The following is a 72,089-nucleotide window of genomic DNA, read 5'->3' as shown; positions in this document are numbered from 1 at the left end:
TGTTTACCACGTCTCGAACCTGCTACCCTGCTCTCTCCATTGACTCCCACCTCCTAACGCGCGACGCCACGACGATCACATTAGCAAACCGTTGCAAAGTAGATGATATTGTATATTTTAAACGGAAAAAAACTAACAGGTCATATGGCCAAAAAAAAGTTGGGTTTGTATGGCCTGTGTTGGCGTAATGCTTAGAGTGATGGCTTCGTACCATAAAGGTACCGAGTTCGAATCATACCTCAGGACAAAAAAAGAGTATTGTTCACGTTGTGGTATTTATTTAGTGTTAAATAATAACACAAAATTAATGTTTAGATATAACAAACTAACAAGTCATGAGGCCGAAAGAAAGCAGAATCGATGTGGCCTGTGCTGGCGTAATTGGTAGAGCGATGGATTCGTACCCATAGAGTGCCGAGTTCGAACCATACCTCGGGACAAAAAATGGAAAGCGTGGAATTTATTATTTATTGTAAGATAGCACAAAGATAAAATTTGGATTTGATAAACTAACAGGTCATGAGGCCGAAAAAAAGCAGAATCGATGTGGCCTGTGTTGGCGTATTGCTAGCGTGCTAGCTTCATGTCAACGGGGTACCGAGTTCGATTCATATCTCCGGACACAAAACGCAAAATAGCGTGACTGTTGACGCTGTGGAACGAGGTATGCACGGAATCACATCCGTTCGAATTTGAGACCCCAGGCAGGTATGCTCCCCTCGATCTCGATTGAGAGGAGAGATACGCGCGAGAATCCCGTGTCATCCCCTAATGAACCCCGCAGCAGCCCCGAAAAGGGGCGAGGGGGGATTATAGGGGGGTGTGGGGTTCGCGAACCCGCGACCCTGTGGTCCGACCCTCCCGGAAAAGGGAGAGGGGGGACTATAGGGGGGTGAGGGTTCCGCGCGACGACCACCACTGGGTCGCGCCGGTTGAAAAGCTGGGTGCGTCACAGGGTGGGTCGGTGTGCGAGTCCCCGGAGCACCCTCGAGTGCGATGATGGGGATGTGGGGTGAGGAAAATGCAGTGACGAGGGAAAAAGGGGTGGAAAGATATGAGGAGGGAGAGATAGGGATGGCGGGAGAGAGATAGGGGTAGGGATGAGAGAGGGGGAGAGAAATAAGGGGAGGAATGAGAGAGGGGGATAGAGATAAGGGGGGGAGAGATAAGGGGAGGGAGAGATAGGGGGGGATGAGAGAGGGGGGGATGAGAGAGGGGGAGAGAGACGGAGGGAGGTATGGATGAGGGAAGAAAGCGATAGGGGAGGAGACTAAACGCATTTTTCATGCGTTTAGTAACACGCATGTGTAACGTCCGCGCTCCATCCTCATCCATCCCTCCCTCCGTCTCTCTCCCCCTCTCTCATCCCTCCCCTTATCCTCCCCCTCCCCTTATCTCTCCCCCCCTTATCTCTCTCCCTCCCCTTATCTCTCCCCCCCTTTTCTCTCTCCCCCTCCTCTAATTCCTCCCCTTATCTCTCTCCCCCTCTCTCATCCCTCCCCCTATCTCTCTCCCGCCATCCCTATCTCTCCCTCCTCATATCTTTCCACCCCTTTTTCCCTCGTCACTGCATTTTCCTCACCCCACATCCCCATCATCGCACTCGAGGGTGCTCCGGGGACTCGCACACCGACCCACCCTGTGACGCACCCAGCTTTTCAACCGGCGCGACCCAGTGGTGGTCGTCGCGCGGAACCCTCACCCCCCTATAGTCCCCCCTCTCCCTTTTCCGGGAGGGTCGGACCACAGGGTCGCGGGTTCGCGAACCCCACACCCCCCTATAATCCCCCCTCGCCCCTTTTCGGGGCTGCTGCGGGGTTCATTAGGGGATGACACGGGATTCTCGCGCGTATCTCTCCTCTCAATCGAGATCGAGGGGAGCATACCTGCCTGGGGTCTCAAATTCGAACGGATGTGATTCCGTGCATACCTCGTTCCACAGCGTCAACAGTCACGCTATTTTGCGTTTTGTGTCCGGAGATATGAATCGAACTCGGTACCCCGTTGACATGAAGCTAGCACGCTAGCAATACGCCAACACAGGCCACATCGATTCTGCTTTTTTTCGGCCTCATGACCTGTTAGTTTATCAAATCCAAATTTTATCTTTGTGCTATCTTACAATAAATAATAAATTCCACGCTTTCCATTTTTTGTCCCGAGGTATGGTTCGAACTCGGCACTCTATGGGTACGAATCCATCGCTCTACCAATTACGCCAGCACAGGCCACATCGATTCTGCTTTCTTTCGGCCTCATGACTTGTTAGTTTGTTATATCTAAACATTAATTTTGTGTTATTATTTAACACTAAATAAATACCACAACGTGAACAATACTCTTTTTTTGTCCTGAGGTATGATTCGAACTCGGTACCTTTATGGTACGAAGCCATCACTCTAAGCATTACGCCAACACAGGCCATACAAACCCAACTTTTTTTTGGCCATATGACCTGTTAGTTTTTTTCCGTTTAAAATATACAATATCATCTACTTTGCAACGGTTTGCTAATGTGATCGTCGTGGCGTCGCGCGTTAGGAGGTGGGAGTCAATGGAGAGAGCAGGGTAGCAGGTTCGAGACGTGGTAAACATAAGCAAGGTAAGAGTATTAGTTCTTAACGCAGGTAGGTATAAGGTTAAGGTAGTGTGAAGTAAGGATAAGGGGTGGTAAACGTGTCGGTGAAAATTAATACAATTAATATAATAATAAAATAATCTAATAAAAATAAATTATCTCAATAAAAATGAAGATGTCATTGTGCGAAAGAGGGAAAAAATCAATTTGAGAAATTGATCTTTATTGTATAAGTCCAAAGTTAAGTAAAACTGACCAATATTTAAAGTATATTAATTAAAATGAATTAATTAACACTTTGAATAATAGTATAGATTCAAGTGAGTGAAAAGTGTTATCATTTTTGACATGTTTGAAATGAGTGAATAACCATAGATTAGTCTAATTGAAATTATCAAAGTCATAACTTTATTAACTTCATTGATCATAATGGAATTAGATTACAAAAATTGTAATGTATTTCATGAAATTTATTCAAAATAATAAATCCTCGCCAAAAAACGAATTAATAAGTATATTAATGTTTATGATAACATCAACAAATATATTAATGTTTATAATACCTATACCTATACGGTGTGTTTCTAACATATATCACTGAAAATTGCGTGAAATGAAACACTTCAAATAAAGTTCAGTTAGTTTTATTCAAAACTTCCAATCAATGTATCACAGTATTTAATAATACAATTATATTATATTAATTTATTCATACAATTACAGTAATGAAAATGACTAAAATACATTAACATTTGTCTAATTGTATTATATATATATATATATATATATATATATATATATTATAGTATATATAATAATAACACAGTATGATATTAAATTAAGTGATATTTATAGCTAACAATAAGAAAAAAGTGCACCATTTAAAGAAATATATATAATATAAGTATAATATTTAAACAAGAGAAAACATCGGTTTGACACATTAAATGTTTAAGGCACTCGACTAACATAAGGGTTTGGAAAAAAGCAAAGTATTGTCAACGCGTTTTTATTGAGTCAAAGCAATGACGCAGAGTTCTACCGAGTCAAAGCAAAGGTATAAAGAGCTTAACCAAGATGCGGCAAGATGGTTGCAAAAACCCAAACAGTAAAGAAACTGTTTTACACAATTGTCTTACACTAAAAGTGCACTCAATAAGTATCCCTATTAACAACACAAGAAATTTTTAAAATGTAGACATGTTTAAATATTTCTGTAATTTACTTTACAGCATGATGTGATTTAGCCGTGAAGTGGCTCATAATTAAATTAAAACAACAAGTTTAAATTAAATACAATAGATTTATTCATTATTTCATTAACATCTAAGCACTTAACTATTTAATAAATCATAGTAGGCATCTTCTCTGGTGAAGAGACGGACGGACGGACGGACGGACAGCATAATTAGTAGATCAAATGATTGTTCTCACTCATGAGCAACTTGAGCGTTGAAGAGCACTTGGCTTGAAGTTGGTTACCCTATAAACGAAAACAATGAATTAGTAACAAGGTTCATAAAATATACTATAAAGAATAAATTACCTGATTAATCATGCAGCGGTGTCTTCCACGTAACCCCATTAAGACCTTCATAGTAAAACTCAACAAGTGGTTTTTATATTAACTGCCTAATTAAGTTAGTGAGGTTAGTCATGTTATTGAGTTAATAAGAGTTAAGTTAATCATGCATAATTATAGACAGTCATTGAAAAAAACCACTTGCGAGTCATTCACATGAATGAGTGTTCCGAGCTCTTGATTTTAAGGCTTCAGGGCAGTAATAGCAGTGGTTGAAAGTACCTGAAAAAAAATAAGCATATTATTTATTGTTCACATTTATACTGATTATGGATAAAAACGTACTTTTTAAATTATTTTCAGAGCGATTCTTGGTGAAGGGGTCAGTGTCCAGAGCAGCAGTGGTTGAAAGTACCTGGTAAAAAATAAACATGTTATTTATTGTTCACATTTATACTCATTATGAATAAAAAAGTACTTTTTAAATTATTTTCAGAGCGATTCCTGGTGAAGGGTCAGTGTGCAGAGCAGCATTAGATGCAAGGACCTGGAAAAAAAATAAACATGTTATTTATTGTTCACATTTATACTTATTATGGATAAAACGTACTTTTTAAATTATTTTCAGAGAGCGATTCCTGGTGAAGGAGTCAGTGTGCAGAGCAGCAGTAGTTGAAAGGACCTGAAAAAAAATAAAATTGTTATTTATTGTTCACATTTATATTGATTATAGATAAACATATAACTGGTAACAAGTTTCTGGAAAGATTCCTGGTGAAGTGAGTCAGCGTGCAGAGCAGCAGTAGTTGAAAGGACCTGAAATAATAATAAATATGTTATTTAATGTTCACATTTATACTGATTATAGATGAAAACGTACTTTTTAAATTATTTTCAGAGCGATTCCTGGTGGAGGGTCAGTGTGCAGAGCAGCAGTGGTTGAAAGTAACTGGAAAAAAAATAAACATGTTATTTATTGTTCACATTTATACTGATTATGGATAAAAACGTACTTTTTAAATTATTTTCAGAGCGATTCTTGGTGAAGGGTCAGTGTGCAGAGCAGCATTAGATGCAAGGACCTGGAAAAAAATAAACATGTTATTTATTGTTCACATTTATACTTATTATGGATAAAACGTACTTTTTAAATTATTTTCAGAGAGCGATTCCTGATGAAGGAGTCAGTGTGCAGAGCAGCAGTAGTTGAAAGGACCTGAAAAAAAATAAAATTGTTATTTATTGTTCACATTTATATTGATTACAGATAAACATATAACTGGTAACATGTTTCTGGAAAGATTCCTGGTGAAGTGAGTCAGCGTGCAGAGCAGCAGTAGTAGGACCTGAAATAATAATAAATATGTTATTTAATGTTCACATTTATACTGATTATGGATAAAAACGTACTTTTTAAATTATTTTCAGAGCGATTCCCGGTGAAGTGAGTCAGTGTTCAATTTTCACTCGATACTTGGCCATTCGATACTCAACAATTTGCTTGATATGGTATCTTGTGGCCTCCATGTGATTTCATCTTGATGACCAGAAATAGAATGTAGAAATTTACTATCAGTTTAAGAATTGCACTTGTTTTATATGAAATGCATTAACATGAATTCGAAACGGTGAAAATTTAAATTTAATGTAATATGTAAAATCCACATTGCATAATCTCAAATGATTCAAACGACCACATTATTTTTCAATAGTTGAATAGATTAGTGTATTAGTATTTGTTAATATTAATAATAAAACTACTGATGCTACCTAACTAATAAATTAACCCACATGCAAGACATATCGTGATCATTCGAATCATGAAATTCAATGCCTTAATGACTTTGTAAATTTCTAAAAGTTATAGTGACAACTAAAGTATTGATCAATCAATATCTTCAACAAAATCACCGCTTAATAAATCTATTCGTGCCAAATGCAATTCCAATAAATACCACATTCAGAGCGTCACAGTAACAATGTTCGTATAAAAACTGAAGGACTCTGGTAGCAGCAAACGCAAACCTACCCGCACCTGCAAAATACACAAATTATTATTGAATTTAGTTGATTATACATACATTATTAAATGTCATTGTTGATGCGTCACCAAATATTCAAATATTCATTCAAATTGTAACTATTCTTTGTCAATTTGTTGTTCAAATTGTAACTTTTTTTCAACTAATTTTGAAAACTAATTTTGCTTTAAAATTCTTGATGACATTATGATTGTGGTCCAATGTACACAATACTTCTGATATATAAATTGAAGTGAATTAGCAGATGATAATGATGTAAATAAGACTTCAAATTAAACGATCCGTATAAATGTACTCATAGTAATTCACAAAATGAATTAACAGTCATTTTTTACTTTCACAACTTTTTACTATTACTTTCGATTATTTCTTCTACACAATGACCGCCAGCCATTCAATTGTGAACTCTTGCCCAGTCAACAAAATAATAATATGTAGTTTTATATAACAGTGGGCACCAAATGATGCAAAATAAAATAATTAGATAAAATATATCCGGCGTACCTACGTCTTAGACAGTAGTACGACTTGAGCAAAAACTACATAAATCGAGCACACGTTTTCAAAAAAAAAAAAAAAAAAATGAGGAAAGGTTTCAATTAAATCTAAAACATCTTAAAACACGAAATGCAATCCGAGTGAATCCGCAAAGAGAAATATAATTAGCACAAGTGCAACGTACCAGGTGACGCTCGCAGGTCGCACGTACTCCACAGGCAGCGAAGGGTCAGGCCCGCTCGTCCGTGTTCGACGACTTCTCGATGTCTTCTTCCAGCAATCGCCACGATGGAAATGAACTCTCGCAATGACAACTCCCTCTCCGAACTTCTATAGTCGCAAAGCATAGATGCGCAAAAGACTTGTAGACGTGCGACTGCAGAGCGTGCACGTTCGCTCGGTCGAAGATGGCGTTTCAGGAACTCGAACGCCTCTTCTGTTTTGAAATCGAAACGACGTTTGTTTGAATCTTCAATTTTAACATTAAGGGTTTTATAAATCAAATAACGATATTCCATTCTTTTAGTAAACTCTCAAAAAATTTACACTGCAATGAATTAGTCGTTGGTTATTGAAATAAATAAATTTGGTGTAGAATAAATTTTCTTTTTTTGTCACTAACCTGTGTTTTACAGTACACTTGCTTGCTTTTCCTTTCTCAGGTATAAAATTTGTCAAATATTTTTACATTTGTAAATATACAGACAAATTTTTGACTGTTTTATTTATATATCACTCATATACATGAATAATTTTGAAGTGCTTTTAAATTTTGATAGAAAATTTAGTTCTACATTCCTGCAACACGTGAAGCCATTAAATATTATATAAATACAAACATACAATTATTTCAAGTTTTAACTTATTAGTTTACAATAAAATTACTAATGATGATACAAACTAGCCACAAAACATTTGTAAACTAACAAAGTTAGCGCAAAAGAGTCTTACTGTGTACTTATGAGAGTAGAGTTGGTTAAATATTTTGAAATATAAAAAAATCAAACCAAGGTCAAAAAAAATATAAATTAATTCAAAAAATGTTTAATATTACATTTTTCTTTAAATTTCGTTTACTTTAAATAATCAAAATCAAATGATATTCTGTGAGAAAACACAAAATAAGCAATTTGAATTATCTAGTGAAAACAAACCACTCCTTTGCAAATTTGAAAAACAATTAAATGAATAACATATAATAAATACTACTTTTTACATTTTATGATTATTTTAATTGATCATTACAATTTTTACAAGTGTATTTTAATAATTAATTATTTTATAACTACTTAAGACTAATTTTATAAAAAATTTAGTACAGTAATCTATGTGATTACATATTGATTTGATCAGTTAGTATAAGTTTTACAATGAAACAAAACTTTAAACAAAATTTTAGTTAGTTAGTTTCAAATCTAAATTTACTGCGATCATAATATAATAAACTACACAATTCAAAATTATGTATACAATTGTTAATTATAAAAATATTCTTCAAACAGCTTAAATGGTGTTCATAATAAAATAAAACCAATTTGCAAAATATAGAAAATTTAAAAATTTATTTTTAGAAATACGAAAATACCATACTAGATATATGTCAAAACACACACACACACATACACATCACAAACATTATAAAGTTATTGGTATATGTAAGAACGCAAGTAAATATATACACTAGTGATGTGCCAAGTCGAATCAAGTGATTCGAATCATTCGAATCAAGCTTTTAACGACTTGATTCGAATCAGATTTTACTTGATTCGAATCAACTCGTATCAAGCCGCGAAATATTTACTGTGTGCATGTATGAACACAAATTTTCATAAATATAAAAAAATGTTTTAATTTAATTCAATATTATAATAATATATATAATAATAATAATAAATATAAATAATAATAATAATACATATAAAAAATAAATCTTGAATTAAATCATGCGAGTCACCCGGCTTTAATACGCTTAAATGTATCACCCGACTGCACCCGACTCCAATTTATATGACTTTAACCGCATTCATTGTCTAACAATACCATCCGAGTTCCTATGACTCAAACCGACTTATTCCGACTTCAAGTCGAAATGAATTCATCCGAGTTCCTAAGACTCAAACCGACTTATTTCGACTTCAAGTCGCTATGAATTTATCCGAGTTCCTAAGACTCAAACCGACTTATTTCGACTTCAAGTCGCTATGAATTTATCCGAGTTCCTAAGACTCAAACCGACTTATTTCGACTTCAAGTCGCTATGAATTTATCCGAGTTCCTAAGACTCAAACCGACTCATCCCGACTTCAAGTCGTTATGAATTTATCCGAGTTTATATGACTCAAACTGAATTATACCGACTTGAGTTCGAAACATGTGTCCGCGTTTCAGCGTATCGACTTATCGAGATGCTGTGCGTATGGGTCTTGAGTGTTTATTTATTTTTGACTAAGCGCTGAGAGCAAATTTGTTCATGAAATATCAAAAACTCATTTAGATAATATTTATTATGCAATTTAGATTTTAATTATTATCAAAATAAACTACACAACGAGTTTTATACACATACAAAATTATCATATTTTAATTATGCAAGTAATGGCAAATTCACACAAATGAAATAATATCAATCTTTACAGTAGTGGATTGAATTTTAAGTCATTCGTAAGACGTTAGATTCAGCCCCTTGTTTAGATTAGATCTAAACAATCAATAATATAAACATGCATTCGTTCAACGTAAGATTAAGAATATTGTTTTATATGCTTTATTGATAGAGAAGTCTTTGGTTATATTTTACTGTAAATTCACTTGAAATATTAGTTATATTTGTAGCTAGTTTATTATTATATATATATATATATATATATAATATAAATGTATTCATACCTGCACTTTTTGGAATTAATTGCTTACTAAATTAATTATTTCACTTATAAAATTATTAAAATGATATTATTTCTTCTCTTAAATTATAATTGTTCATATATGAACTTGATTCGAATTGATTCGAATTATGATTCGAATCAGGTTTTTTTCTGATTCGAATCATTCGAATCAGGAAATTTTCGAGTCGGCACATCACTAATATACACACTATAATACTATGCTATACATAAATTTAAAATCTTGTTTAAATATACGTTGCATAACTTTAGCTTTTTTTATGCCTGTAAAGATAATTATATATTTCTCAAATTCATATTACTGCAGGCCAAAATATCAGACAAAAGTTGGAAATTTTGAGACTACTCTCCCTTCCTGATAGTTACCAGAGCAACAGGGAACGTGCAAAAAAAATTATAGCTTCACTAAAGGTTGAATACATTCAAACGTTGTTAATATTACTTAAATTTTTATTACTATTTATTCCTCCAGGCCAAGAATCCTGCCTGCCATCTAGATTTCGACACCAGGATTTACATTTCCCACATGATCCAGCCAAGGCAGCGCTTCAATGCGATTGCCAAAATGTTCTACGACTCGGATATCGTGTCTGGATTGTTGTCCAGATTGTCCTACTCCATCAATCATTATCTATGCCATCATTATCATTATCATTTCCTTATCTATGCCATCAACGTTCTCAAAGAAGTGGTCATTGGCAAAAATATTGAGCGCATGGCATAGCAAGTAGTATTTGATATAAACATATTCTATTCTTGTTTTGTAATCTTGGGGCCCAACAATATTTTATATTATATTACAAATGACTAACAATAAGTGGAGAAATTTTCAGATTTTTAATATTCCTCTTTATAGCATATAACAGATAATATAAGTGGTTTAGAAAGCAAACGTAATAATAAGAATCATATTTATTAAAATCATTTCATCTATATTTTTGCTTTATACAAAACATGACTTATAGTTAATTGCTAACAATAATTAATATTATTGTTAATTATAGTATAAAAAATGCATTTTTACATAAAATATATATTTTTTATTTTAAAAACAAGGCACCCATATGACTATTGCTATGTACAATTGGCATTTCATGCACACACACACATACAATATATATACACACACTTATAATATATATTATAAGTTATATACACATACAAACTTATATATATTATGAGTTTGTATGTGCATATAAATATAATACAACTTTATATTTAAATATATTTCATTTACATTTCATAATTATGAATTCCTGTTAATACTATGTTAAAAATAAATCTCAAAAATATTTCATTATTCATATAATTTTAAATTATATCCTAAATTATTCACAATATTATCTATTAAATGCTTTATCTTACATTAACAATCTTAAACACTGTCATTTACACGAGTATTGGATAAATTTCTCTTTGAATTAATATATAGCTACATAGGTATCCATTTACCTGTTTTATAGAAACAAAGATGTATTAAGGTTTTTTCTAGAAATCTAATTTCATATTTTTTTGACCATCATAAACGACTGCTGCAAATTCACTAAATTAGGACTCGCGATAATTGGCAAGCAATTTCTTTATAATAAATAAATTAATTATATAACTTCCCGGGCAATGATAAGCAATAGTAATCAGTAATAGTATTAGTTATTAAATCAAGTAGATTATAGATATACTGTAATGTATTTGGCTTAATGATTGAAGAAACAATTATAAAATATATGCTATGTAATATTATATATGTTATGTAAGGTTTTTTATAATTATACGTATAGTCAACCCGCCGATAAATGCGTTCTGTGAAAGAGCTATGAAACAACTAAAACCGACGCCGTTCACAGTTATGAAGTAAGTTGTTTTACAATAATAAAACATAAAACAACCGATGTTAAAATTTATATTAAAAACCTTTACACCAATATCTAATTATTAGAGACATTCAAAGGTTGTACAAAAGAAACTTATGGAATGTTAAACAAAAATTTCGTTGTAGAAGTACCAGCTTATCGGAGATCTGTCTCATTTTGGGCTCTATGTATTATGGAAACCGCATTCTCAGAAGGTTGACTGTATTAGTTAAACTAAGAAAAATACTGCAATACTCACTACTTACCGAGTTATGAAGGATCCAAGTGTTGATTTCACTAAAACTGGCTTGGTTTGTTTGACACAGGCATACAGCACGACGACCCCTTTAGTTGGCGGGTCGTCGCGCCTATATACTGTGCCTACAAAACACAAAATGAACTACCTCGTTCGATCATTACCACGGTTTCAACAAACCATAGATCAACAATGCTACATTGTAAAGATAAGAACTTGTCAACCAACCCATAACCAACCATTTGAAATTGTATGAAAATATCTATAAACTTACCCTCGATTGGTATACCTGCTTTTAATTCCAATCTACGATATTTTTTGAAAGCACTTTGGCAGTATCTTGTAAGCAAATAGCAATGATCGGTTAATGTCATGAATAAATATTATGTAAATATCATAAAACTATGAATAGCTGTACCTGCAACAATAATGCTCGCAGTTAGTTTAAAAAAGTTACTTTTTTGCATTATTATTTGTTATTTATTTTGATTTTTTTGTATTTGCATTATTGAGGAAATTTCTTCATATACAATATTTTCTGAACAATTCATTTCATACGCTAATAAACAATAATTTTGGTCGTTCTCATGCTCTTAAAGATTGTACATAATAAAAGCACATTTAAGAAGTGAACTGTTGCATGGCATTGTGTCTAAAAGCCCGAAGTAATTGTTATTAATCATTGATTAATTTTTATTGATTTATTGATTATTTTTAGGGCTCGCCCGTAGGTAAGCGGTTAAGAGCGACGGGACTTGTTTCAGAGGTCCCGGGTTCGATACCCGCTTCGAGCAGCCTGTTGTCAGGCAGTATTGACAACGATTTTTACTTGGAAATATAGATAGCAATATGTTTCCAAGTGAAAATAGCCCTCAACCGGCATTGTTGCACCATACTTGCCCTATTACAGAGATTGTTTAAAAAAATTGATTATTTTTATTACAGCGTTTTAATTACAGTAAGTAAAGTTCCAGCAATTTGCGCCAAGGCATAATGCAATGCACCACTAGTTTTATTAGTATTGATAAGACTTAGCATATTGAAAAAGTTTATATTAAAATATTGCAGGTTCAGGAAAAGTGGATGAAGTGTAAAAATTTATTAAAATTTGAAAAAAAAGGCTGAACTCTAGAAAATGCACCATGTTCTGCAGGCAAAGTGCTTAAAAAAAGTAAATTATTATAGAATATTATTATTTACTAATCTAAATAGACAAAATATTACGTACATAATCTATTTTATTCATTTATTAATACTTATTTATCTAATCAATATAATATTAATTCGTTTCGTCAATTAGATAAGTCTGACAATAATTCAATTGTAATTTTTTATTTTAAAAAATTTCATACATTCCGTTCAATATAAGAATGTTTAATGCAAGTTTTCAAATTTCACATGTATTGTTTCACTGTTTGCTTATCCTATAATCATTTTGGACAGATGATATCACTGAAAATAAACTGATTCAATTACTTAAAATAATAATCTGCGGTTCAGCTATTTGTGTTATGATATTTAGATTCACGCAATAAACGGCCCATTGTTCTGCAAAACACACAAAGGCGTGAAGAAGAGAAAAAATATTTCGCAAACTTCGAAGTAATTGAATTCATAACATACTTATTTTCTATGTTGTATAATAATTTTGGGTGTGTTTTTCCATTCTTCATATATAATGACAATAAGAAAACTGTTATTTTTAATGGTTCATAATTTTAATTTAGTGAATTTGCAACTAGGTTATATAATTTTATTTCTACATTTTTAGTTTTAAGAGTTTTTCATACGTTTATGAAAAAAATATTTTTTATTATACAAACGATATCATTAAAAAATTCAAATAAGATAAAATTTATAAAACGCTTGTTCATGATTTTAAATTTCTGAACTGAAGACCCGCATTTTTTCTACTTCTTCATGAATTTTGAAATTAAAATATTCCTAATTAATTACTCACTAAAAATCAAATTGACTAAAAATTGGGAAAATTAGATTTTTTGTGTACTGTTTACAAGAGTAGACATCAATAACTCGAGGTTAATTCTATACCTTTGGAATTACATCAAGACTATCATTCAGTGAAAAAAATACGGTTGTTTAACTATTATTAAAATATTATAGTTTGATCCAAGTATCTAATCCAAGCAATTGATAATATAGAATAGGGAAACAGAGTTGAACTATATACGTTTATACATTTTTTGGTTTATTTCACGTAGCAAACTATATACTCAGTATATTCAGCTACTTTAACAGGTAAAATGATTATGCAAATGATTTAAGAAACAATATAATATTTGTACAATTGTTTCTGTAGGTGATAGTTTAATAGACCAAATTAATAATTTTAAATCTAAAAAATAGGGGAACAAAAATACTATAAGCTTATACTATCTTACTTTCAAGTTACAGCGACCTATAAGAATAACAAAGCTCATAAATATTGATATTGGTTTTCGTTATAGAATTCAGATTTATACACTAAATCACAAGAAAGTCATAATTTATTTGGTAGAATATCGATAAATTGAATGTGACTTGCAAGTTACATAGAGGTTTGTATCCAAAGATGTAAGTGATCATGCCAGATTCAAATGAGTATAAAACATTAATTTAACCCTTCGTAATATGTATTAGTTCTGCAAATCGCGAGTGGGAAGGGTTAAATATGTCATTAGGATTTTTTCTCCTTAAATACAGAATTTACTAAAATGCTATAATAAAAATTTTAAATTTAAGCAACAATATTCATTTAACAAACATTGTACATACTGTAGGTCATACGTTGTAGTCAATGATATAACATTAAAATATGTACTCGGATAATAAAAATTGTATTTCAATTAAAAATGTACTCATTTTATTATAGCATGAGGTACCAAAATATTTTTGCCAAGATAATTACATTCCGCAAACGGCGTTTACCCGAAACTTGAGCTTTAATTAAAGCGCATTAATGAACAGTGTACAAATGTCGTGCATCGCAGGTTGGGTAACTATATAAACTATATAAACAGACTATGAGAGAGGTTTTTGATTATTATGCACTGCCACTAGTACAGAAACTCATTACACATGCAAAAGTCTCGTTGATAATTTAAATATTCAAACAAAGTTAATAGTTTTAAGTAAATTTTCATAAATTATCTGCATTTTGACAAATTCATAGCCAGTAACGTGCAGACCGGACGGGTGTTGACTGCATATATATATACTACTAGAAACATAATAGGCACTAACTCCGGTTTTGTAATAAGATATATTTTAACATTGAAAAAATATTTGATGTTTGACTTTGGACAACCTGATGTAACACTAGTGTCATCAGCTTTTAGAGTATTTAGAGTTGCTATAATAGGTAGGTATTATGCATTCAGTAAAAAGTTGCCTTCTAATGCTACGTTATTACGTCATCACTACAAGCTTGCAGGATTATTATATATATATATATATATATATATATATATATATATTATGATGATATTAATAGTATTCTTCAAAAAGAGGTGGTTCACCGTTTGGGTTACTTTGTCATTAGGATGTCATCAACAACAAGCTTATAGGACAATTAAGTACTGATTGCTGTTAAAAACAATTGTATTTTGTATTTGGTAAGAATCATTACTTGAATAAAATCATATTCCTCAGTTAAAGGTGGAACAAGCAGATCTAACCATTTACATTCTACAGCAGTTTTGGATTTAAAGGCAATAGGCAATTTAGTTAGTTTTAATGAACGTACATTTATTTTGTCAGTAGAATTGAAATTAAAAAAAATATCATTTTTGAAAAAATAATAAAAAATAAAATATCTCCGAATACTATTAATAAGGTATAATTATTGACGATTCGATTTTGTTGATTCATGAGAGCATATTGCTCCTATGGATGCTGTTGATTTACATTCACTGTACCATGAACGTCTTCAAAATTGATTAAACATTAGGCGTATTTGAATGATTTAAAGAAAGTCAATATGGTATATATACTGAATTATTTTATATATAAATGAAGTTTCAAATGATAAAAAACAAAAAAGCCGCAGCTTTCTTTAAAAAAATGATTTTATTCAGTCATTGTTCAAAATCCAGTAAGGGAAATTTTTATTATTATTAAATGTTTTTCCCTATTTAAAATTTTTTAGTTTTTTTATTTTTTTTTAAAATATTATATGTCCATATTACGAGGGCATTTAGCTATTGTTTGATATCTTGTCGTACGATGTTTGTAAGGGCACCTAGTGAAAATAAATCCTATCTTGGTGTGACATATTATGAGTATACATAACCAAATTTTTTGAACCTTTTTTTTGCAGCCATGTCTACGATAACCAAATTTTTTGAACCTTTTTTTTGCAGCCATGTCTACGATACCTGCTGGAGAATATATTAGAAATCTATCACATCAAGAGGAAATCTATTTCATTCATACCGATTGATACCGAACTGGCCTAAGTTGGGATCGAACTCTGAAACTACGGATCTATATGGGATCTACTCTATTGCGGGCTCAAAAGAAAACTAAATTAACAGAAATTTTCATAGGGGTAGTTCTAGTTTGTCTAAAAGATATTCTTTTCAGAGCAAACACTCTTATATGTTCGATAGTTGCAAGCAAGTTGTATATAATATTCGATCTAATAAAAAATTCGATTGGTGTTTTGATAAAGAATGATTGCTGATAAAGAATCCGGTGAGAAGTGAAACCAATATTTATTAACTGATCGACAGTTTGTATCAATAGGTTTAATTTTTATTTCATAATTTAAAAAAACTTGATTCTGAAAGAGAATAGCGCCGCTAGCAATGCGGATTTATTATTATCTTATTAATTAATTAGTTAAACCAAAATACATACTGCTTAAATATTTCGCACCAAAGTAATTAATAGTGTCTAATTTTGACATAAAATTCTCTTACTACAATATTATTTATGAAATTACATCTGATTTAATATAAACATTATTTGTGCAGGAGATATATAGTTCATATTGTGATGACTTTTTCCATTTTTTTAAAATTCAACAATTAAAAATTTTTGAACGTATAATTCAATTTAAACATATTAACCCAATTATAAGAAAAACAATAACATATTTGTATATCAATTTGAAACAAGAGCACTATTTCAATTTTGTATAAAATTATTTATATTGAAATATAGTTATATATGTATTATATATATATATATATATATATATATATATATGCATCATAATTTCTATAAATTATTATCATCATTATAATTAGTACAACCTTCTTTCCCACAAAAAAAAATATTTATAAAAAAATGCAATCAACGTTTTGGGAATGTGTAATACATCTTTCTTCATGAACTCTTCATAAGAGATTTTTTTATTATGAATTTATTTATGATCCCATATCCCCCACACATTGAATGAAGTAAAAAAAAATTTTTAAATAAATATTTTTTAGGACAAAAAAGAGTAGCTTTAGATTGGAAGTTTAAAAATCACACACACATTCAAATATATATATATATATATATATATATATATTGTAAATACTTAAAATTCAAAAGTAATGGCCCTGATATCAAAAGTTGAGCGAAAACGAAAGCGAATGATCGTAAATCAATATAATAGAAACACGTGTTTCAGATTATGCACAAAATTATGTAATTTGGCCTGACAAAAATCAATAATTATTTTTGATTTGTTATATATATATATATATATATATATATATAAATTAATTATTTAACAGCCAAAGCTTCGAAATATATATAATACTATAAGACATTTAATGTATACGCCTTGTGAAATTAAACCTTACGAAATGTAGGTAATTTGCTATTATAGTATACACAAACATATTTATAAAATTAGTTTTACAAATCTATACATCATTTTAATGAAATAAAAATAAAATTTGTTTATTTTCTATCATAAAAAATTCATTCATGAATATCAAATACTCGTATAGTGGAAAAAATCTCACAAACAATTCTTACGTAAATGTCCTATAGTGAAAGTCTTTCATTTTATAAATAAATTATGAGCAATTTGAATATATTTTGATAAAGTTTACTATTTTACGATTCACATGGAAAATTAGCATATGCTTTTATAGTATGTTTTGTAAAAACGTTATGAAAATAAACAATATTTTATCATTAAGATACGCTTCATATTGAAAATAAAAAATAAAATATTTTTTATATAAATGTATATCTATCTTTGCAACTTTATTTTTGAAGAAAAAGTATAAAAAAGATAAACGTATAAATCGATTTATTAGATATACTATTTAAGCAAAATTTTTATTCCAGACGATTTTTATAACTTAGTAAATAATGGTTAATTATCATTAATTCATAAATTTTACAATAGGTTTTAAGTAATTTCTTAAGTAATCGTCCATATTATATGTAAGTCTTATTTTGTGGAAGCTTGATAAAAGTTAATAGCAAATGATACTAAGGGTTAAATACGTCAATTAACTTTAAAAAAATGAGTACTATCATATACCACAATATATAAAAATGTTAATTACAAATTTGTAATATATTAAAGATATTAAATTGTAGTATCAAAATAATTGATACTTTAATGAAATCATGTGAACAGAGATGTGGTGTTGTAATCTTTTAATATGACAGTCTCATCAATATTAAAATCCATAGATATTTATAACGATTATTAACACGATGTCCAAGAGATATGTCATTCAGAAAGAAACTCTAGAAATCGTTCAGAATATTGGGTAATCCGTGATAATTAATATACCTATAGTTTGCATATTACAAAATTCTTTGAGAAATAGATCAATATGATATTACTTTGTTTTCATTTGACATTTATTGACTTATTCAATCATTTGTACGTGCTATTTGCAATTTAAAACTTCTTAATCCCTTGGCATTCGTATGTCGTTATTATTGAACTTCGGAATACGATGCATGCATATGGACGAAGCTAATTCAAAACTTATCATGATATCACTAAATTGATGATTTATTATTCATAATTGAAATAATTATATTTTTTTTATAAATAATTTGCTTAAAGGGCATCCTGAATTAAACTACAAACTTTTATATTCGTGTATGATGTAACGCGCACTAGTTGATTATCATATTGAAGAGATAGAAGAAATATTCAGAAAAATATTTAGGAAAACAGATAATCGTTTGTGCTTTTGCCCTCGGGCCAATAGTGAAAGTATCAACGAAACTGAAAACTGTTGACAAAGAAGATGATCTCAGATTTTGCGTATATATAAGAACGATTTTATTGGAAGTTATCATTCGTCAATCAGTGTTCGTTCATTAAACTTCAAGCTTTAATATGAGGATATTTGTGGTAAGATATAGATATTTTAATAAATTAAATAAAATGCATAAAATTTAACTTTCACGTAAAAGACAGGCATTAAAATATGGCTTATTTCTAGGTGGCATTTTCCGTCCTGGCTGTTGCCAGCTGCGGTAAAGTGGAAAAACGAGGACTTCTTGGAGCCGGCGATAGCTTTGCCTCTGCTGGTTCAGTAGTATCCCACGGTGGTTTCTCAAGCGGACATGCTGACTTTGGCTCAGTAGGCTTATCCGGTGGTCATGGAGGTTTCTCTAGTGGAGGATTAGGTTTGTCCGGTGGATCAGTTGGATTCTCCGGCGGTGCCGGTGGCTTCTCCGGCGGTGCCGGTGGCTTCTCCGGCGGATCAGGAGGTTTTGCAGGTGGTTTCGGTCCAGCAGTAGCTGTATCTGGTCAAACCACTGGACAAGTTATCAACTTAGGATCAACATCTCGTGTCCACACCACCGTCAACCAAGGAGTAGCCGTCCCAGTACCCCAACCCTACCCAGTTACCGTAACTCGTACCGTGAATGTGCCAGTCAAACACCCTGTTCCAGTAGAGGTTCCACGTGCAGTACATGTACCAGTGCCACAACCAATTCCAGTACAAGTCAACAAACCATACCCAGTACCAGTACCAAGGCCAGTCCCAGTCCATGTACCACACCATGTTCCAGTTCACGTAGAACAACGTATTCCAGTAGCAGTACCACAGCCTTACCCTGTGCCAGTACATCACCCAGTTCCAGTGCACGTCCACCAACCCCTTCATGTAGTAACCAAGGAACATACTTACTACACACACGGCCATCATCACGGACACCATTTCCATGGCAAACACTTCCACTAAATCTAAAATGCAAGACACCTACCTACCTTATCAGCACACCTCATTTCGCGTAATAGTACTGATTGTGATATTTATATAAAAATTCAACAGAAAATATAGTTAAATGTTTTTATATGTTACTGTTTTATTTAAAAAATGTTGTTATTATAATACTCATAAACCAAATGAATAAAAAAATGTCCAAGTAAGTTTTTTTTTAACATTTATATACATAGCATATGTATAATGTACAAACATATATATACATAAGTTCATTCAAGCATAACATTAATTAAAAGACTAAGTAATTATGTAATTATTGAATCCATATGTTTCGATCTACATCGAGAACGTCACTCAGGGGAAAAAATTAGAAGATATAATTTAAAAAATTGAAAGATATGATGCAGCATAAGTAATCTTAATAATAAGTATATTATTTACAAACATTTTTATATAAAAATCTTATAATATTTGGGGAACAAACTAACAGACATAATATCAAGGTGGTATCAACTCTAAAATATCATTTATATCGATTTGATACTAAAAATTTGAATAATCTAATCTAAAAATGACTTATACCAACTGCAATACTATATATATTTGTGAGACACATGCTTATAGATATATTTATTATTTAATCCCGATTCACCAAAGTATTTCTAATACGACTTTCTGTTTTAATTTTTATTTCTTTTTGTCCTGTATCAACTGTGATCATAGTTTTTAAATTTTTTCAACCCTCGTGCCAATTGTATGTATGTAATTGGCAAACAATAGTTTAATTTATGCTTCATTGTTTCAACTATTATTTGTTTGGTGTTAACAATAATATAGTGTTATTTGTATATCAGTATGTAGTAAATTATGTTATTAATAACAAAACAAATTTTTTAAATTTTAATTAAATTTCGACAACGAAAGGCATAATTTCTGTATGCTCAGCAAACCTTAAATGCACCGTTTCAACCTTTTAACTTAATTCCTTGTAATACAAGGACGATACAAGGATCTTATTGAAAAATGAAAATTCGGCGTTTATATATATATATATATATATATATATATATATGTATATATATATATATATATATATTATACTCAAGAAATATAACACCTAATGATCTGCATGTTTTATATAAATGTATACATCTGAATAATATACATATATTAGAAAATTTTAGCAGCCAATTCGTCGAAAATAAAAATTTGCAATTTTATATCAGTTTTGGTTTCTATTTTGAATAAAAATATATTTTTGAGTCTAATTAACAAATATATGTATAACAATGTTTGATAATTGGCATAAAAATTACGTGTTAAGGCGTCACATCTAACAATAATTTCAAAGTAAATTTTCGATTTTTCTGTACGATATTGTTTAAACATAAATTAAATTATTATATAAATGGTTAATAATTAACATACTGCATATTATATTAAAATAGTATTGTTTCGCCATTAAATTAGTAGTTTTTTCTCAAACAACACAATTTTGTAGTGGTTTGAGTGAGTGAGCAAAAATCCTACATATAGTTATATATAGTTTTTAAAATAGACTTGAAAAAAAATCTTCATTAATTTATTTATCAAATGTATATGTTTATTATCCGGAAAAGGCTTGCGACTTTAAATAAATTCTCTTATATTATTTACTTTACTTTTTATAGCACTAAATTTAATTAAAATAAAAAACATTTATTAAATTTTATATAAATTAAATATATTTTTCAGTTCAACAATGAATATCACAATGGCATAGTAACGACGTGAGTAATTAATTAATGTGTATGCATTAATGCAAATGTAAATTTAGTAATGGTGTTTAGAATGATGGAAACCACCATGATGTCCGTGATGGCCTAAAGAAGATAATTCTGCAGCATGTCCGAGGGTAGAATAACCGGAGTTACCAAATGACGGATAGCTGCCAAAGGATTGGCCAAATGAATGTTGTCCACCAGACACACCGCTTGAAAAATGGCTATTTAACCCTCCATTGAAACCGGAAGAAAATCCATGACCTCCAGAAACATGCACAGCAGTTGGCACTGACACTGGGACTGGATGATGAACTGGTACTGGGTACGGTTGTGGGACTGACACAGGAACGTGCTGAGAAATATGCACTGGCACATGATGCGGAACTGGAACTGGCACTGGACGTGGCACAGAGACTGGGAAAGGTTTATTTACTTGCACAGGGAATGGTTGAGGAACTGGCACATGCACTGGGCGAGGTACATCAACTGGGACCGGAGTTTTCACTGGAACGCCAACGGTACGTGTAATTGGCACTGGGTAAGGCTGTGGGACCGGGACTGCTACTCCTTGGTTTAGAGTCGTGTGCACTCTGGAACTTGAACCAAGATTAAAAACCTGTCCTGTTGTCTGAGCACCAGAGAAACTGGCTGATCCAAAGTTGACACTTCCGCCTAATCCAGCCGAGCTAAAACCTCCCTGTCCAAAGCTGTTTCCAGTGCTATATCCGCCTAAACCTAGTGAAGAAGCACCGGCAGGCGCTGGACTATAGCTTGATCCAGGTAGTGCATCATTCAAGGCGTATGCCCCACTATATCCAGGAGCAGAATCAAGAATACCACGTTTTACATCACCGCAGCTAACTATTGCCAAGATGGAAACTAAAATCTATTCAAAAAATAATTTTAAGGATTTCCAATATAAAATATGTCTTTATTGATGTCTATACAGATTTGCTATACATACCACAAATGACCGCATGATTAATTTTGACAAATAACGAGAATTGTCTGATGGCTGAATGATTTTTTATTGACCGCTTCGCTTTATATATATATATATATAAGGTGAAAATCAGAGAGAGTGATCTGTATGCATAATGAGCGATATATCTTGTATAATTTCAGAAATATAGTTTCTATATAAAATATTTTTAAATAACCACATTAATTTGCACCACCATCGTTCAAATTGAAAAAGACTTTATGCTACCATAATAAAATTCATAAAAATTGTATTGGAAAAATGTAGCTAAATAATTACGTAGTTACAAATTTAACATGACGACTGGACCTTACAGACTGTTGCTCGAGAGTACACTTAGTTATAAGAATATGAATTAGAATTTAAATAATTAAAAAATAAATTATCCACCTATTTCTTTAAAAATTAATTAAATAATTCTCAGCATCCCAAATATCAACTAATCCTAAATATTGAAAGCATCATCGCTGAATCTGCTAATTCAGTCTTTGCAATTATTTGAATCAGACCTTCGAAAATCGTAAAATAATAATAATATTTAAGGCAGATGAAGTAAATTATACTAACGATTCAAAAAAAATTGTGAAATTGCTAATGAGTATATTTTTATTTTATATTATTTCAAGTTTGAATTAAAAACGTATTAGTGGTTAAAAAAATTATGACTATTTTATATCATAAATAATATATTTGTTGTAATTTATATTACACATATTTACTATATTATTTTTTGTAAATATTAATACACTTATATTAAGATACTTAGATCTAAAATGTTTTAATAATTTATAGAATTACAATTTCTTATTTTATGTATAATATCAAACCTTAATTAAGTTCGAATGTTATTAAAGAAATAATTCGCAATATAAATATTGTTTAAACATTCGATACACATAATATGCAAAACACAAATATAAAAGTAAATGAGTGTCCATATTTATAATCTAAAATTTGTGTATATATATTTAATAGTCACTAACAATGTACAAGTGACTCTAATATAGTAACAAAACATTTGGGTGCAAGTACATGGGAATACAATTTCAATGTGAACAATTGTTTTAAAAAAATCGAAGGGTAATTTAAAATATAATCAGTGGTCTAAAATATTATTATACACACACAAACATTATATATATATATATATATATATATATATATATATATAACAAGAGAGTGAGAAAGTGAAATGATTTTGATGTTGTATATAAAGCTTGATAGATTTAGCAGAAGGTATCATTCGACTATCTGTATCCGTTAATAACTTATCAGTCTCAAGAATGAAGACATTTGTGGTAAGTGATAAAAGTGAATAATTCATTTAAATAATTGAGTGTGTGTGTTAAAACAAATTGTTTTCTGTTGTGATGTTAAAACTAAAATTGAATATTGATTATCTTCTAGGTTTTTATATCCGCATTAGCTTTAGCTAGTTGCGGCGATGTAAATGTAAAACGTGGAATTTTGGATGCACCCTCAGGAGAATCTGCCTATGCAGGTGGATTGTCGTCTCATGGATTAGGTGCCTATACTTCTTCAGGCAGCAGCAGTTTTGGTCATGGAGGTTTCAGCGCTGGAGATTTTGGCGGTGCAAGTGTAGGACCTGTTTCTTTCGGATCTGGTTCTGGTCTTGGCTTCTCTGGTGCTCAGACTACCGGACAAGTTGTCAACTTAGGATCAAGCTCTAGAGTGCACACCACCCTTAACCAAGGAGTTGCCGTTCCGGTTCCTCAGCCTTACCCAGTACCAATCACTCGCACTGTAGGAGTTCCAGTCAAGACACCAGTGCCAGTTGATGTACCCCGTCCAGTGCATGTATCCGTGCCACAACCCTACCTAGTTCAAATCAACAAACCATATCCAGTATCAGTACCACGCCCAGTGCCAGTACCAGTCCCACACCATGTGCCAGTCCATGTATCGCAACATGTCCCAGTGTCAGTCCCACAACCCTACCCAGTTCCAGTTCACCATCCAGTCCCAGTGTCAGTACCAACAGCAGTACATGTCGGCGGACACCATGGTTATGCCACTGGTTTAAGCGGTGGATTGAGCAGCCACTTGGCAGGCGGTGTATATGGTGGACACTCTTTTGGACACGGTCACGGTTATGCTTCTTTCCCATCAGTAGCACATTCAGGCTATGCCAGCTTAGGCCATTCTGATTTGTCTTCCTTGGCCCATCATGGATACCACGGAGATTTCCACCACAGCAAACACCACTACTAAGTCTTATATAGTAGGATACAGTACAAATTGCAAACATTGTTATTTAGTAATTGTGATAAAAATTGTTAAAACGAGAAATACAGTTAAATTTTTAAATTATAAATAATATTTTATTACGAGTTATCCGTTTTGAATGATTATTATTATAATATATATAATGTTTATAAATAAGATCTCATTGCTTTCATATATATATATATATATATATATATATATATATATATATATATATATTTATTATACCTGACATACGTGCAATATGTCACATGTTACACTTTTTTAAATCTTTGTTTAAATACGAATTTACCTATAATGAAGCAGAAAACTGAACAAATGACCCCAAAGGGTGGACATACACTTACTGGATAGATCAACCAAACAATTATCAAAAACAAAAATATTTTATAACTATTTCAGATTGTCTCCAGTTATACCATTGTATATTTACAAAATGCTATTTGTTTATATAAACTATGCAAGCAAGACTACGCGGAGCAGAAATTGCTACAGCCCTCTGATAACACGGTTTGCGCACAAGGAATATAAATAACACTGGTTACATATTGCAAGAAATTTCATTTTCAAAACTCATCTTTAACAATATGAAACATTAGGTTAGGAAGAATTAATCGAATTAATCGATGCACCAACCTCTTTTTTATTTTATTTATGGTCATTTAGCCTCTTACTACAGAGTTAATATTTTACATATTTATAATTAACGATGAAGATATGCATATCTTACAAAGTTTGCTACATACCTTATTCATAAAAACTTAATTACTAATACTTCATTCTTTGACACATATTTTTAAGTTGCATTTTTGTAAAAAAATGCACCAACTTCTAAAGTATTGTTAAACAAAAAGAAGAAGAGATATACTGAAAAAATATTATTTTTATATAATTCATACATATATACAAATATATATATAAATATATATATATATTATAGACCCGGGCTTAAAAGTCCATCACCAATATCTCAGAAACAAGAAAATATAAGAATATTTTAATATTTATATTAGAAAGCATAGGAAAAGAGATGTATAACCGACTATCAGCTTTCAAACTTTGTTTTTTCCGAAAATGAACGGTTTTGTTTAAAAATCTAAAACAAAAGTATTTTCTCTTGTTTGTTTGCTTTACAATTTTTTATTGTTTAGATTTTTTATTGTTCAGTTTACGAGACCTTATTATAAATTTAAAGTATACCTTATTTTTTGTTTTATAAGACATATTGTTAATTATGAGCTAGATTTTTTTAATCTAATTTCTGTAATGTACATATGGGTGGGTTAAAAAGGACCAACTGATCTTTTAGCCTGACAAAGGTGTAAACACTGTAAACAATAAAAAAGTAGTGAATAAAAATATAAATTGAAATAAAAAAGCAATTACAAGAAATAAATTAAATATTCAGCTTTGCTGATGAGTATTTTTGATAAAATTCCAGATCGTATATACTGTGTTATCTCTGTAAAAATGTACACATGAAATTTTGCAATGGTTAAATAATGCAGTTCTCATTTTGTAAAATCTCTTTAGAACTAAAAATTTGACCTTGGACCTGTTTGCCCCTTGGCCGTCCCATTTTACCCCGTCTTTGGGTTTTTTATATTTATGAAAACCACCAAAATACACATTTCTACTATAATGAATTAGCTGGAAGTTTTACTGAACATAGTCAAATAGTTGATTGTTTGATAGTTATTATTTGTTGTGATATAATTGGTTATGAACTAACCAGTCGATAATCATGATTTTTTTGTGAATAAGATAAATAATATCTTCATATTGGCTTATATCGGTACCCATAGCTATTATATGTTTTATTTTTGTAAAACAAAACTCATTATTTTTTCTATTTACAAAAAAATCATGATTATTGACTGGTTAGTTGTATCACTATTAATGCAAAATTCTGTGATGTGTACACATTTTTAGATGTAATATACCGAGTTCAATATCTACTGAAATTAAACTGGAATTAAAGATTATTTTATAAATCTTTGTTTTTTTCTTTGTTTGATGTATTGCCCTTAAAAAACTTACTCATATACGAGTATATATATATATATATATATATATATATATATATATATATATATATGAAAGCAATGAGATCTTATTTATAAACATTATATATATAATAATAATAATCATTCAAAACGGATAACTCGTAATAAAATATTATTTATAATTTAAAAATTTAACTGTATTTCTCGTTTTAACAATTTTTATCACAATTACTAAATAACAATGTTTGCAATTTGTACTGTATCCTACTATATAAGACTTAGTAGTGGTGTTTGCTGTGGTGGAAATCTCCGTGGTATCCATGATGGGCCAAGGAAGACAAATCAGAATGGCCTAAGCTGGCATAGCCTGAATGTGCTACTGATGGGAAAGAAGCATAACCGTGACCGTGTCCAAAAGAGTGTCCACCATATACACCGCCTGCCAAGTGGCTGCTCAATCCACCGCTTAAACCAGTGGCATAACCATGGTGTCCGCCGACATGTACTGCTGTTGGTACTGACACTGGGACTGGATGGTGAACTGGAACTGGGTAGGGTTGTGGGACTGACACTGGGACATGTTGCGATACATGGACTGGCACATGGTGTGGGACTGGTACTGGCACTGGGCGTGGTACTGATACTGGATATGGTTTGTTGATTTGAACTGGGTAGGGTTGTGGCACGGATACATGCACTGGACGGGGTACATCAACTGGCACTGGTGTCTTGACTGGAACTCCTACAGTGCGAGTGATTGGTACTGGGTAAGGCTGAGGAACCGGAACGGCAACTCCTTGGTTAAGGGTGGTGTGCACTCTAGAGCTTGATCCTAAGTTGACAACTTGTCCGGTAGTCTGAGCACCAGAGAAGCCAAGACCAGAACCAGATCCGAAAGAAACAGGTCCTACACTTGCACCGCCAAAATCTCCAGCGCTGAAACCTCCATGACCAAAACTGCTGCTGCCTGAAGAAGTATAGGCACCTAATCCATGAGACGACAATCCACCTGCATAGGCAGATTCTCCTGAGGCGTAAGAACCACCATAACCACCATAACTAGCAGCGGGTGCATCTAAAATTCCACGTTTCACATTTACATCGCCGCAACTAGCTAAAGCTAATGCGGATATAAAAACCTAGAAGATAAACAATATTCAATTTTAGTTTTAATATCACAACAGCAAACGATTTGTTTTGACACACACTTAATTATTTAAATGAATTATTCACTTTTATCACTTACCACAAATGTCTTCATTCTTAAGACTGATAAGTTATTAACGGATACAGATGGTCGAATGATACCTTCTGCTAAATCTAACAAGCTTTATATACAACACCAAAATCATTTCTCCGTTTTTGGGATCGTGATATCTTTACAGGTTTCTTATTAAACACTTTCACTGGACCCCCGGGCTAGGTGCCGATAGGTTCATTCGACTTTTTTCTCAACATGTTTTGATCTTTATTAGATAATAATCAAAACTGTATCACATAATTTTTTAATAACATTTAAAAATATTAAATTAGCATTCAATTCTAATTTTAAACATTCACTGTATATCAAATCTATTTTAGTGAACTTTAAACGTTCAGTCATGGTGAAAATTTAATAAATTATTAATAAAACTTTGAAGTTAGTAACCACTTAAAAATAGTACAGAAATGATGGACCAGATGCTATAATAAAAAATGCCATGCATAAATAAATTCAAATATTCAAATATTTTGATTTGAATGCAATATTTTTATTTATGATTTAATACAGTACACTACACATGTGCATATTTTTATAGATCAACCCTTAATAACAGAATAATATGAGTAGGATCCTTTGACAATCTGTAATCATAATACACAATTATTTTAAATAGTATGTTGTATTATATAAATATAAATAAATGATTTTTTCATATAAAAGAAAATATATGCATACATTCGTAGATAAGAGAGTGAAGCGCATATACGAATGTGTGTATACTTATGAATATATAAATATAATTTCTTTTAATAAAACTGTAATTTTTATGTTATGGTTTTTCTTACCGTCAACAAAGTCGTGACGGATAAAGTGGTTAGTCCAGCGGCAGTTACAAGCACCGGCTTTGACGCTCTCATCACAACAATTCGAATTTCCCGAGCATGATTTTTAGCACCGAAGCTATTAGATCCTACCCAATTTGAATCATACACAGCATCTTGTATTGATAAGCCCTAATTCGTTGAAAAATGTATTTGATAAAAATTCAAGTGCGAACAAAAAATGAAACTTGTTTGGATTAGTTTTGGGAAGAAGTGCGTTTTATACATCGTCATAAGGTTACTGATAGGACACAAAATCGTTAAAGAAAAATTCAAAAAATAAAAAGTAAATTATAAATAGCAAGAATAGGGCTATATTAAAAATGCTCGTCTTATAACACAATATTTAAATAAAGTCGAACTTGTAAAATAAATCTTTTTTTCATTCTCTTCATAGTCACAAAAGATTATACCTGCAATGTAACTTCATTGCCAGCGATGCACATCGCAGCAATTTGAAGCAATACGTGGCTCAAGAAAAAAGCAAACATGGCAAATTTCACAGTTCCAAAATCACTCTGAAAATCGTATATTAAAATAAAACCCATTTTATTTTTTTAGTAAACTAAAGCCATACCTCCATCAAGTGGAATAAACCGGCACAAACGGTCAACGAACTAACACAAAATTGACTAAATAATGGGATAGAGTACGTAGTTTCAAACGATCTTACACACCTATAAAGAGGATTTAATCTACCGAAATTATTTTAATTAACTATTGAGATAAATTAATATCTTACTGTATAATATCAGCATGATGTTGTATACATTCTTTTAAATATAAATAAATTTCACGATCAATTTCATCACTGCTAATATTGCTTTCTAGCATAGTCCTTAGTTTATTGTATATTATGTTCCTTTTCTCAGATTTAGGTAGATCTTGCAAGGACAAAGTTACATCTGATGAAACTTTTGAACGAAGCATCAATCTACAATATTTATAGAATGAATATATATATATATATATATATATATATATATATATATATATATATGAACAAACTACGAACATTTATATATCATAAGTTTTATATCGACTCTTTCAACCTCAAAATCATCATGAGTAAGGTGACTCCTCTACTGATAATGATATTTAAAACCTACTTTTATTCCTAAACTTCCAGTCGTTATCATTTCAAAACAGATGTAAAAATTATTGTATAGTAATATAAAAAATACAGCTTAAATACGTGAGTATTTTATAATACTGATATAAAATATTTGTGTTTTACGGTGCATTTTTCTCCTCAACAAGAAAATTATGATTAGTAATTTTCGATATATAATTACATAGTATCAAACTTATTATTAAACAAGAAGTAACAGAAATAATTATTCAAGCGATCAATAGTAACTAAACACGACTGAAATAGCAAAATCAAAATACTAAAACTTTTACAAAATGAATACCTTTTCATTGCTATAATGTCCACAGATGCAAAAGACTTGTGAAGAATTTTAAACTGACAACGAATATGCAATAAAAATGCACAAAAAATGCCATCGGTAGCAGCAAGAAAATATCCACCATATACCAAACCAACAACTTGATACACATATTGCAGATTATATTTCCATCCAGGTTCTGGCGTCCACAAACCATAAACCTTCAAAAAATGCAATTGAAATTTGACTGTAATAATAATTTAATACATAAAAAAATTATTACCTCATACGGTAAGTAAGTTGTAACATTAATTGTAGAATTTACTCCTTCAATAAAAACGAATGTATCTGCAACAGAAATCGAGGTACCGCATGTACAAACTCCGCTAACTATTCCGCAAAAAACAAGCATTATAGTAATACTAGTCCTGATCGTCTTTTTAAGAGATTCCTCGTCTTGTCTGTATTTCAACATAACAAATTCTAAAACATCGGCCATGTGTTTCAACGCATCTCTATTCCTTATGAAGAACAACGCTTTTAATAAGCTAATAAGATGATTTACTGTAAACGCCAAATTAGTCATAAGCCTTTCTTTTTCATCAATCAGGTACCACGCTTGAATTATTTCTAAAATAGTGTACCCAAAAACAATCAAAACTTGAACAATAATGTTATACAAAAGACGAAGCGTATTAAATATTCTATATTTAGTATTATTTGGAGATGCAAAATAAAAGTCTAGACCTAGCAGTCTTAATGCCAAAAAATGGCACCAAAAATAATTCTTAACACTTCTCTCGCCAGACATTGTAAATATATTCTACAAACGTTACACATAGCTGATGATCCTTTACAGACGATGATACTTCAATTTATACAACTGCCATTATTTAATTTTGAATTGTCATGCCATTTATTTTAAATATAGGATATACAGCTAATACTTCGAAATTGCATATAATTGCAATGATAACCACATTATCGGATATTGATACAAATACTACTATAAGAAAGGTCTTAATATTAAATGGTTTTTTGGCTATTGCAAATAATGAAATAATTGCAAATTAATTCATCGGGTTAAAAATATTTTTCCATAAACTATAAGTTTTTTTATTCACATTATTTAGTAAGTTCAAACTATTTATTCATATTTGAACATTGATGTATTATACATACAAAAAAATGTAAGCAACTTTATGAATTTTTAAAAGATATAATAAAGTTTTTTATTCGCATTTTTCAACAGCAATTAGTTTTGTGATCTGTTGTTCAGTAATTTTATTATTTAGGCAAATTTTTAGAAAACAGACCAACGACTGACCTATCTGCATTTGGTAAGTTTTTATCATTACAATATTGTTAACACTTTCCATATGCTTTTGGTTTCAACGCGGCAATGCCCCAAAAGACAATTTTTGATAGAAAATAGCTTTTGACCTATATTTCCATAAACACAAAACCTTCTAAGCCCAACTATGAATTTAAATAGAGTACTTCGTAGTTCATAATATCATTTAAAATGATTCATATTACAATGATAAATCACAAAACAGAGATATGGCGTAAAATAGTCATATGATTTCTATTTCAACTTTTTCTAATCAATATACCAATAAATGAGATGATATTAACATATTTTAAATATAACATTGATTTATGATAATGTCGCTACACATATACTTAGCACGGTTATTCAAGAACATAATGAAGTTATATAATAATACCAATGCATCTATTAATTAGCGCCTTATTACGTTGTAATACGAGTAAGATCCTTTTGCAATCTGAAAATGGAAATTACTATATTAATTTTAATGATTACATTTATGAAACTAGCTGTTTCACTACGCTTTTATTTTTATTGTAATGAGTAATGAGTGACAATAAGTACTGACCGCAACAAATGTTGGTATAGATAAAGTAGTAAATTTTGCAACTGTCACAAAAACAGGTCTGCAGGCTCTCATCATTACCATTCGCATATCCAAGGCATACCGATCTGCTCCTAGACCTTTAGAACCAACCCAATTTGAGTTATAAACAGCCCCGTGAATTGCGAGACCCTAATAATAAGTTTTGAATAATTATCAAAAAATACGTTTTTGTAGGACTAGTGATTTGTACAAATTTATACACAGCTTGTAATGCTTGACATAGTCATTTTTGTAAGTTTAAAAAATTCACAGACCTTTAGGGTAACTTCATTGCCAACTAAACAAATCACGGCAATTTGAAGCGTCATATGGCTGAAGAAGAATAACGACATTACAAATTTGATGCTACCAAATTCGCTCTGAAAATAGTTGATTTTTATTCTCAATTGCTTCTTACATTTATCAGATAAAATTATTATATTTATATGCTGTACCTGTGCTAATTGTACTAAAGCTGCACATAAAGAAAACGAACTAACACATAATTGTCCAAAAAGAGGTAACGAGTAAACAGACTCGAAAGTCCTAACACATCTATTAATAACTTTTAATTAAATTTTAACAAAATATTTATTCTAAGACTAAAATTCTAATATTTAATTATGACTTACTTTATAATATCAGAATGATGTTGTATGCATTCTCTAAAATAAATATAGATTTCTAATTCGATTTGATTATTATCATAATAATTTAATAACTCGGTTTTGAGCTGTTTTTCTGCTATTTTTCGCTCTCCTGCTTCAGGTAAATCTTGTAAAGACAAATTTTGGAAGGTATCTTTATGTAGTCGATATAACATTCTAAAATATATCATATCAATTAATGTCATTTTAATGAACTGATTAATATATATATATATACACCTGTCTGTTTTTACACGGTAGATTGGTTCCAGGAGAAGCGGTGTAAAAAAAAACCGTGTAAAAAAGACATTGATCTTATACAAAAATGGGTGATTTGTTCCTAATCTCTAAAACCTATTAAAATTAGTGAAAAACAAGAATTTTTAAGAACAAGAATTCATGTTTATTTTATTAAATCAAATATATAATGCTTAGTGCTATTCACATTTGCTTTGACCAGTAAAAATTGTTTGTACGCGCTAAAGGGGAATTCACTTAAATCTTTAAGCTAGGTGTTCGCAAACTATCGATACTATCGATGCTTTCAGACTTTTTCTTTCATAAATACTTTTTTGTGACATGAACATACTTCGCAAAAATTAAATTTGACAAAAAGAATTTAAGTACATAAAATTTCAAATCGTGCTAAATGGAATAAAATCGTGTAAAAAAATTAAAAATATTCAATTTTCAAACCGTGTTATATCAAAACCGTGTACAAAAAGACAGTGTAAAAACAGACTTAGGTGTATATATATATATATATATATATATATATATATTTGAACATTTGAAAATCTATATAATTATTGTATAATTGCTTTGCGTTAACATTTCTGCTATTTCTAGTTCTGCTATTTTCGTAATACAACTCGCGGTTCATCAACATTTTGAAGCATAATTCCAAAATCTAATACTCAAAACAATATCTAGTTAGAACGGTTTAAAAAAATTACCTCTTCATAGCAATTATGTCCACATAAGCAAAAGACTTGCAAAGTATATCAAACTGACAACGCATATGCAGCATAAATGCACAAAATATAGAATCTGTAGCTGATATAAATAAACCTCCATAAACTAATCCAACAAGTTGAAATGTATATGCCAAATTGTATTTCCACCCTGGTACGGGTGTCCACAAACTGTACACCTTATTTATTAAAAAAACATTTATTTGAATAAATAAGATAGAGAAACCAATAGTTGTAACTACACAACTTACCTCATAAGGCAAATACGTAGAAACATTTTTTGTAGCATTTACACCTTCAATAAAAACAAATTGGTCAGCAACCGAATTAAGCGTTCCACAAGTGCATACTGCACTTATAATGCAGAAAAACATAAGCAATATGAAAATACTAATTTTTATTGCTGATTTCAATAATTCGTTATCTTGCCTGTACTTTAACATATCTCGTTCTAACATATCAGCCATATCTTTCAAAGCATTCCGGTTGGTGACAAAAAATATTACTTTCAGCATGCTTACTGTGTGACATAAAGTGAAGCATGCATTTGACATGAAACGTTCTTTTTCGTTTATTAGCAAAGGCATTTGCACCATTTCCAAAATAGTGAAAGCAAAAACAACGACGGATTGTATTGCAAAATTGTATAACAAACGTATAATAATCCACAATCGCTCACTCGCCGTCTTTGGTGATTTAATATAAAAATCGACTCCTAAAATCCTTAGAGCCAAAAAGTGACACCAAAAATAATCTTTTCCTTGCCAATTGTTCATCCTGCACACAAATAAGTAATTAGTGGCTATTCTTCTTCAAGAGTAAAAGTTCTTATTTCACATACTTACATATGACAAACATGCAAACTTCTAGATATAAGCAAAAAATTTTGTTTTAACTTTTGGGTATTTAAGATTATTTTTACGAGTGCGTGAAACATATGTGTGTGTATTTGCATGTAGCATTAACATAAAGTAAAATACAACCCAGTCGCCAAATGTATTACTTAAATATTCTTATAATTACAGGCGCCAAAGTTTAGAACAGATGACTACTCCTACATCGAAATTGATGTATCATTACTTAATTATTAATCAAGGTAATTAGCTGACTGGTCATGATCGCAACGATTCTATATATAATAACCACATTCAAAACAATTTTCATTGCGAGTTCTACTATATATATATATATATATATATATATATATATATATATGATTTAGTAGTTAATTTTGATGTTGAAATATATAAGTGAGTTCTTGAGGGCGATACATCAAACAAAGAAAAGCCAAAGATTTATAAAATAATCTTTATTTCCAAACGTTTCGACATTCAATTTAATGTCATCATCAGTGGATATTACGTTGGTTGGTTACATATAGAGAAGTGTACACAGCACTAGAGATTGGCACTAACATTTATACAACTAACTTGTCAGCACTATGCATTTTTTATATAATTTTTTTGTATGATGTTAACAGAAAAATGATAGTTTTATTGAACAAAAATGTAAGTAGAATTATGTAATTTCTGCCACGACTTCTGTACTTTGCTAGTACCGAGGCATGTATAAAAGCCTTTTTTAGTAACCAACCAACGTAATATCCACTGATGATGACATTAAATTGAATGTCGAAACGTTTGGAAATAAAGATTATTTTATAAATCTTTGGCTTTTCTTTGTTTGATGTATCGTCCTCAAGAACTCACTCATATATATATATATATATATATATATATATATATATATATATATATATTAACGAACAGTGAAATTTCCATCTATATTTTAAAAAATATATGAACATTTATTTCATTCAAAATGAAAAACCATGATATAATTACCATTTATCAATATTTCTGTATTTTACGTATTTTACAATATGCATTATATAAGAACATTCCAATTAAAGGAAAGTAGAAAGGATAGTAGTATATAAATAATTCTATTTTCTTAAAATTATAATTTCATTTTAATTCCATTGTTTATATGTAAATATTTATAAAAATAAAAGAATGTTAAGAAATAGACACTGTGATTAAATATTCAAAACTTATACTTTTAATGCGATCAGTTTTCAGTTTTATGTCTTTTAATATCTCTGCCGCATATCAAAGATAGAAATCTAGATGAGTTATTTGAGAACCAGTTTTCTCTATTTCACTGATTGTATAAACCGCTGCGATTGATAAATTTATTCATCTATATTAACATAAATTTTTTAAGTGAATTTCACTGAAACCATTAGCAACACCCAATGATACAAACGTCACGTGAAAGTAAAGAATGTCCGAACGGTCACCAAAAAGATGGACATTTGGTTCACAGCAGTATGCCCGATTATTACGAATAGATTTCAAACTCATGTTACGAATGTCAGTTTATAATACGTTCTTGTTCTGAGAGCCATTCAATAAAGTGAATCATTGCCTTTAAATTAAAAAGAAATCGATAGCAATACTTAAATATTAGCTGCGTCATTTATTTATTAAATTCATAACATGGCTGTTATAGCAAATATCATTTTTTTCAATATGCTATTTATAGAAATATGCATTTTGTACAGACAGATGCTTTAATTCCATAGCAGTCTTTAATTATAAAGAATTCATAAGTGAGTTATTAGAAAATCGGGAAAAAATAACGAGCATGATCGTATTTAGTACGTTCCATAACATAAACAAGACAATGTAAAATCAATTTTCATCGATGAGCATACTATCAAGGGAATTAAATCATTTGTTCTGTACACTTTTCATCAATTCATCAAACGATGTCGATTTTGGTCGTTCGATGGGTAATTCTAAGGCACGGTCCCAAACTAAAGATGCAAGTGAACCCAAGGATCTTGCTACGCCGTAGAGGGCACCGTAGAATCCGATTTCTCGCATTCCGTAATGATGAAGAAGAATTCCTGACTGAGCATCCACCGTCGGCCAGCATTTCTCATTAACACCAGAGCTACCAGGATCCGTCTGAACGCGAAGCATGCTTGGGACAACTCTGTACATGACAGACGCTAGACGAAATAACGGGTCGTCTGGCAAGTTCTTGAGCGCGAATTCGCGTTGACAGATATACCTGAATTTGGAGATAAACTTTCCATTTGTTTCTTTATAATAATTATGATTGACGTGATCTTATAAAACTAATTAATTTGATTAGGAATGTTTCATGTTGTCAATTTGAAATATCGAAATTTGATTGTACGTTTACGTAGTTGTAAGATGATTTTGGGTCGACGTCTTGTTTTCATAAGCGCCCATTAGCAAGTTTAGAGAAAATAAATAAATAGGATTGCGCGGGTAAAAATTTCAAAAACAAGTAAAGTATAGATTTTTCACCGATACTTTTTCAAAGGCGGTACACAAAGGTCCAATTTGATTTTGAGCAAATATATTGTGAAAACCAAACCAATTGTATCACAACAAATAACACATATCAAACAACTATCTGACTATGTTCAGTAAAACTCCCAGCCAAATCATCATTTTATAAACATGTTATTTTTGCTGTTGTTCAAAAATTTGTTACCCCATAGGTTAACATCAAAAAAAATTATCAGCGCGGTTGGAATAAATATTTATTCAGCTTATCTCTTATGAAATTGCTTTTTCTAACTTAATTTTCTTTTTTATTTACTATTTTCATTTTTTACACCTTTGCGGGTATATAGGTTCAGTTGGACCTTCTTACCCCACCCACATGTTAGTTTTTATAAAAACTATATAAAAAAGACTTAAATTTTAACGAAAGTAGTTTTTTTCGGTTTAAGTTTTTGCTCTAAACACGCCTATTTAGTTTACGATATCTGAATATAATTCTTAAGTATACGTTATTTAATTGCTTTATAAGTTATGTTGTTTTTTCGAGTTAAATTCAAGAGTTTTTTTATATAATCTCTAGAATAACTTACATGCAATTAGGGTAAAGCACCTAAACATTTACACTGGCGAGGTGCAGGTATTATTCAGTCAAATGCACACTTGAGAAACACAGCTAAATTAATTTGAGGAATGGCATATGCCAAAAGGATAAGAAATCAGAAGAAAATGGCAAATATAAATGTAAAATAAATTTAAAAAATTATTATACATAGACAAATTAAATTAATAGCTATTTCAATTCTAATGATAAATTCTTCTGAGAAAGTTCCATATAAATGTTGTGTCCATTGCTAACTTTATAAAAAACGTGCCAATAAAATATATGTATTTTAAACAGAAGTTGTATGAATCTCATTTGTAATTATTATAAGGAACAATGAGTTTGATTATAACAAAATACAGAGAATTGACTCCCAAAGCAAAATGTATGAAGAAGTAGAGTTGTTAATTTTTTTTTGTTTATTATGTTTAAAAATACATACTCAGAATAGGATTTTTAGTTTTGTTAGACAACTTGATAATTAAACTGTATCGCATTGATACATAATGTAGCCATTATTCTATAAAGCCTTTCTTTAAATTAAAATTTAAATAATACATCTTTTCACCCCATGGCTGACTCTTTTTACCCCGCTCATAGAGGGCTAAAGGAGGTGCGAGCAGAATAAAAAATAGCTAAAAACACATCGATAGTTGTTTGTTTAATATGTGTTATTTATTGTGATATACACCTAAGTCTGTTTTTACACAGTAGATTGGTTCCAGAAGAAGCCGTGTAAAAAAAAACGTGTAAAAAAGACATTGATCTTATACAAAAATGGGTGATTTGTTCCTAATCTCTAAAACCTATTAAAATTAGTGAAAAACAAGAATTTTTAAGAACAAGAATTCATGTTTATTTTATTAAATCAAATATATAATGCTTATTTTCACAAGCATAGTAATTAATGATAAAAAAGATATGCAATCTAATTTTAAAAGTAATATAAATTAAATGTATGGCAAGTTCAGGAACTAAAAAACTATGTTGTGAACGAAAAGAATAGGTTTATTGTATGCACGTAAAGGGAATTCCCCTAAATTAGTGCTATTCACATTTGCTTTGAGCAGTAAAAATTGTTTGTACGCGCTAAAGGGGAATTCACTTAAATCTTTAAGCTAGTGTTTGCAAACTATCGATACTATCGATGGTTTCAGACTTTTTTCTTTCATAAATACTTTTTTGTGATATGAACATACTTCGCAAAAATTAAATTTGACAAAAAAAATTTAAGTACATACAATTTCAAATCGTGCTAAATGGAATAAAATCGAGTAAAAAATTTTAAAATATTCAATTTTCAAACCGTGTTATATCAAAACCGTATACAAAAAGATCGTGTAAAAACAGACTTAGGTGTAATTGGTTTGGTTTTTATAAAAATAATTGCTTAAAGCCAAATTGGACCCTTGTGCCTCGCCCTACCATAATTCTTTCAAAAGTATGTAAATTCAAAAACTATCAATCAAAGTTGAACTTTAAATATTAACACAAATAAGTTAATCTGCCTACCTTGGATCAATGCATTCCAAGACCGAATGCCCATACCCCGGTATTGTTTCACCAGCTTCGAGTTTTTCGCGGACATATTCACGCATAGTTGCTTCACTCGGATCGTCTCCCAGGTCCGCGCGCATTCTCGTCACGAAGATCAGAGCCGCCTGGTTCGTCAGGCCGTGCAGCGGACCAGCGAGACCATTAATTCCTGCAGCGTATGCGAGGTAAGGGTCACTTAAGGCTGATCCGACAAGATGAACAGCGTGAGTGCACACACTGCCTCCTTCGTGGTCACTGTGAATCATCAGATACATACGCAACAACTCTGCGAATCGTTCGTCTTCGAATCCAAGCATGCATGCAAAGTTACCTGAGTTATCAAGCTCTAATTAAATTACTGAATGTTAATTTTCTGGTGTAAAATAATTTCAATTGCAAATCTGAGATTAACCAAAATTAGCAATCTTAACACTATTCCTACCGGGACCAGTCAAATGACCGTTTTTGATTTTTCAATTAGTATTTTTCATATCAAACGTAAATGAATTATCATTAAACTTTATGGCTTTTCAATGTTAATTTGTTTTTTTCAATTTTTATTTTTGGAAAAAAAATGTATACTGTCTTACCTTCCGCGACCGGTCATTAGACCGGTAGTAGGAAAGACGATGTTCGGACGGCATTTTTTGTAGTAATTGTTAAGAATATTATCGAACTTACAAGAAAATGTAAATGCAGAAGTATTTAGAGTGGTGAAAACTGCCTTCTGCAAATTTATATGCATTTTTTTCTATTTTATTGCACACTGTGCATATGTGGCAAGGAGTATAAATATTGCACTTCTACGGTGTAAAATGTGGGTTTTCTCATTTTTTATCAATGTCTATGTGTAGACAGATTTTTACGAAGGAATCCAAACAACAAATTGATAGGTTTTGTTTTGAATCCAAAGGTTGGTTCAACTATATTGACAGCAATCAAAATTGTTGTAAAAGACCACGTATTACTATCATATATATTTTCAGTATATATTATATTTTTAATAAAGGTAAGGTGTAAATTTATTCAACACATGATCAATAATATTCAGGAAAACGTAGTATATAATTTTAGTAACCATTCAATATACGATATAAATATAATTATGCCCAACAATTCGCACTAAGAATTTCTTTGAAGATTTATAACTAATGAAACCGTATTATCAAAATCGCTAGTACGATGTAAAAATATATAAAGCTTTTACCATCCTACTTATAGCTAAACTTTTCGTTCAAAAAAAAACTGTGATGGTATGTACAATTGAAGCAATACAACAGCTACAGATAGATACTGGTAGAACTAAAAATCAAGGACTTCATCACTCAAATAATATTGACAGTTTTGAAAGCCAAGAAAGGAGATTCTAATTTTCACTTACATACACATATGTTGAAAAAATTGCACTAATACGCGAGTCAATTCAATTGGTATGTGTTTGATGTAGATATCATTCATAAAATAGTCAGAAATCATTCGGTAAAATATGAAATTTAGGTGGAATTTATCCAGGATTTACATTATTTTGGATTTATTCAGGATAAATCCATAGTTGTCACATAAATAACTTGCCGTATAGTTCCAACAAGAATTCAGAAAAAAATCAACCAAGAACAAGTATAAAACAGATTCCCTAAAAGAAAATATTCCAGATAATGTTTTAGAAAAATAATAGAGCGAACAAAATCAGCCAAAAACGTAAAAAATGCGTGTGCAGAAAATTCACTTTAAGAAAAAAATTGATAAAACATAATAAAGTGTAGATTTTGCATTCTAAAATAAAAGAAATATTTTTTATTTGTATTTCTAAACTCATGAGCTAGCATTAACTCTTCATTCAATACTGAAAAACATAGATTTTGCATGACCGGTCATTTGACCGGTCGCGGTAGGAATAGTAAACATGAAATATCGGTAGGAATAGTGTTAATAGCAGGTTTTGCTGAAATAACTGATAAAGCTTATTTCTTTTCAAGCGAATGAAGCTGTTTTTGTACTCAAAATCAAACGAAAAAGTGTTACAAACTATTAAAAATGTAATTATTACTACCAGCCCAATCCCTTGTCGTATCGATCGTCTTACAAATCTTCCCATCTCTATAGGCATTTCTGTAAATAGTAGCAGCGATAACAGGTAGTTTAGCGATCAAGTTCAATGCATCCTCAAAAACTGGAATCCAATAAGAAGATCTCTTTATCTTCCCTTCGGAATAGGCCTTTGTAAAATGACTTTCTGTGTTCAGTACTGTCACAGCACATGATAGCTGTGACATAGGATTTAGGTTTGCAGGCATTTTATGGAGCAATGATGCGACATGAGCAGGTATAGTTGCACGTTCTGCAAGCTCTTTCGACAAGCCTTTTACTTGATCATCGGTCGGTATGCGTCCGGTCAGCAACAGCCAAAATAAACCTTATGTAAAATTATATAATTGATTTTGGAAAATTAGCTTGACTTAAATGTTTTCTATACTTTACCCTCGGGTAAGGGTTGTTCGCCACCGGGTGCTTTGGGCAGCAGATTTTGACAATCTTTAATGGTTAGACCTCGAAAACGTATTCCTTCCTGTGGATCTACAACTGAAGGCTCATAAACAAGGCCTTGCAATCCGCACATTCCATTGCACACCATATCAACGGTAACCTTAAGAAAATTATCAGTCAGTATGTACTTAAACTTGTCTAAACTTGTCTTATTTTAATATAAACTTTAATAGAAATATTATAATGGATGATTTGTAAAATATATATTTTTACATATAGGAACAATATATTTGTATGATAGAAATTTTATTACCTCACAAACCCTCTTTTTGCCATAATTTTTTCGGAGTTCTTTAACTTTCTCTTTATAAACTGGGATTATACCTTCAAGAATAGATTTCAATTCAGATTGACCAGTTGCATAGTTACGTTTAAATGAACTTTTAAGATATATCGTCAGACGGCATAGTGTAAGAGATTTATTAAGCATAATTAACACCTGTTTCAAAAATAAAATACATAAAACACTTGAAAAATCTATGACGCTTTCTGTCAATTGCATATTAATTAAAAACAAAAGTGTTTAGGTATGAATTGTGATAAATATGTGACGTTCTCTAATTGTTGAAGATTTTTAATGTATACAAAGTGACAATAATATAAATCATTATTGAAAATCGTGAATTTAAATGTGAATTTTAATGCCTATAGTAATAAGGTCAACCTACGCAAAAATATAGAGAACATTAGGATAGAATAATAAACTAGATGGAGGTGGCATTTTGCCTTAAGCAAAGCTGCGTAAACTTTCCGAAACATTTAATAATCAACTTATTATTATGTATTATTATTGAACAGCAATCAAAACATAGGAGTCCTATAAGCCGTTGTGCTAGTTTGACTTGATCATTATTTATAAATGATTCATAAATATAAATTTAAGTTAATTAACTTCCCGTAGGGTGGTTATAGTAATAAACCGAAAATTGAAAATGAAAATTTTTGCATATCTTCACGTTTTGAAGGTTTCTGAACATTTTGGCATACCTCTGAAAAAATGGATGTGTGTGTTTCTGTGTTGTATATCCGCATTTTTTTGTCCTCGGATCAACCGATTTGAATGGTTCAAAAAATATTCGATTCCTATTGATAGGGAGATGTGCTGATTAGTTTTTGGCAAAGGCAGGTTCGGCCGTTACGGAGATACGGAACAAAGTGTGCAGAAAATATAAATTGAGTTTTTGAGAGAAAGGAATATCCGAACTGAATGATTTAAAAAAAATCAATTTGTAATGATTGGGAGAAGAGGTCATTAGTTTTTGGCAAAGGCACGTCCAGCCATTTCGAAGATACAGAGCTGAATGTGCAAATAATGGCAGTTTTTGACAGAACTAAGCGTCCAATTTGAATGATTCAAAGAACTTTCTGCTTGTTTTCATTTGAAAACGGAGGCGAACTCTATTGATATTTTCATCTTGAGCTTTGATCATGATAAGCACATGTTGCTCTGGATGTCACCTTCACTTAGAACTTCAATATGTCAAAACATGTACTTTGTTTACTAAAATTTATTTATGTTTTATGATAACAATAATATGTGAATACATATTAAACGAATATCTAATTTTTTTATCGACAAGTGATGATTTTTTAATTTATATCTTATCTACAATATAATTTTATCTTTCACATTAAATATTGAAGAGTTTTCTGATGTAATTTAACAATTTCTAAACATAGCAGAAAAATGTGTTCTAAAACTTGTTCTAAATTAGTAATAAATAATGGTGAAAATAAAGAATCTACTTTATATAGAGTACCCAATGATTCCACCCTACACATTTATCCAGGACCTAGTTTATTAGGAAAAAGCATAGTACTGTACTGTAATTATCCAGAAAATGGTATGAAATTTCACAAACAATATTCACTAATCTAAGCTAATCGAATAAAGTAATACATTTTTTTTCATCGATGCAGGTGAAAGTTTTGAACGTAAAAAATACAATGTACTGCGCTGGCTTTGTTGTAAAACAGGAAAACCCGTTGCATTTATTAAAGATTCTGATTATACAATAATTAAAAATGTCGATATGTACTGTGAAATTTCTTTAGACCGACCTGGCAGTTACCATTATTATTTTAAATTTAATAAGTAAGCAAAGCAAAAAAATATTTTATTACTAAATAATGACGAAAATATTATTCAAACCTGCATTTGTAGATCAATCGAGCTTGATGGGTCAGGATATTTTTGCAAAGATCCAATTATACAATTAGGTTTATATGATAATAGTATTACATTACAACCAGATGCAGTAAGATGCCAAACTGTACTTGTGAAATGTTTGGGACAAATCGATACTTGGGAATCTAAGCTTAGAGTAGCTAAAGAATCTGGTTACAATATGATTCACTTCACTCCGATTCAAGTAATTTTAAAAATAAATCTATTTTATAATTGTCTATATAAATTTATTTTATAGTAAAATGTATTACATATGAGTATGATTTTAATTTAGATGCTGGGCGGATCGAGGTCTAGTTATAGCATCAGCGATCAATTGAAATTAAATACTGCCATTGGTTCAGATATTGAAAATTTACAATTATTTTTATCAAAACTTTCAAATGATTGGAAGGTAATAATTGATGCATTGTTTATAGTAAAATTTTAAATTAAATTCAAGTAAATGTTATTTTAGATGGCTTTTGTTTGCGATATTGTTCTTAATCATACAGCTAATGAAAGTCAATGGTTGCAAGAACATCCTGAATGTTCTTATAATTGTAAAAATTCACCACATTTAAGACCAGCTGCTTTATTAGATTTTTTATTATTTAAAATCGGTGAAGATGTGTCTAATGGTGCCTTAGAACCTTATGGTATATTTGAAAACAGATTTATTGAAAATACTCTAGAGGTATGAAATAATAAAAAAATATAATTCTACTTAATTGAATTTTTATAAAGTTTCATATAATTATCTTTGATTATAACTTTAGATATTGAGCAAAATTATTTTTGAAAAATACTTGCCAAAGTTAAAGCTATGGGAATTCTATCAATTAAATGTTGAAGTCCTAAGTGACAAATTTCAAGAACTTCTCAGAAATAATACAGTCAGAAAATATAAAAAATGTGATCACAATGACTTAAAAATTATACAGGATACCGAGTTCAAACGTTTATCGTCAACTATAGATCTAGAAAAAGCAATAGCTGTCTTTTCAATCGTTAAAAGGTATGCATTATAAAAATAACTCACATAATTATAATTTATAAAAAAAATTATTTTAGTAATGATAACAATTATGACAAAGATGATATCACAGAATCAGTAAATAAATTTAAACAATTTATTATCGGTCTGAATGCTAACATTCGTGATGAAATACAATCTCTTTTGATATCAGCTGTTGATAATGTTATTGCAGGAGTAAGATATGAAAGAGTTCAAGAAAATGGTCCGAAATATAAAATAATAAATGAGAAATACCCGTTATTTCCAAGGTATGAAAATCAACATGTATTATAAGTGTAGTAATAATCGTTAACTTTTTTTTTTATTTTTCAGATATTTTACAGATTTTAGTAAAGATGTAAATACATTAGAAGAAGCAGAAAATGTTATTTTTTCTGAAGAGGGTGCATTTATCATGGCACATAATGGTTGGGTGATGAACTCGGATCCTTTAATTGATTTTGCTGAATTTCAAAGTGGTTTTAATAATGTATATCTTAGAAGAGAACTTATTTCTTGGGGAGATTGTATAAAATTAAGGTTAAATGCATTAAATATTTATATTTTTTTTATAATCAAAATCTATTAATTACTCGAAATATTAATTTTGAAATAGGTATGGCGAAAAACCCGAAGACAATCCATATTTATGGAATCATATGAAGAATTATGTGGAACAAACTGTGAAAATATTTCATGGAGTGCGGCTAGATAATTGTCATTCAACACCATTACATGTAATGTATATTTGTGAAAAACTTGTGTAAGTAATATAAACTTATTTTCAAATATGATGCAGGTTGCTGAATATTTATTAGATAGTGCCAGGAAAATAAATCCAAATCTTTATGTCATGGCCGAACTCTTTACTAATTCTGATGAAAAAGATAATATATTTGTTAACAGATTGGGCATCACTTCTCTAATTAGAGGTAATATAGACTCAGATTAATAAAAGTAATAAATTTATCAGAATAACTATTCTATAGCAATGATACAGATCATATTCACCAAAAGTTTGATGAGGTTCATTAACTTCCCGTAGGGTAAGTTATAGTAATCGCAAAAAAATCGAAAATGAATTTTTATATATATTTACGTTTCAAAGGTTTCTGAATATTTTGGCATACCTTAGAAAATCTTATCATAAAAAAATCATACTTTAGAAAGTATGTGAATCTGCGTGTGTGCGCGGATACAAAGTTTCGTCGACGATTTCGGGAATACCGATCAACCGATATGAATAATTCAAAAAACATTCGATTCGTATTGATAAAGAGACATGCTGATTAGTTTTTGGCGAAGACAAGCCCAGCCCTTCCGAAGATATGGGGCAAAAAGTGCCAAAAACGGTAACTCAGTTTTTAAGAGAACGGACCTTCCGATTTTAATAATTCAGAAAACATTTTACTTGTATTGGCAAGATGAAAAACTGAATAAATTTTTGGGAAGGCAGGTCCAGCGGTTATGGACTCTCAATAAAAAGAAGTTAAAAAAATTTCATTTGGCGGTCAAAAATGTTCATTGGACATTATGTACATCAAATTATCAGATATTTTATAGAGATTTTAATAACATGTACACGTTTTGTGTAAATTTTTTTGCGTTGCGTACCAAGATTTTTAATTACGATACGGGAAGTTTCAGAAATTTGCCTCAAGGCACGATGCTATGCACCCCATTAGTCGGGAATTTTATACAACTTGCTTTAAGGCAAAATTTCACTAGCAACTAATTTGCCTTTGTTTTTAAAGAAGCGCAATCAGCTTGGAATTCCCATGAAGAAGGACGTTTAGTTTATCGGTATGGTGGTGAACCAGTAGGTTCTTTCCAAAAATATGACAATATTCTAACTCCTGTAATTGCTAATGCATTATTCATGGATCTTACACATGATAATCCATCACCAATTTCTAAGAGGTTTGTGATTCAATCTTTACTTAAAAACTTTTAACAATATAATTCTATTAAAAATATTATTTAGATCCGTTTACGATTTTATTCCAACATCTGCCCTGGTATCTATGGCTTGTTGTGGGACTGGAAGTAATAGAGGATATGATGAACTAGTGCCGCATCATGTGAGAAATTGTAATGAATCAATTAAATATTATTTTATACATATTTATTGAAAGAAAATCCACAGATACATGTTGTTAATGAAGAACGAGAATATGCATCATGGGATGAGACATTTTGCAATACAGGGATAATTTCTGCTAAAAAGTGTTTAAATGAACTACATGGATACCTCTCTGAATTTGGATTTTCAGAGGTAGCTCACTATTTTGTAATATTAAATATCAAGATGATAAACATTTAATTATTTTATAGGTTTATGTAGATCAAATGACCGAGCATATAGTAGCAGTTACTAGACATAATCCAAAAACGCACGAAAGTATTATTTTAGTCGCTTACACATGCTTTCAACTACCAAACAATGATTGGCCTTTTTCTACTCCTAATATACGTCCACTCAAATTTGAAGGCCATTTTGAAGAAATCTTATTTGAAATTGAGTTTAATGAAAATTTAAATGAACCTAATTCTTATTCTTTAGATAGCAAGATCATTAACGGATTAAATAATTATAAAGTTGACATTAAAACAAATATTAATATAGATAAATCTGGAATGCTTGAAGATGCATCAACAGAAAATAATAAACAATTTAATTTTAGAAAATTCAAGCCAGGATCAGTATTAGCTATAAGGTAAATAATTTTTATTTCGGAATTTTAATGAAGAACTAAATATGCCACAATCTTTACAGAGTATCATTAGAAGAAGAGTCCAAAAAATCAATAAACGAAATAAAAAAATCTTTGAATGTTATTGATGATATAAATTCAAATGAGGTTATCCAAATAAGGACTTTAATAAAATCTATGCTAGAAAAAATTAATTTAAACCATTGTAATGAAATTTTATTCAAGTCTGATAAAGAAGAAAGAGATAATAGTGATAAAGGAGTTTATGTGATACCTAATTTAGGACCATTAGTTTATTGTGGTCTACAAGGTAATCTAATTTATATCTGAAAAAACAAATCAGCATATAAATTTAAAATATATTTCAGGTTTTATTTCTATACTTGACGATATAAGTAAAAATAATGACTTAGGGCATCCCATGTGTTCTAATCTTAGAGATGGAAATTGGATGTTAGGTATTTGATATTATAAAAATATACTATGCATACATTATTTAATATATTGTTTGTTTTAAAGATTATATTTGGCAACGTATAAAAACGAAAAATGGATTATTGGCAATGAAATTTTGGATGAAACAACTTTTTGACCCTTTGAAATGTATACCGAGGTATTTAGTACCAAAGTATTTTGATAGAATAGTCCGTAGTGTATATAATTTGATCAAGAATCATAGTTTAAGCTTAATGTCACAGTAAGTTTTATATTATATCATACATACAAGGAATTCCATGAACTTTAATGAACCTCATTTTGTTTCAGATTCATACAAAACGGAGATACATTCATAAAACATTTAGGTCTCAGTTCTTTACAATTTATGTCAGTTTGTCCTTCGGCAAAATTGCCTCCATTTAGTCCAAATCTACATAAAGTAATTGATAACACTAAATGTGCAACTCTTTCAGCGGGTAATTTAAAAGTCTTGAATGACATTAATGCAATTAGAGTGGAAATGATTGAAGATTGTTTTAGGGCTTCCTCATTTTGCTACCGATTATATGAGATGCTGGGGTAGAGATACTTTTATAAGCCTTAGAGGTCTATTGTTACTAACCGGGCGTTTCGATGAAGCTTTAGAATTAATATTAGGATTTGCAGCCTGCTTAAGGCATGGTTTGATACCAAATCTTTTAAGTGGAGGTTACAACGCAAGGTCTGAAACTATTATATAATATCAAACTAAAATTGTGAAACTATACACAAGCTAAAATTTATTTTTGGATAATTAAATAATAATAATCTAAAATCTAATTTATTTATATTTTTAAATTTGATGGAAGAAAATATTTTTATTCTTCTGTAGGGGATATATTTTAACAAGAAAACTTTACATTTAACTATTATAATTTAAAGTATATTTCTGAAATAATATGAAAATATTAAATTTTATATCTAAATATATTTCTAAAATATATTTTAATTTCTTCTAAAATAATTCTAAAATAATTTCAAATTTTAGATATAATTGCCGCGATGCGATTTGGTGGTGGTTGGAATGTATCAAATCGTATGTGAATTTGGTTCCTGATGGTTCCAAAATTTTAAATTATATGGTATTACGTCTATACCCACAAGATGATTCTGAAGCAAATCAAGCAGAAGTGGTAAATATTCAAAATTTTTGTTTAGCAAGATACAAGAGCTATGAAACGGGAGTGATTTATTAATTTCATATTTATTTTAGGATCAACCACTATATGAAGTAATGCAAGAATCATTGGAAAAACATTTTAAAGGCTTAAAGTTTCGTGAACGAAATGCAGGACGGCAGATAGATGAACACATGACTGATAAAGGTTTTGATAATGAAATCGGCGTAAATATACAAACAGGTTTTGTTTTCGGTGGTAATGAGTGGAATTGTGGAACTTGGATGGATAAAATGGGATCTAGTGCTAAGGCTTGCACCAAAGGTAATTTCAAAATCAAATATGAAACTAAGGGTAAAGCAATTTAACCTTGTAAACTATTACTATATAGGCATACCAGCTACACCAAGGGATGGCAGTGCTGTTGAAATCGTTGCTTTGAGTTATAGCGTGATCACTTGGCTTTCTGAATGTTTTGAAAATAAGATTTATCCTTACGAAGGCGTTACAAATATAACAGGAAACGGTAAATTGTTTATACATTCGTGAAATAAAAATTAAATTAATAAATAATTCCATATTTAGACGACGAGGTGATCAAATGGAGTTTCAAAGAATGGTCTAATAAAATTAAGATGAATTTTGAAGAAAGTTTTTATATAGATAAGCATGATGAATATGTGAACCAGCTAAACATATATAAAGATACTGTAGGAGCATCAAAACGTTGGCCTGATTATCAAATGCGTTGCAATTTTCCAGTTGCTATGGCTATTGTAAATAATTCGCTATATTAAATACTTTTTAAAGATTATGTTATCTAATTATATGAATTTTGAAGGCTCCGGATCTGTTTAATACTCAAAATGCTTGGAAAGCATTAGAAAAAGTGAAAAGCATTTTATTAGGACCTCTTGGTATGAAAACTTTGGATCCATCAGATTGGGCTTACAGGCCAAACTATGACAATTCTAATGATTCAGAAGATTCAGCAATAGCTCATGGCTTCAACTATCACCAAGGACCAGTAAGTTGATTAAACAGTTTATATAAAATTAATACATTAAAATTTTTATTATCAATTTTATTTATCAGGAATGGTTATGGCCAATAGGCTTCTATATTAGAGCACGTTTACATTTTGCTAGCAAAATCCAATGCTTGGATGATACATTATTGGAAGTTAGGTAAGGAAACAAAATTGTATAAAAATAATGATATTTGTCTCCTAATTTATTTTATTTAAGCGGGTTATTATCAAAACATTTGACTGAAATTGAAACAAATCACTGGAGAGGTCTTCCAGAATTAACAAATGAAAATGGGTCGATCTGTACGCATTCATGTGCTACTCAAGCATGGAGTGTTGCAACTATATTAGAGGTAAGTTAAAATAAAGTATAAATTAATTATGCTATATAATATATTTCACATTTTCAGGCTCTTTATGATATTGAAGAATATGAGAAGTGTACAGAAAATTAGAATAATTGAAATTTTAAATACATATATTTGAACTATTTTTGTATTTTTATATTTGATGATAATAAAAACAAAAAATATGATATTATTGAGTTATATTTTTATTGAGAAAATTCATATGATGCAGATGAAAATTTATAAATTATACTATATGCGCTTTCAGGTATTCAGGTTCAACTTTGATCTTGAAAATATTCGTTTTATGATTTCTCTACGCAGCTTTATGTAAATTAACTTCAATCAAAAAATGGTATATAAAAACATCCATTATATCGCTTTTCTAATAGCAATAATAAGTATTGATTATAAAAATAATTGAATTGAATTACACATCGATACATTGATATACAGAACATTTGTTTTTACAAATTTTTGGTTAATTTCATCCGTAATTGTAAAATGTTATTACACATTTACCGTACCATTAATATTAGCAAAATATCGCATTATCCAAAATATTTATTTACATTACATTTGTTTTTTATATGATGTTATGAATATTTCAGTTGAATGATATAACATCCGGCGGTTTTGAACATTTATATTGCAACATTTGATTTATGGGCCCTATTCTATAAAGATTTTTACGATAACCTGGAAGTTACGAGTTTAACAATGCTTCAAGGCGATGATGGTTATTATTCTATTATTTTTACATACCAATTACTCTGTAAATACATGAATCACACATGTGCAGCAGTATATCATTATTTTTTTGCATGCAAGGAATTTCATTAAGTAATGGGCGTGCGTAAATGTAAAGGAATAAAATTAGAAATCAAGAATGTTATAGTAAACTTTTTTTTTCAAAAAAGTAGAGATCAGTCGTTTTATACTAATTCAATCTCCGTTCCAATAGTAGACAAAATATTGCTATCATTAACACATAATGTAATGCTTATGTGCTACAATTTATTATAAATTATTAACTAATTGCAGATTAAAAATAAGTGGTTTGTAAATTGCTCACTATAGACGCTCTGGAAAATTTTAAATGCTTTTTCGCGATTTATTTAATCGTTATAAATTTATATTTATGAACGAGAAATTACTTTTTGTTCTACGCCACTGTAATTAAACACACGTTATTCAAATAAACGATAATCTTTACTGTCGATAACGTATAAATCCCTAATGATAGTTGCTGACTAGTTTTATTCAGTTTAAAAGATTGTTCCATGATCAACAGAAATAAAAATGTCAACAAGAATTTTACAAGTTATTTTGTTATACTTTTGCATTGCTTCAGTGTTTAGCGTTCAAAATTTATTGGACGTCAAAGCTAAGGAGAAAAATCTTCTAAAAAGTGGTAGCATATTATTTATTAATATATTATTATAATTAGTGTGATGAAATTTATTCAGTGGCTATATAATTTTTGAAAGCCGAAAGCAGTTAATGAATTAATTTATTTCGAGGTGTTTACGGATAATCACTTGATAATATATTTATTATACTTTAGACGCAGAAGTTGCAGATGCCGACAAACGTTCAAGAAGATTCATTCATGCACCAGGTCCAGGACATGAATTTATTAATGTAAATTATCTACATATAATTTCTAATTTATAAATGATTTATTAAATTAAATTAAATTGAACTTAGGCTCACATTCCTCTGACAAATGCCATGGCAACTCTTCAGCCCAAAGAAGGCGCAGAACCAGAAGTATTTGGGGAAGTCAATATGAGTCAATTAGTTGGTCATCGAATATTTTTGCAAACTAACTTGACTGGATTAACACCAGGTGATTTAAAATACATCAATCTTCAAATAAGTAAAAGAATGTATTAACAGGAAAATGAAATTTTTGAAGTTCCTAAAGAATGGGACATCTTATACTTAGAAAACCCAGAAAACATTAATATAAATGAAAAATTAAATAATTAATTATAGTTAAAAAAATTTAAGTTTTAAGTTCAGTTACTCAGAAAAACTTATAATTTACATATGTATTTGTTACCATGTCGTTTTGCTTCTGTATATTATCGATTTGCAAATTATTTCTTCAACATGTGATATTTGATTTCATATTATTTATTTTCTTATATTTATTACAAATTATAGGTTTATACGCAATACACGTCCATGAATTTGGAGATTTGAGTGAAGGTTGTGATTCTACCGGAACAGTATATCCCATAGATGCGGTAAATATAAAAAAAATTGATCACTTAAAGTTAACAATTGTTTGAAAATATTCATAAAATATAAATAGAGATATCTTTACTGCGTATCTTAGTAACTTAGTAAAAAAAAATTAGATTAAAAGGCTGCTCAGTACGCAGGAAATAACAAATTACACTTCAAATAATTATCAAGTTATTTGTTTTCTTTGTAAGGTAATAAGATCGATACAAATTGCTAGTAATATTATATAATGGGTTTGTATAAAATACACTCTTGACCTTGCTTCTATATAGACTATGTATTTTAGCATAATTATACTATGAGTCTAGTTTATCTAGTTCATAAATATGCATTGTCATTAGCTACATAATAGACAATTCATTAATTTAAAAATTTCTATATGAAGAACTAATTTTAACGCTTTGCTATTCATATTTATTTAAAAAACTCTTTAACTTTATAATAATTTGGTGCTTAAAAATGTTAAAGAAAAGCTTGAAAAGAATAGATTATGCAGCTTAAGTATAAGAGCAAACACTTGGGAATTTAAAGAATTATTAGTAACTGAGAAGCATAAATTGTTCACTTGCAAAATGTGATCTATGAATTCATACCACGATTTTTTTTGTCAAAAGATTTATGTCTCAGGCCTCTTTATATTGGCTACATCTATACGATAAACAACATTTTATTGCCACATTACCACCATTTACTAGTGTGAAACTAACAAGTGTTTGCAATCTGAATAAAATGTACTAACTTTTAATCGAACTTGCTAAGACACTTTAGTACATTTATTTAAAGGACTGCCTCTCAAATTCGATCAATTTGGAAAATTTTAAATTGACAAAATGTCTTTATTCTTGAAAACTTAGGGCAGTTTTGTCATTATTTTTGACTGCGCTCTTAGAAATGTTATTCACGGTTATGATTTAAGTTTAAATGAATAAGCATGATTAAAATTGATCACAATCTACTTTTAATCGAACTTGCTAGAACACTTTAGTACATTTATTTAAAGGACTGCCTCTCAAATTCGATCAATTTGGAAAATTTTAAATTGACAAAATGTCTTCATTCTTGAAAACTTGGGGCAGTTTTGTCATTGTTTTTGACTGTTGTCTTAGAAATGTTATTCACGGTTATGATTTAAGTTTAAATGAATAAGCGTGATTAAAATTGATCACAATCTACTATTAATCGAACTTGCTAGAACACTCTAGTACATTTACTTAAAGGACAGCCTCTCAAATTCGATCAATTTCGAAAATTTTAAATTGACAAAAAGTCTTCATTCTTGAAAACTTAGGGCTGTTTTGTCAATATTTTTGACTGTGGTCTTAGAAATGTTATTCACGGTTATGATCTAAGTTTAAGTGAATAAGCATGATTAAAATTGATTACAATCTGCTTTTAACTAAACTTGCTAGAACACTTTAGTACATTTATTTAAAGGACTGCATCTCAAATTCCATCAATTTGGTAAATTTTAAATTAACAAAATGTCTTCAGTTTTGAAAACTTTGGGCACCATATTTGACTGTGGTCTTAGAAATGTTATTCACGGTTATGATTTGAGTTTAAATGAATAAGCATGATTAAAATTGATCACAATGACCAGAAAGTGATCACGATTTTACCAAAGCTCTAGGAGGAACTTAAAAGCTCTTAACTTTCAAACTGCATGGGATAAAATTTTCAATCTAGTTACAATCAATACAATCACAACATTCCGACTTGTTATTGAGTTCTGAGACATCTTGTATATTTCACAATTTCAATATATTTCTAATTTTCACCTTTTACAGATGCCATTTTCGCAACGTTTTCCGTTTTATCCGGGCGCCTCATTTTTGACCGATTTTGGTGTCACGGAAAAGGACGGAGATGAAATAATGTTGCAGCTTTTGGTGTCTTCATGGGGTCCCAAACTTTCGCTTGTGGGTTCGGGCTACGGCATTGGAGGCCGAGGCCTAGGCCTCTACAAGCGCAAAGAGGAAAAAGAAATAAAAGGAAATCCTTTCGAACTGTACAATATGGATTTACTAGCTTGTGGCTCTATTATGATCGTCAGATAAGAGGATAGATGATTATACGATTTCAACAATTAGTCCAGTCATTATAGTAAGTTTACCTCGGAATTCGAGATACCCAACTGTGAGTCTTGTATATACTAGTCTACTATATACAACTTGAATACTTGTATATTGACACCCTGAAGTTGTCTCAAAACCTTCATATGGTATTGACAATCTACCATATGTAGGTTTTGAGACAACTTTTAGGGTGTCAATATACAAGTATTTACAGACTTACAGCTGGGTATCTCGAACTCCGAGATTCCTACCCAATTTAAGCTTAAATAACTGGACTAAATATGTGCTGTTAGAAACAATCAAATATTTTATTTTATTTTGGTTAGAACTTAATAAAAATTACTCAGCTTATTTGGAAGCAAGTGTTAGGTTTTTGTTTCCTCTAAATAAAAAATCATTGTGCTCTCTTACCATGGTCTACTCTTTCAAAATGTATTGAACAGGACTAATTAATACTCACAATCAGTAATATAATATCACTTATATTAAGTATTCTAATATAAGTAATAGAAATATTATGAGTACTATGATATTACTTATAAGTAATATAATAATATAATATAGAAATACATGCATCATTTAGGGTAGTATTGCAAATATGTAATGAAATTAGATGCTTGTATTTATGAATATAATTTGAATAAAAAAAATAATTTGGTATTTATTAGGTACTTTATTTACACAATCGATAGTGTGATCAGTGCAAAAAATTGGAAGCAAAAAAATCATATCATATCATGTTGTTTTCATTGTTTTACATTGTATTGTTGAATAAAATATTAAATAAATGCGGTGCTCTTGAAGAATAATAGAAAACTATATAGCATTTCGAACTTCAAATTAAACTGAATGTTTAATAAACACATCTAGCAATATGTACTTATTTGAAAAATTATATGAACAGCTGCAGGATGAGTATCCTAATTTTCAAATTCAATAAGAACTTTGTTTTTGCCAAAAATCGAATCTGCAAATTATATGTTTTCTAGACGTTTCAAAGCATTTGTTCGGACGTCTTTTCATTTTATTATATTGGCAATGAAGATGACAAACTTCAGGGCATTAAGCTTTACACGGAATGGTTGCTACCCCTGGTAGAGGGTGTAGCGGAGTGTATTAATTGAACTAGTTGTTTACTTCTAAAAGTAAAGTCCGCGAAAAAAAACATGTAAATAACCAATAAAAAGAAATATGTCTTTTTTCATTTATAACTTTGTAACAAATCAGTGATCGTAATTAGAACTGCGCAAATACATAATATACAAACAAATCAGTGTTTAATACTGTCCACAGTTACAAGGGTTAAATTATAATCCAACAACCTGAGTATCGAAGGAGAGTTTTAATGAATTCTATAACTTCGTAACAAAAGTACAGCATTCTTAACTATTTGACACAGAAATTGGAAAAAGTATGAGTCTGTAATAAGCCAAAACTCTTTTTTACCATTTAAAAACCCTTGAATACAACTCGACAAGCACTCGATTTGAAGAGTTTTTCACGACACTCAGTTGAGCAGTTTCTTTACAATTAAAGTCCTGTTTCTATTATAAAAGTTCAATAGAGGGTTGGTCAGTTTTCAAAAACCGTTTTTAAGAGAAAATTTTGGTTTTCAAAAACCGTTTCTTAGGTAGAAAATACACTTGAAAAATTCAAAATGGCAGTTGTATTGTGGCCACATATGACAGATTAATGAAAATACCTTTGCAAATCAGTAGCCGTCTTTTATAAGTAAAAAATATGCATAAACAACAAATAATTCATTTTGTTTGAAGTTTTGAATTATTCTTTCATTGTTTTATTCGAAACTGGTCGCCCGTATTTTGAAAAAAAAGTTTTCTTAACTGTCGGTTATTGTACACACCCTAGTACACACAAATCTATTCCTTAAATATTACTTTTAATATGGCGACATATATTAAAATCGTAATAAGTTGAGTTTTGTAATATCAGTAAATATTATTGTAATTACCTTTGAATTCTACACAGAAAACAAATTGTGATCCCAATTCACTAAACATTTACACATCAAAAGCGTATCTCCATCTAATGTTCGCGAGTACTATTTCGGATAAATAACCACTGATTTTCACAATTTGTTTGGTTTCCATAATGCAAAAATGAATCAAAACTTTATTAACACTTATTATTAATTAATTTAACATCTAAACTTGTTTATATACTAAAATTCTGATAAGAAACTGTTAACGCGGTTTAAATCTGACATTTATAAATGACATAGTGATTGGTGTGAAGTACACCGAAGACACTAGCGCATGGGGATCAGGCTGGCCACATGTAACACAAGATGGAGACTTGAATATAGGAATAGTGGAATCATGCTCATATATCTCTGGTAAGATTCTTATTAAAAATACATAAGAAATATTTTAAATAAGTTCAGTGATAGAAATCTATCAAATTTGATATATAAATCGTTAAGAATAATAATATTAAAGGCGTTTTACGAACATTTTCTAGTACTAATTATCTAGTATATAGTAGGTAGGTGGGTTATATATACGCACATATTAATCTACACATATTATAAAATTATTATTATTTAATCTTATAGTACTATTATATATACACACAATTTGTAGGTACTATTGTTTACACAGAATACACAATTAGTAGGTAATATTGTTTACATATGCAGTACTGATATCAAGGCACTATTATTTACACCTAGTATATAGTATTTATAAATACAAATATGTATTTATAAGTATATATTATACTTATTGCACTTTTATTTTATGTATGAGGCTATCAGAATTCTCATTTTATGAAAGTTTCAATGTGCTTTGAAAGCACACTGCTATGTTTCGAAAAACAAAATGCTTACCAAAATTGTCTATACCTACAAATCATTTAATTATAATCATTGCATTATAAACCAACACTGCTTATTATGTGGTTTATAGGATTTAATATGTTTTCGTAGTTGTTACATATTTTGTTTCCTTATAATCAGATTTTACTGATGATTATTCGATAGTATTACAGAATCTAAATATCACTATTTCGGTTTTTAATATGGTACTTTTCCACAAATTTGTTAAATATGTATTTACTTATCCCTTATGTATACACAACTGTTTCCAGGTCATTGAAAATGTTTTTCACATTTTTGTTTGAATATTTTTATTGAATCCATGTCCGACTTCTTTTTAAAATCTCAAGATACCAGTGGACCTTTTCCGAATAAAAATTCCAACTATTTTTTCGTAGGTTTGCTAAACATCTCGGGCTTTTTCTTCGTTTTCCCTGTTCTAAAAATGCACCCAATCTTTTTAGTTTCTTTTTAGAACAGCTTTGGAAGAATATTCTTTTTCAATCTTACAGATTATAACATACATTACGTATAACTATCTTGTATAATTAACTCGTTTTGTTTACAGAATCAAATCTTGCACCTTTTATTGTTTACAAATATAACGCTTTCACTTTAAAGGGGGCTCACGAAATGAATTAAACGAGTTCAAAGCCAAATGAAAGTGATGAAGGGCTTTTTTACGTGAACACACGCTATTCTGTTAGCAAGTATTATCTTTTAAAACATAGAACAAACTTTCTATCACAACAATGGAAGAATCCATCAATATTGTTTTTGATGATGCTAATAAAATATTAAATGAATTTATAGCTTTGCAAAAAAATAAACAAAACAAAAGTTTATTTCATTACATTTAATTATGTTCTTTATAACATAAATATGCTAACTATCTTTTTAAATGAATTTGATTTTTAATACCTTTATTTGATTATTTTACTGCACGATCAAGTTAGAAACTAACTGGGTTGTAAATTACTATCTAGGTAAGTAACTAACTAACGCAAATTGTAACAATTTTCTGATAAGTGTGTTTAATCGACTTAATCAATGAGATTGAATATAGTGATTTCCAAGATATGACAATAAATATTTAAATTCGTATGGTTAAACTACATGTCGTGGGTCTGTTTTAGATTGTTCTTTGAGGCCATGAATTGTACAAAAAACGGCCGGCCTATCTTCACCAAAACCTAATTAGGACGATTTCCAACTACTATCTTTCGAACAGTTTTTAAACTTGTAAAATCGATGTAGGATTTTTGGCCAATCCGTGGACTAAAAATGTTGTTTCTATCTGTTAATTGGAAATAAATGGCTCGATTGATCTTCTGATTGAGAAACAAATCAACGAGGGTGCTTATTGATTTTCATCAAAAGTCATTAAAATTTTTGAAATCGGTGCAGTCATGATTAAGAAAACGTCTAAGAAAAGCCAAATTTTTTCTCACATATGTACATAATAAAAACCAGAGCAATCTCACAAAAAGCTGAAATGTTGGAAATGCTCGAATATATAAACCTAGAAGGAGAAGTTTATATTTTCCGATTGAAACGTTCAGTTTCCTGGACGTTTCAAGTTATTCTGAATCGTATGACATTAAACTCATACACCTATATTAAAGCATTTCCAACATTTCAGCATTTTGCAGTATTGCTTTAGTTTTGTATGTTTATTTATCAACATATTATTAGTCATTAATTATCGATTTCTATAATATCAGATCAAATCTATATTCAATTAACATAAATTTATAAGATTGCGAGCATAAAGCATGTTTCACATTTTGTGGTAAATAGATCGTTATTGAAAAATTAACACTCACACACACACACATGTATATATATATATATATATATATATATATATATATATATATCTTGATATGATTTTCAGCCAGTCGACGAAATAAAAGAAACTAATAAATACAAAATATTTATTTAAAATATACGTTTCGACACGGATTGTGTGTCATCATTCAGCAATTCTTTGTTAACAGTATCACACCAGGAAAAAACAAAACAAACATTATTTAACAAAATAATTACATATACATTACAAATAAAAAAATAAAAAAATATATAAACTAACAATATTAACTGAAACTTGTTTTGATTTTGATTTTTATTACCTAATTATTACATATATATACAATCTAATTATTACACACACACACACTCCTATATATATATATATATATATATATATATATATATATATATACCAAACAAATTCTGAATAATGACTTGAAATTAATTAATAATTAATGATTATTAAACATTACATTTTCTGAAAAGGCTATTTAAGCAATGTGCTTACGCAAATTAACATGTGATAGATTCTTTAGATTTTTTTGGCTAATTTTTTTATTATAAAACTTTTATTAATCTAATCTATGTCAATTATTAAAAAGAAAATTGTCAATACACATATGAATTGTTATTATTATGGATATTGCAGACAGAAAAACGTTTTAAATTGGCATATACTTATGTTATTTTAGCTAATGCACTTAAATTTGTTATTTGTACTTCTTTCCAAATGCCAAAATTAAAATTCCTAATAATGGATTTAGCCATTGGCTTCAGAAAATGTTGCTTTTTATCAGTGCGTTTTATTTAATTTATCATTTCTATGAAGTAACCAAGTCACATATCGAATATGAATTTAATAAAGTCTCGAATAAAAGTATTAAATCAAATTATAATTCATTTCGTCCTGAGATACTAATTATAAGAAAATATTGCAAATAAATGTGAATTAGGTATGATTAATTAATTTAGTGGTTTCAAGTTTGCAACAACCTTCCACAGACATTTAATATTTTCATTTCTTATCTCAATTGTTTTTATATATTTTTTATCTCACTTTATGAGTTTGAATTAACTTATCTCATTTTATGATATATATAAATATAAAATTATTCATCATAAAATTTTCTGGAAAACATTAAATTAGATTAAATATATGTATTGTAATAAATAATTTGGTTCTTTATTTCAATCTTATCCTCAAGTAACAGAAATGATCCATCGTGTATCCAATTTGAATATCATTATGCACCTGATTCTATTCACATGAATTGCATAACTGCACATGCAAAGATGCAATCAATATGAAGATAATGTGATTAATACAACTTTAAAATGATTAATTAATTTCAGGTTTCCAATATTCCCCATAAATAAAATGTCGCGAACATTATCGTCATTTATTACCGCGTGTGACTGCGGCTTTAACAGGTGTCTCGTCCTTCAAATGAGTATTTTAAAATCCACAACAAAACTTTCGATTGTAATTAGTTGTTACCGGGTGGCCATAGCACGCGGACTCACTATTATTCATTCGCGGGCACGTTGAGACTACCGAGACCGTTTCGCTCGGGTTCGCAGGCACTGATCCGGTAACATTACTCTTAAAAAAGTGAAAAACCTTCCAAAAATAATTCATATTAATTTTGTGCAATACAGTTTAATATTAAGTTTACCTAAGTGACTGATAAACAGATTAATAAAAATAAGTGAAAAGGTGTTGTTGTGATTTTGGACACATCGTGCTCATAATTATCAAGGTTGGTTGCAATGCATATGGAATTTTGAATGCCATAATAGTATACCGTATTTTTATCAGCTGTGTCTTAAAAACAATAGCATATTTTGATAAGAGTATTTGTTATGTACTTTGCAATTGTCGAATATTTATAGACGAAATAATTTCAATTGTTTCTATTTTTTTTTGATACAATTCATTCATACTGTATCTCGCAATTCTTCTGGTATGAGAGATAGTAACAATCTTATAAAAAAATATTTTTTTAATTTTACTACAAATATTTAAATTTATAGTCAAAACATGTATCAAAAATAACATTTTTCATAACAAATTCATATTTATAGCCAAAATATGTATGCTCACAAGGAGAACCTCAGATTTACTCTTCTAACATTTTGATGAAACTCGGCATGTTGATGGAGTTGATAGTCAAATCAAACAACATAAAATATTATAGGCTTCAAAGAAATGTTAAATTATAAAAATTATTTAAAATTTTGATTATTAGTACGTGCGTAATACGTACACTTACGGCGTTAGCAAAAAGGTTTCAATTATAATTAACAGTTATATTTTAGAATTGAATTTATAAAAACTGGAAGCGCAAATGATAACAATTAGTTTGTGATTAATAAAATACTTTAAATTTTATTTCCGCGGTTTAGATAATAAAATAAGTAAAAATACTGTTGAAATGATGTCACGAAGTCGAATATTTATATTCAAAATATATATCAAAATTAACATTTTCATGAAGAGCATCAGGTTTTTTCTTCTAGGATTTTAATGAGTCTTGGCAGAGTGATATGGTTAGAAGTCAAATTGAACAACTTAAAATATCATAGGCATAGGAAAAGTTGTTTAATAGAAAAAAATATTTAAAGTTTGATTATTAGTACGCGTGTAATACGATCACTTACAGTTTTAGTGAAGAAACTCTCAATTATTATTAACAGTTATATTCAGATTCAGATAATAAAATAAGTAAAAAAATAAGTAAAATTGCTGGTAAAATAAAGTCAGTAAGTTAAATATTTATAGTCAAAATATGTATCTAAAAGAACATTTTCATTCCGACTCACAAGGAGAAACTCAGGTTTACTTTGCCAGGATTTTGTTGAATCCTAGTATGGCAATAGAATTGATAGTCAAATCGAACAACTTAAAATATCATACATTTAGATACATTTATATATTTAGATATATAATACAATTCAGATGTATTAGATGTACAATTCACAATTTTACAATTAAATAACAAAACAACCAAATATAAAATACAAATAAAGGAATGCTAAAATAATTTAATTTTGTGTCTTGATTTTATGAAACTTGATATTACGTCTTCGTTTAGAGTGCATTTTCAAAAGTTGAGGTCCTGTATATACATTTATTCGCAGAAATTATTAAAAAGTTTAGACGCTTTTCTGAAAAAAAAGAGCAGTATCAGAGACGAAGAAAAATATTTCACAGCTATGCAATACTCAGTTATAGCCAAAAATTGCTATATTTGTAAGATAATACATTTAATTAGTAACAATAGATATTTATAATATGAAGGATATATTTATAATACCACTGTACTTCTTGAAGTCAAAATTAATATATTCAAAAATGTCATGAAAACTGTTGGCTTTTAGTAAATTTATCAAAACGTTGTGGAATTTATGATTGCTCAGACCTCGGTAAAGTGTTTTAATTATACAAATTAATTCAAGTTTAATAATGTTAGTAAAAAGAGTCTCTAAATCATTGCAATTGGCTTGTGATTAACAAAAACTTGATACTGTTAAAATAACATGCCTTATTTATAAATACATCAAAGTTGGTGAACAAATGTTTAATTTAGTAATAATTTGAATACGAGTAGTATTACAATAAAGTTTTTTATTAATAACTTGAACAGATTATCGTATAGTTGATGAACAATGAACTTATACACAATATTTTTCAGAATTACAAATATTCTGATCAACTACACTAAAAATATAAATTTGTTATCAAACTAATGTCTAATATGTTGGGTATAAACAAAATTTGTCGATTTTACGCTTCGTGCATGCAGATTTGGTACATCCAGCATCCGATGTATCAGGCAGATGATATAATATATAATGATATTATCACGAATTGCGGTTTCACAATGAGCACGAGAGCTACTCGCTCACATATTTTCGGATGGTGGCATTTTGCTTCGAATAGAAAGTGTAAGTGTTCTTTACCTATGTGCTCTAATGCAAGGTATCCGTACTTGCGGTATTATATGCCCATATATATTATACACAGAGCAGTTGTGCCGAGAGCAGCACGATGTATTGTGGTCAACCAGAGAATGCATATAAATCTCTTCGGAGAGTGCGCGTTTCATTTGATAGAGCGGTGTCGACAACGCGGGGAACTAACAGGCGACAGATATTTTGGATTTTTTTTGGCCAATTGACTGATTTGCTGTACAATTTTTGTTAACCTATGCCAAATTTTAAACAATTGATAAAATTCATCTGCGAGAGATAGAGCGATAATAATAAGATTTATAGCGCATTTTATTTGGTAGAGCGGTGTCGGCAACGCGTGAAACTAACAGGCGACAGATATTTTAGATTTTTTGGCAATTTGACTGATTTTCTGTACAATTTTTGTTAACCTATGCCAAATTTTAAACAATTGATAAAATTTATCTGCGAGAGATAGAGCGGTAATAATAAGATTTATAGCGCGTTTCATTTGATAGAGCGGTCTCGACAACGCGGGGAACTAACAGACGACAGATATTTTGGATTGTTTGGCAATTTGACTGATTTTCTGTACAATTTTTGTTAACCTATGCCAAATTTTAAACAATTGATAAAATTCATCTGCGAGAGATAGAACGGTACCAATAAGATTTATAGCGAGTATGCGATTGATTCCTTAAATTTTCTGATCACTTTAATTATTTTTAACCACTTTAGAGATTTTTTTTTTAATTAGTGATGAGGTTTCACAAAAAGTTTGTTTTTGATTGAATAGGTAACAATGTTGGAAACTGGCAATATGTTCTTTGTTTTTTTTTTAATAATTTGCTTGGTTGTTTTTTTCAACCAAATGATAGAGTTTGTGAACAAGCATATACTTATAAACATCATCCTTTGCTTAAAAAAACTAAGTCAATTAGCCGAAACATAGAGCACGTTTCCAATGTTGTTCAAACTGAATTGAATAAAAAATGCTACTTATCAAATCTCCTCATTTATTTGAAATTTGGCTCTTATTTAAAAATAATTCAAGTGACTAAAAAAATTTTAAAAATACAACCTTTTTGGGACATCTCTATCCCTTAAAATAAATGTTCTCTTGGATGAAACTTTCGAAATTGCGTGTAACTAATATGCGATATATCCTTTGGATTGATTCTGGCTAATTCTTTTAGTTATAACAAGTTTTTTAAGTTAACCGACGTATTTTTTTATAATTTCTATAGCAGGCAACCCAGCCTGACTGAGATGTGAAAATGTATATTATCTTAAAAAAATCTAAAAATGTAATTTGTTAGATGTAGAATATAGCAGTATGAATAACGTGTGGAGGGACATAATCCGCATTTCAAGAAAATATGGAAATGATTAAAAATGTATTTGGTTATTAGATATTACATATTCCTTTAAAGTTCAAAGCTGTAAATAAAAAAGTAGATTGTTTGAAGTTTGAACCTATTTATCAGTTCTTTCTATTTATTCTAAAATTCCTGTTAAGCATCTAAAATGAATATATCTATATATCTGGTTTTGCTGTCAATATATTATTTATTTTAAAAAAATAAAATTGGGGTGTAAATTGACAAAATAGCTTCTGAGTTCTCAAATACTATAAAATAATTCTTTTAAAGAAGTCAAAATTTGGTTTTAAACTTATCTTTTATTATTCTTGTCTGATATTTTTAATCCCATTAATTTAAACCCATGAGTCATATATCAAAATTTTCATATGGAGGTTAATAGAGCAAATAGTGAAAGTAACACGAAGTAAAAACAATATCAATTTATCAACGAATTACTTACCTACAACAAACGTGTACTCATCTATAAACTCTAATTGGTATTAAATAAATTAGTTGTAGCATTATTAATATTTGCTCATCTAATAATAATATAATTTATTCAAATTAATGCGCATAATTTTCTATGAGATAAGAAGTGTGAAGAATCAAGGTTCCATACATTGCGACACTTTTCATTCATTGATGTCATATGGTTTATCGATTAATCTACCTTCGTTAAACATGGATGTAAAATTTTTTATGGTTAAATTTGAAGAGCCTTACAATCTTGACATATATAACACAATAATAGTGCGGCACAGTTGTAATACGAAAATCATGTTTTATAAAAAAGCGCATTTCTTGATTAGCGATAGTGATATGCAAGTGATAATACTCTTCCACAAAATTTCTGCAAAAAACTACAAATCATCACTATGAGAAATTATTTTTTGATGAAATTATATTAAACAGAACTTTTAGAAAGAACGTAGTTATGAAGTTCAGATGCAAAAAATGTAATTCACTGTAAATGTAATAACAACACATGGTGATATATATATATATATATATATATATATATATATATATATATATATATTATATATATATATCTATATATATATATATATATATTTATATATATGTATAAATATTTATATTAGATATATACATATATAATAAATACAATTCCCAATGTGACTAACCTTGTACGATCATTAAAAACCGTTATTTTTTACGAATGAGCATTGTATAGTTTTTTGTGTGCCTTTTTGGCTGAATAATACAGTCTAACTGAACCAAACAAATATTATTATTCGACTATATATAATTACATATCCGATGTTTATGTGAAACATAAAAAATTTGCCAAAACTTTGCCAAAAAAACGAACGAACAAATTGTTGATTTCAATATTATATATAAACAGTAACCCATATTGAGACATGTATCATGCCTATCATGCTTAATTTGCTCAATATATTTGGCATTAATGCGATCAATTAATTCAACAAAATATTTCTAAAATTTTTTGAAAAATAAAATACTACTTTTCATTTTTTTTATATTTTCAATAATTATTACAACTGCTAAATTATTAACATCAAGTAATAATCATAATAATATATCATAATTCAAAATCTCACTATAATAGTATGGTATCATAAAAGGATTAAAAAATCTACTTTATTAACTTATTTTAATTTTTTAAATGGCTATAGCGAATTACATATGAAATCCAAACCCAATAATACATTATATATTGAATATTCAATATAAAGTAGGCATTCAATTACACATACATCAAAAACAATTGCAACCAAAGTATTCACACACATTAATCTAAAATTTTAGTTTTCAAATATTTCCTCGACATCTAAACAAGAGATTAGAATATGTCTAATGAATATTGTTTTTGGAATTTACGATAATTCAGTGTTCATTAAGATAATTGCACATGTGGATTACCGACTCTCATAAACCTGTGTTTCATCAACAATTACGAAAAGCGAGGTCATGGCATGTAATAAATGTAATTGCTTCTAAATCTTGATATATGTGACAGTACATATATAAAATTTTGAAAAAAAGATAAAACTTTACGTTTAAATAATAAAAAACATTGCGTTCTACTGATTATGTAGACATTAACTGTAATCAATAATGGGAACTTGTTGGAAAAATCATAATTCATCTTTCTCCCTTCGAACCCTATCTCTAAATCAGTCAAGTTCAACTGTTGGTACCATTCGCTGGCACAACCGTACCCAGTCTTCTCTATATAGTTTCAAGCAAAATTGATTATTAAATAATCAGAAATATCCAGCATACTAAATTACATTCAACATTGATAAAAAAAAAATAAAAATCCTTCGATAACCATTCAATATAAACTTCAAATATTTATAAAATTAAATTTGAGTACTCAACATCGATCACGTTAGCAAAAACAAATAAAACTCTACAATACCGATAAGTAAAACGATACAAAAACCTTTTCATACATTGCTCTGTTGAAGTAAATGTGAACTTTCGACATATCGAATAAAAACTGTTGGAAAATGCAACACATATATTTCCACTACAGGATAATAAATAGTTTTTGTCGATCCAGTCTCAAGCAGAATGTAATATTATGAAAGAGACATCGTTGAAGGTTTCTGATATTTACTATCGTTCTTGTAACAGATAGATTTTGTAATAGATATAGAACGATTCTATTGCCGAATTGATTTTATACACAATTATAAAAAAAACATGGTTTTAGACATTGATTTCTGTACTATAAACAAATATTAGATAAAAACTATTTTTAGGTTAGGGGGGGAGGAAATGGTACAAAAGTTCAATTTGACTTTCAGTAATTAGGCTGCCTGCATCACAATACATATAAAAGATCAAATTATCTATTATCGAACTATGTTCAGTGAAACTTCCAGATAATTCCTAATTAAAGAAATTTTTTTCTTAGCTATTTTTCTAAAATTTGGCATCTGTCCTTTTTTACCCCATAGGCTGAGCAAAAAGGGTCAGTCATCGAACAAGCAGATACACTGCGTTTTTTTAAATTTTAAAAGGATTTTATGAAATAGTAGCTGCAATAGTCAACCAATCAAAATTAAAGATCACGGAATTTTTTTTACAACGATAACACTGTATATAACTTTGATCTGGTATTTTGTCAGAAATATTCATAGACAGAGTTGGCATGAATTTAATTTATTTCTTGTTAAATTGCCTTTTTATCCGAATTTACATTTTTATTTCCTATTTTTTTTCTTATTTATGCCTTTGCCAGAGTGAAAGTTTAAATGATTTTTTTTACCCTATTCTGATGTGACCTATTATAGAGGTTATATAAAAGCAACTGTTTAATCTAACTTTGAATTAACAATACATTTTAATTTTTTTCAAACATTTAAATAAAGTAAACTTAAAAAATATATTAAGGACGTTAACAATGAAAAATTAATTTTTAAACAATTTTTTAAACAATTGTTTAGTTAATTTTGTTAATTTGTTCAATTCGATTTTTCACACCAAATATATCAACGCAAATTGAGATAAATTAATGACCCTATTTCGCATATTTAACAAAACCTTATTAGCTAGTTTTAACATCGAAGGAAAGTTTTTTTACGATCCAGTGAAATTAAAAGCTGTAATTAAATATATATCATTTTACGATACCCTAGATTTATATATTATCGTTTTGGTATATGACACATTTAGAGCATCATAAATTTACAGAGGACAACATAAAATTTCTTAATTGAATATATAAGATGTGAGGTGTGTTTTGTTAATTTTATTACGTACCTTAATAGACACATGCACATATATACATACTCACACGTTATATATATATATATATATATATATATATATTTCGTTGACCTACCTTTGGACAGAGCACCAATAAAAATATATAAAAAATATATTAATATTATTATTACTATTACTTTACAAGTAATGATTCATAAACTTTCCTCTTATTGTTCTAATTATTTAAAATTCCTTATAGTATATGAATATAATTATTTCACATTGTTTTCATTTTGACTATTCATAAAAAACAGAGGTTAATATAAACAATATTTCGAACAATGAGAAATAAAACTTAAATGCGATATTGGCTCGAATTCCTTTAGTTTGAATTGTAATTTATTTTTCTTTTAAAAAGCTCATAAATCACATATTTAAATATAATTAAAATACTTTCATAATTCAACAAAAAAGAATCTTATCATGTATGTTTTCATGTGTAAAATAGTAATTTTATATATGTGTATTTTATGTAGATATACGTAGTAGTTCAACAAAATATTAAATTAAATTAAATTATTAAATAATAGATCTCCCTAATATGAGAGAATAAAACAAATGAAAATATAACTACTTTAAAAGAAATCATATAGAAAAATGTAATAATCTGTTTAAAATTGTCATTTTAATTTTTAAAAAAAAAAAACAATTTTAATAACTTTATCTAAAGAAGTTGTGAGATAAATGTTATTTTTGAATTGAAAATCTGTCTAATGTATATTTATACAAATATAAAATTAGATTCATAACAGTAAAAAATTGACGTCAATATAAAGCTTTGAGCATAATAATTAGATTGTTATTGTATTTACAGAATGTTAGAATTATGATGAAAAAATAAAAGTAATAAACATAAGTATATTATTTTTTAAGATTTTTTTTTCAAGTTAATTATAAGTAACTATATAGAAAAATTATAATATTAATAATTCTAAGGTTTTTAAATTGATCAATGTACTGTGATTCTTCTGATGATAAAAATTTATTTAAATTTTTGTAAAATATTTAAATTTTTCATCTTAAAAATTAACAGTAAGCATAGTTTCAAAAGAGATTGTTCAAAAATATAAATTGTATTAAAAATTTATAGAAATATAATAAGGATACAATACTTAAATTAAAAGGACTAAAAATGTTGATATTTAGTTGAATAGCAATAAATTGAAAAAATGAGAACTTTGCGAAGCAGAAGATATTAGATATTATTTATAGACAAAATGATATCAGTAAAATATGTTATTTGGGTATTAACAATAACTTAAAAAAATTGAATTACAAACTAGATAATTTATTATTAATATATTTTCTATAGCAACATTATACCATCTCTTATGAAATATGTAAATCTATTGTCTTCCAAGAACTCCTCATAATTTCAATGGGTTTCTTATAGGTGTTCAATACATCATTTTAATTGTCATGAAGGCAACGCTCTGCGGTTCTATTCAAGTCGACATGTATTGATGTCAGGGATAAAAACAATTAAGATCTTCAGATATAGATATACAGTTATCTGTTTATAATAATCAATACACATTAACAATGCCCAAGTAAATTATTGTAATGCAAAATACATCTAGGAAGCAAATAACATACTAGAATTTCTTGCGTTAAATGAATATTTGACCTGAAGTCAAGATTGATAATATAGCTGCAGTTACATTGTCATTATTTTATACAACATGAATTATCCTCAAGGTTTAATTAATATGAATTATTGGAATATGTAAAACGTTTAATTAAAATCGGTGGTGGAAACTAAACTCTAAGATGATGCAGGATTAGATAGGTACCAAGAACATGTATGGAGTTTAATGAAAATTGGACACAATATTAAGAATTTATTAGTATTCAGGGAAAATTGATAGAATAGCTCAAACACTTTGTAAAATGATCAACTACAATCTATTAAAATTTAACAATAACTTTTTTTACAACTGTTATGAAATGCCAAAATTCTCTATAATAATCATAGTCTATATACCACTCGCAAAAAGTTTGAAACTTATTTCAAAATCTAAATTTCATGTGCTTCATTATATTATTTACGTCAACATAATTGTAAAATTATTTCTACTTGAACGGCAATAAAACTTTGTGAAATATTTTTTATTACAACTATTTTATATGTATGGAATTAATAAGCAATATTTTATATTTAAATAAATTCAAAAACGTTACGAACGAAATTGCTAATAAACATTTTCCAAGAATTTAAAGCCAATTAGTAAGTGGAATAAAAGTTGTTTATATTGATTGTTCAAGCTTATACATGCAAAATAACTTGATTTAGAATAACATTTATCATCTTAATATGCTAACAATAAATTGGCTATAATCGGTTTTGATAACGAATAAATAAAATTAAAAATATTTGTATAAAAGATTGTATATTGTTTAAATATTAATGCAAATTTATTGTTCGTGTTTGAAATTCATTTAAAAGTTTTTGATATAAACTATAAGAACAATTATTTTATCAAAAGTTATTACCTACAAAAATTTTGAACCCAAAACCTACTGCTAAAATAGGTTTATTATTTATTTTATTATTTAAATACAAACATATTTTATTTTGCCATTTTTGATTCATCAGATTTTTTTAAATCACAACTGGTTTATCAATCGGCTATATTATATTGCCAAATAATTCTCTTATATGTTATTGATTATGTTTGAGGATATTATCGATATTCATGAATAATTGATATATTCATCACCTGACGATAGTTAAGTTCAGTAAATTTATATAGCATTTACATATAGCAAATGTGTTTTCTTGGAATATGATAAGGAAAAATTCGACAAAATATTTTGGTATTATTTAAAAATCAGCGTAGTTTCATCTTTTCTTAATAGAGTTGTTATTTTGGCTTTACGACGAAATAATATTAATTTCATGGTAACGCCTTTTAATGATTGCTTATAAATCATAATTTTTACACAAGCCTGAGAATATAAACTATATTTATAAACACATGGATTCATAAATAAATAAATATTTGTATAAATTATATCTCTCAAGTTAGTTCTCCAAAACTAATGTAGGCAAGAAGTCAGTCTACATTTGCTCTCCTGCAAGCATATTAAATGTAGCGGTTATATTAATTATTACGCACGATTCCAAAACGTTACTCTTACTATTAATAATTAATATGTTGTATGCTCGCACAGAATTACATCAGACAAACTTTAGGTGGCACAAAACTCAAGTTTGTCGAAATCCTTCAATTTTGAAGCTTATAATAGATTATTTTACAGTACATTCTAACACAATTTTTTCACTAATATGTAGTTTCACCTATGCTCATATCCTTGTCCTTAAATTTCATGTAT

General features: G+C 29.4%; 4 protein-coding genes and 1 long non-coding RNA gene across 8 annotated transcripts; 2 read left to right on the top strand and 3 right to left on the bottom strand.

Annotated features, from left to right (window-relative positions):
* Window positions 1-3,933: 3,933 nt before the first annotated feature.
* Window positions 3,934-6,943, bottom strand: LOC113373143. 4 transcript variants are annotated; one of them, XR_003366867.1, is made up of 9 exons: window positions 6,825-6,943; window positions 6,130-6,135; window positions 5,511-5,637; window positions 5,381-5,446; window positions 5,245-5,316; window positions 4,579-4,647; window positions 4,446-4,515; window positions 4,125-4,382; window positions 3,934-4,061 (listed from the first exon to the last, which is right to left on the bottom strand). It is a non-coding gene; the product is annotated as an uncharacterized LOC113373143 (long non-coding RNA). The 4 variants fall into 4 exon arrangements; XR_003366869.1 differs by lacking the exons at window positions 5,245-5,316; window positions 5,381-5,446; XR_003366868.1 differs by lacking the exons at window positions 4,579-4,647; window positions 5,245-5,316; window positions 5,381-5,446.
* A 25,075-nt stretch (window positions 6,944-32,018) lies between these two features.
* On the bottom strand, window positions 32,019-34,409 carry LOC113373594 (odorant receptor Or1-like). The gene is made up of 8 exons (XM_026613884.1): window positions 34,243-34,409; window positions 34,065-34,167; window positions 33,796-33,992; window positions 32,825-33,016; window positions 32,648-32,747; window positions 32,468-32,572; window positions 32,175-32,342; window positions 32,019-32,063 (listed from the first exon to the last, which is right to left on the bottom strand). Exons 1-8 carry the CDS (start codon window positions 34,407-34,409, stop codon window positions 32,019-32,021), a joined length of 1,077 nt encoding a protein of 358 aa, XP_026469669.1.
* A 2,139-nt stretch (window positions 34,410-36,548) lies between these two features.
* LOC113373593 (probable citrate synthase 2, mitochondrial) lies at window positions 36,549-42,250 on the bottom strand. The gene is made up of 5 exons (XM_026613883.1): window positions 42,074-42,250; window positions 41,755-41,920; window positions 41,327-41,689; window positions 39,253-39,607; window positions 36,549-36,894 (listed from the first exon to the last, which is right to left on the bottom strand). Exons 1-5 carry the CDS (start codon window positions 42,248-42,250, stop codon window positions 36,549-36,551), a joined length of 1,407 nt encoding a protein of 468 aa, XP_026469668.1.
* Window positions 42,251-43,791: 1,541 nt separating this feature from the next.
* On the top strand, window positions 43,792-50,868 carry LOC113372206 (glycogen debranching enzyme). The gene is made up of 26 exons (XM_026612523.1): window positions 43,792-43,915; window positions 43,985-44,192; window positions 44,283-44,402; window positions 44,466-44,684; window positions 44,767-45,005; window positions 45,062-45,274; window positions 45,339-45,545; window positions 45,622-45,742; window positions 45,805-45,937; window positions 46,760-46,925; window positions 46,990-47,086; window positions 47,152-47,295; window positions 47,340-47,722; window positions 47,782-48,029; window positions 48,088-48,177; window positions 48,239-48,416; window positions 48,485-48,633; window positions 48,698-48,878; window positions 49,185-49,329; window positions 49,410-49,638; window positions 49,706-49,840; window positions 49,900-50,090; window positions 50,156-50,341; window positions 50,410-50,501; window positions 50,562-50,697; window positions 50,755-50,868. The coding sequence occupies exons 1-26, from the start codon at window positions 43,854-43,856 to the stop codon at window positions 50,797-50,799; spliced, it is 4,317 nt and encodes a 1,438-aa protein (XP_026468308.1). The 5' UTR covers window positions 43,792-43,853; the 3' UTR covers window positions 50,800-50,868.
* A 1,099-nt stretch (window positions 50,869-51,967) lies between these two features.
* On the top strand, window positions 51,968-55,004 carry LOC113373592 (superoxide dismutase [Cu-Zn]-like). Its single transcript, XM_026613882.1, has 5 exons — window positions 51,968-52,105; window positions 52,259-52,335; window positions 52,402-52,543; window positions 52,864-52,946; window positions 54,735-55,004. Exons 1-5 carry the CDS (start codon window positions 51,994-51,996, stop codon window positions 55,002-55,004), a joined length of 684 nt encoding a protein of 227 aa, XP_026469667.1. The 5' UTR covers window positions 51,968-51,993.
* The last annotated feature ends 17,085 nt before the right edge of the window (window positions 55,005-72,089 follow it).

Source organism: Ctenocephalides felis, unplaced genomic scaffold, assembly GCF_003426905.1.
Source record: "Ctenocephalides felis isolate EL2017-DRISC unplaced genomic scaffold, ASM342690v1 CF-g0.4_SCAFFOLD_01604, whole genome shotgun sequence".
Lineage (NCBI taxonomy): Eukaryota > Metazoa > Arthropoda > Insecta > Siphonaptera > Pulicidae > Ctenocephalides > Ctenocephalides felis.
This window is presented reverse-complemented; position numbering and strand designations above follow the sequence as displayed.

Excerpts from the sequence above, each read along its gene's own strand:
- LOC113373594 (XM_026613884.1), bottom strand. The coding sequence starts at position 34,409 with ATGGTGCAAATGCCTTTGCTAATAAACGAAAAAGAACGTTTCATGTCA. Across the intron at positions 34,168-34,242 it reads CGAGATATGTTAAAGTACAG|TGCAGTATGCACTTGTGGAA; the intron begins GCAAGATAACGA and ends CTGCATTATAAG. Across the intron at positions 33,017-33,795 it reads GACATAATTGCTATGAAGAG|AATGTTATATCGACTACATA; the intron begins GTAATTTTTTTA and ends GATATATTTTAG.
- LOC113373593 (XM_026613883.1), bottom strand. The coding sequence starts at position 42,250 with ATGCTTAATAAATCTCTTACACTATGCCGTCTGACGATATATCTTAAA. Across the intron at positions 41,690-41,754 it reads CGAACAACCCTTACCCGAGG|GTTTATTTTGGCTGTTGCTG; the intron begins GTAAAGTATAGA and ends ATTTTACATAAG. Across the intron at positions 39,608-41,326 it reads TACGACAAGGGATTGGGCTG|GTAACTTTGCATGCATGCTT; the intron begins GTAGTAATAATT and ends TTGATAACTCAG.
- LOC113372206 (XM_026612523.1), top strand. The coding sequence starts at position 43,854 with ATGTACTGTGAAATTTCTTTAGACCGACCTGGCAGTTACCATTATTAT. Across the intron at positions 45,938-46,759 it reads CATCACTTCTCTAATTAGAG|AAGCGCAATCAGCTTGGAAT; the intron begins GTAATATAGACT and ends TTGTTTTTAAAG. Across the intron at positions 48,030-48,087 it reads AGTTTATTGTGGTCTACAAG|GTTTTATTTCTATACTTGAC; the intron begins GTAATCTAATTT and ends AATATATTTCAG.
- LOC113373592 (XM_026613882.1), top strand. The coding sequence starts at position 51,994 with ATGTCAACAAGAATTTTACAAGTTATTTTGTTATACTTTTGCATTGCT. Across the intron at positions 52,106-52,258 it reads GAAAAATCTTCTAAAAAGTG|ACGCAGAAGTTGCAGATGCC; the intron begins GTAGCATATTAT and ends ATTATACTTTAG. Across the intron at positions 52,336-52,401 it reads CAGGACATGAATTTATTAAT|GCTCACATTCCTCTGACAAA; the intron begins GTAAATTATCTA and ends AATTGAACTTAG.